This window comes from Anguilla anguilla, chromosome 17, assembly GCF_013347855.1.
Source record: "Anguilla anguilla isolate fAngAng1 chromosome 17, fAngAng1.pri, whole genome shotgun sequence".
Lineage (NCBI taxonomy): Eukaryota > Metazoa > Chordata > Actinopteri > Anguilliformes > Anguillidae > Anguilla > Anguilla anguilla.
Window position 1 is genome coordinate 23,200,402 of NC_049217.1, and position 71,918 is coordinate 23,272,319.

General features: G+C 45.2%; 1 protein-coding gene and 2 long non-coding RNA genes across 4 annotated transcripts; 2 read left to right on the forward strand and 1 right to left on the reverse strand.

Moving 5' to 3' along the window:
• Positions 1 to 443: 443 nt before the first annotated feature.
• LOC118216961 (somatostatin receptor type 2-like) lies at positions 444 to 11,048 on the reverse strand. 2 transcript variants are annotated; one of them, XM_035398637.1, is made up of 3 exons: positions 10,578 to 11,048; positions 9,681 to 9,729; positions 444 to 7,516 (listed from the first exon to the last, which is right to left on the reverse strand). In XM_035398637.1, the coding sequence occupies exon 3, from the start codon at positions 7,467 to 7,469 to the stop codon at positions 6,351 to 6,353; it is 1,119 nt and encodes a 372-aa protein (XP_035254528.1). In that variant the 5' UTR covers positions 7,470 to 7,516; positions 9,681 to 9,729; positions 10,578 to 11,048; the 3' UTR covers positions 444 to 6,350. The 2 variants fall into 2 exon arrangements, with proteins under 2 accessions (XP_035254528.1, XP_035254529.1); XM_035398638.1 differs by lacking the exon at positions 9,681 to 9,729.
• Positions 11,049 to 13,481: 2,433 nt separating this feature from the next.
• LOC118216963 lies at positions 13,482 to 25,225 on the forward strand. The gene is made up of 4 exons (XR_004763107.1): positions 13,482 to 13,564; positions 17,436 to 17,582; positions 24,455 to 24,550; positions 24,770 to 25,225. It is a non-coding gene; the product is annotated as an uncharacterized LOC118216963 (long non-coding RNA).
• Positions 25,226 to 26,656: 1,431 nt separating this feature from the next.
• LOC118217376 lies at positions 26,657 to 41,087 on the forward strand. The gene is made up of 3 exons (XR_004763168.1): positions 26,657 to 26,767; positions 28,803 to 28,915; positions 40,677 to 41,087. It is a non-coding gene; the product is annotated as an uncharacterized LOC118217376 (long non-coding RNA).
• The last annotated feature ends 30,831 nt before the right edge of the window (positions 41,088 to 71,918 follow it).

A 71,918-nucleotide genomic window follows, 5' to 3' on the forward strand; every position in this document is an offset into this window, starting at 1 on the left:
GGGCGTGTAGCAGTGGGAGGGCTGAAGTTTTAAGTCCACCGCTGTGGTAGCCACGAGCGAGCCGCCTTGTCCCCCCCCCCCCCGCCCCCCCCGTGAAAAAGAAAGCCGATTTGGTAAAACAGGATTCTTCAGTGTTTCTATTATATTCTGTTTCTACTTTGGTTTGTTATTCTGGTTAAACTTCCAGGACGGCAACAACACTGGCAATCTCATTCGGTGTACAGTATGACGTTTACACCATGAATGCATACATTAATATACCATTTGTGTACTGTTTAGTCTGAGGTTGCTTGTCTGGTCAAAGTCTGTCTTGTAGGTTCTGTTGTGAGACTGTCATGTCAACAGTGAGTCACAGGACAGAAATGTTGCTGTGGTTGTTTGGAGACCTTTTATAATCTCCTTCTGTCTTCTGTGGCAGTTTTAATACTCACATCAGATGTGAAAACGTTTCACAATTACTGCTTTTTTATTTTTACATGTCAGAACCAAGCAATATACATTACTCACAACCTTCTCTCCAACATTTCTGTTTACTGTAGCTCTTTTTATGTAGTATGGATTTCAGAATAAAATACAGGCCCATTTTTTAATATGCAGTATTTAATAGCAACATATTTCCAAATAATAATAATAGAGTTCTCGTGGTAATGTCGAATATTTACAGAAGCAGACGTTTTTCGACAATGCCGCAGAGAAATGCTTTCACATTACGTGTACATTATTTACCGTTCCGTAGTTCGGGGCAACATGGAAAGGACTCACGATCCCGGCATTTGACAATTGCGCTGTCTGCACCCTTGAGCTTGTGTTGAATGAATGACAGCAACCTTTCTTTCACAATCGGCTAGCCATTGAACTGCTGTTTTGTTGCTCGCGATTACGTGAGACGCCGCTTTGATCTCAGCTGGATCGTTGTTGCTGTCCAAATGAATGTAATTTAATTTGACAACGTCTTCGGTCTCAGCCTTTCTTAAAACGCATCGCTGTTAATATCAATAGGAACACGTTGCTCAACATTATTTGTGCTCGTATCTCTTGATGCTTCACACAAACTTAGGACGCGTCTGTTATTTACACAAAGGGAAACGCTTTGAACCCAAAATTTAAAAAGAAACGAGCATGTCATACTATGTATAGTATTTCAGTGAAGAACGTTGTATTGCTAAAGAAATAAGTATGTAACATTTATCTTTTTTTTTTTTTTTGGTAAAATGCAAATGTGTTCCTGCAAATACGATTCACAGTAAAATACATATGACCACTAGAGGGACACATACAGCTATTTTTTTCGCCTGAAGTTCCAGTGCATTGAGAATGCCTAAGATTACTGGAAAGTCAGTCATTAGAATTGATATAACAATCTGAGCGTTTTTGTTTATACACATAACTGGCTCATTATAAATCTTGTTTTAATCCATGTTTGTTGTATTGTGTTTGAATAAGACAACATAACTGACCTGAACTTGAAATCTCAAGATAGAGGAGGAAGTACAGTCTCTCATTGTAAAAGTGTGGATGGCTGTGTATGTAAGAGAAATGTCTTCATGCATGCGTGTGTGCATGTACACAGTAAAATGTTCAGTGATAATTAAACTCTGACAAGAGTACATACAAGTCCAATAGGGACCATCTGGGCTCTGTGAGAGTTGATTTAACACTGAACATTTTACAGTGTATGCATGTATACATGCATTTAGGTGTATTTATGTGCTATTCAGAGACATGTAGACCTTTCAGTACTGATCATGTCAGATGCTCTGAAATTTAAAACCTTTTTTTGGCCCACTGCCTTCTGCCTGTGAACACCTGTGGAAATGACATGCCTTCTACGGACAGAGTTGGGGTACAGGAGCAACACAAGGGAATTCAGCATCTCTAATAATGAGGAGGGAGAAAATGGGAACGGAATAAAATAATAAATAGGAAAGTAAACACGTGTAAATGAATGATTTAGTGAGCCAAGCTCTGCTGACTGAGCTGCAGAGTGGAATTTCCCCCGGGACCAGAGTAGCCTTGACTTGGGAAATCTTGCATACATGCCTGCCTGCATACATCCTCTCCCGGCTGCTGCTAGTCACGGTGAAGCTCCCAGGGTTCGAGCACAGTCTGAAGCTCCCAGGGTTCGAGCACAGTCTGAAGCTCCCAGGGTTGGAGCACAGTCTGAAGCTCCCAGGGTTGGAGCACAGTCTGAAGCTCCCAGGGTTCGAGCACAGTCTGAAGCTCCCAGGGTTGGAGCACAGTCTGAAGCTCCCAGGGTTGGAGCACAGTCTGAAGCTCCCAGGGTTCGAGCACAGTCTGAAGGCCCCAGGGGTCGAGCACAGTCTGAAGCTCCCAGGGTTGGAGCACAGTCTGAAGCTCCCAGGGTTCGAGCACAGTCTGAAGCTCCCAGGGTTGGAGCACAGTCTGAAGCTCCCAGGGTTGGAGCACAGTCTGAAGCTCCCAGGGTTCGAGCACAGTCTGAAGGTCCCAGGGTTCGAGCACAGTCTGAAGCTCCCAGGGTTCGAGCACAGTCTGAAGCTCCCAGGGTTCGAGCACAGTCTGAAGCTCCCAGGGTTCCAGCACAGTCTGAAGCTCCCAGGGGTCGAGCACAGTCTGAAGCTCCCAGGGTTCGGGCGCTGTTGTGTTTGTGGAGCAAACCGTCCAATCCGGAGTTTTGTTTATTCAGCCCAGTCCAGCTGTCTTCAGAGCCCGTAGGTAAATATCAATGTTAATGAATCGTCAGCTCGGTCACCGGTGTGATCGCGCTGCCGTACTGAATTTCATGTGCTCGCCTCCGTCCCATGGCAACCGTGGCTGTCACAAAGAGGCTTGCGCCAGAACAGGGATTCCCTCCTGCCACATTTTGCAGGTCCCCACTGTGTTCCACCGAAGCACGAGTCCACCTACAGAACAGCGTCTCAAGAGTTTCTGAAGATCGAAGCAGTGTGTTGGACAATAAACAAACACGTACAAGTACGTACAAACAGAAGGAAATTGCTCAGAATGCTATTTTTGTCTTTGCAACAGGTAAAGCATTGCACCGTACGTGGCAATCACATCTACGAGCGAGCGAGAGAGAAATATACACAGAATGCTTCATCTGTGTGTGATTTTTCTAGCAGATAGGCAGGATATAACCTCCCATAATGCACCTGCATTTGGACCCCTCCAGGGTCCCAGCAGTGCTTAAAGGCACTATAGACAGCTCCTCTGTCCCTGTCAAGGGATTCAGCCTGGCAGGGAGCCAGCATGTTCTACACCATGGCAACACAATTACCTGGCCGTGGTCCAACGGAACCAGCTGAATATGTCTGTGTGTGTGTTTGGGGGGGATGGGGGGTGTAATTAGGAACGCTTCACCCAAATGGGTGCGTGTTCTAGCCCTTCACAAATGTATAATTTAGAGGAACACCTCACAGGTTACCACGGAGACCACAGCGTTTCAGACCCTTCCCAAAAGGAGGGGAGGGGGAAGGCGGTCACCATTTTTCCTGCCTCAGATCAGCACCACACACAAGGTCTGGGACGTCCCATCCGTGCTGCAGATTCAGCGGATGTGGCAGACCAAACACACTGCATGGTGCTGACCGGTTTCGCCTCTCCCCAGTTTGCAGATCACTTTCTCTTTTCACTTACAGAATCTGCTCACAAAATATACATGACAAACATTTCATCTGTGCTTCATTCTTAAAAATTGCAAATACAAACAGTATCTTATAAAAAATGCACTGCTTTCTTAAATACAATAACTATTTGTATTTATAATGACACTGATTAAATTATTATTAATATAGAATAATAATGGTAGCAGTATTTATATTAACAGATAATCTTGGCTAGTGTACTGGAAAATGGAGAAAGGAAATAGTTCTTTGTGTCATCAAAGTTAAATTATGTTTTTCACTGCTAAATAAACAACATATTTCACACGTCCATTTACAACAACTGGATACAAGAGAGGTCTCTATAAAACAACCAAGATCTATACACTAGCAGCAGTTTGGTAAGTGCCTGTGGCAATGCTGTGACAGGACTGCAAGTTACAGCGTTATGGTCTGAATCAGTGGTGCCCAATCCTGCCATCGACTGCTGAGAATATGCAGGCTTTCATTCCAACCAATCGATTCACCTGGTGACCAGCGCACTCTCTGTCCTCCACGGCACGACTGGGCACTGCCGGTCTGAATTTTCATTGTGCTGCAGTGAAACGCTGTAGCCCCAGTTCTACGCATTGCCAGGGATAGTGTGCTATTTTGAGCACAAGCGCACATGCACCCTCTCCCAAGTGGCGTGAACACGTACACACAGATGCACAAACGTATACGCTCTCCCGCTTGAGTAAACACACAAACACACTCCCACCAGTGTGAGCACGCGCATCAACTTCCTCGCTCGTAGAAATACACGCACATTCTAAAAATAAACACATTCACGATGTACTCGTGAGAGAGTGGTTGATGTTCATGTCCTTTGCATCTCACTTCCCAGAATTCCATGGCACTGTCTCTCAGAGAGGGGGTGCGGGGTGTATTTCACAACCTGATCACGTCAGGTTAGTTCCACCAGGGGGAACGTAAATGGTGAACCCGCAAATCTTGATTTATGTCAAACATGTTTCAGCAAATGGCGTGCTGCCGTAGAAACATTGAATGCCATGCGCATATTCAGAGTCCACGTAACAGTGAGGACCACTAATAGACAGCTGTGCGGTCTTGCAAAAGACAGGTCCATGTCTGGAACAAGCGTACTGGCCGGTACTGCTAACAGTCACTGCCTCGAAATTACAAGCTGTGCTGTGGGAAAGATGTGACACAGATGGTTCTAACGCCTCTCAAACGCAAATTAATATTCGTGGTTCGTTATAGCACTGCTGTTGTTGAAGGGACCGAACGGAAAGCCACTAAAGCACTTGTCATCTTGTAATTACATGTGAAAACTTCACTTCCACCTCGGCAACAAGAGAACAGAGGATTTAAAAACATAATTAAAAAGGGTGACAGGCAATGTCTGCTGAAATCCAAAAACATGTCTTAAAGTTTGTGTAAAACAGCTGCTGAGGCTTGTTTGCTCTGTATCAGGGCTCCAGTGGGATGTCTGTCCAATCAGCAGTCATCTCGGCAAATGCTCTTGGGCAGGAGAGCGAAGCGAAGCTGCATGATCATAGTAGAGCATAAAACATAGACTGGGTCTGTGTAGCAAGAGCGAGAACATCCAAACCACAGATGAAAGATGTTACCTTTTTCTATTGAAAGAAAGTAAAACCAACTAACTTTGAAGGCAGCATACCACGAAACATCTGAATCTTTAGTCTCAGCCAAAAAATAAAACACTGAGTGCACTTCTTTTATGAATTTTGTTCCTAAAACAGGCACCATTTTCATGGAATGTTTAAAGAACTAAGCTGAGATGCATGTATGTCGCTGTAATATGTGTTCCTATCTGAAATACGAATATATCTCAGTCATATCATATTCGAGCGTTTATCGAAATACATATATATTTGTGATTTGTGAAGCCATTGACCTAACCTTCAGTTGACTAATCAGAAGTAAACACCAAACAGAAATTATACACTTGAAATGTAGCTAAGATGTCCACTTCTCATGGTTCCTTTGTTTTTTTTTCACCTTTCACAATGAGCACTGCCTTGAAAGGGAGGAGGAGGAGACTTCTTCATCTCTGCAGCCCCGATGGGACCAATTAAAATGAATCCAGACCAGAAGACCTCCCACAGAAATCAAAGCAATCTGGGTCAGTGATCCTTTCAATATTTTTTCATGAGTAAATGCCACCTTGTCTTGAGACGAGCTCCATTCACTGCTCCAAAAAAACATGAGCTGAGAAACATGAAGGGGTTGGGGGAGGCAGGTGACATCGCCAGAGATGTAGGAAGGAGGTGGTGTTTCCATGTATCTGAACTGGGGTCTTTAGAAAGATCCTTGTTTGCTCTACAGTATTTAATGCTTTTGGGTCAGAGAGAAAGGGGTTCCACACCTGACCTCTTGGCTTACCACTGAAATAGGAACTCCCTGCCATGGGGATGAGGGTGTGGGTTGCTGTCCCATGGACAACCCCCCCATCTCATTTGTCCATCACATCACTCAGAGATGGGGTTAGAGATGATGGGCCGTTAACATCAGTCTAATGGGCTGAACCCTACTCCTGTATTGTTAGTGTGAAGGGAATGGGGCCACTCTATTCTGGAGGGCCCCACTCCCCTAAGATGGTGCTCTTGGTGATAAGATAAGGAGAGAAAGAAAACACATTTGACCCGGGTGTCCACAGATAGTCCTAGCGGCTCAGTTTTTAGGATGGAACCAGGGGGTGGACCGCTGACCGTCTCTGGACACCCCCTTAGTCCCTCTCGTGGCTTAGATGCTGGTCTGCAGGTCGCCGTTGAGCAGCGTGCTCTGCGTTTCCGTGGCGTCGTTCATCATGCGCGACTTGTCCTGCCGGCTGTCGCTGCGCTCCACCTCGTCCAGCCCGCCCACCTTCTTCAGGCACAGGACGTTCTGGAAGCTCTTCTTGAAGTTCTCCGAGAGGAACGCGTAGAGGATGGGGTTAGCGCAGCTGTTGGCATAGCCCAGCACCACCACAAAGTAGAAGGTGCTCTTGAGCGCGGGCGTGGTGCTGATGGTGCCCGTCACCGAGGTGACGTTGAAGACGTAGAAGGGCAGCCAGCAGAGGACGAAGACCGCCACCACGATGGAGACCATGCGCGTCACCTTGCGCTCTGACCGCTTGCGCTTGGACGAGCCCACCCGGATCCCCGATGACTTCACCTTGATGATGATGAACAGGTAGCAGAGGCAGATGACGGCCAGCGGGAGGAAAAATCCCAGAAGGAAGGTGTAGAACATGAAGGCGGTCTGGTAGGCCTCCTGGGGCTCCGGCCACACGATGGTGCAGAAGCAGCTTTCGTTCTTGGTGATCAGGCCGGTGTAGATGACGATGGGCAGGTTGACCAGCAGCGAGATCCCCCAGACAGCCAGGTTGATGGTCTTGGCCATGCGCGGCTTCCTCCACTTGGTGGACTTGATGGGGTGCACCACGGCCAGGTAGCGGTCGATGCTCATGACCATCAAGCAGAAGATGCTGGTGAACTGGTTGAGGGAGTCAACGGTCATGACCACGCGGCAGAGCACCAGGCCGAAGGGCCAGTGGACCAGCGCCAGCTGGATGGCGATGAAGGGGAGGCCCAGGATGAAGAGCTCGTCGGCCACCGCCAGATTGAGGATGTAGATGTTGGTGACGGTCTTCATCTTGGCGTAGCGCAGGATGACGTAGATGACCAGCGTGTTGCCGCAGAGTCCCACTGCGCAAACCATGAAGTACAGGAAGGTGATGACCACCGTGGTGGTCTTGTCGAACCTGTGGTCGGTGACATTGGGGTTGTGCCTCGGGTCCGTCTCGTTGCCCAGGATGTAGCTGTCGTACATGAGGGGCTCAGACAGGTTTGGTGGGGTGGAGGGAAATATCCAGTTGTCCATGGCGACGAGTCACTCTCAAATATGGCCGGCCCAGAATGCAGTTTCACCTAGGACAGGCATCGGAAACGGGTCAAGTCAATGCAACGTCACACAACACACAACAGCAGAGGTAACAGAACTGTGTTGAACGCTTGCACCCATAAGCTATCCCGGCTTTTTAGAATTACTCCTCATTAAAACCAAGTCACTCCCTGATATTCCTTGTAAGGGTGGGGGTGTCATCCTGAGTGTGATTTTTCCTGACTTCTAAACAGGTTGTTGGGCCTAAAGTGCTTGTTGACCTGATTCTCGACACAATGCAGCTTTAACACTCTAGCAGGCGCCTCCAAGGCCACCATAAACTAGCATCTCTTCCTGTGCTGTGATGACTAGAGTTGACTTAGTTTATCCAAATCAAATCAATGGATGAGGTTTCACAGTTTTTTTTTTTTTTTTTGTATTTTCATGATGGAAAACTAACAGTCACTGATCATGTAAGAATGCAGGGGTATCATATGGCATGGCAGACGGCCTGCTTTTTCACGCGGCAGGTGTGTTTACGTACGTGCTTATGTAAGCATTCAACCTGTTCAGTCCTGCTAGGGATACCGCACTGAACCATATTCATTTGCAGGGAAATGCACCCTTATCTGGTGAAACCTGCATCGCTTACATTACATGCGACTGGATATTTACCCAAACAGTTCAGGTTGAGTGCCTTGCGCAAGGCTAACACCGTACAGATTTGAACCTATGACCGCCTGGCCACAAGTCCAGAGCCCTGACATCAATGACACATTGCTGGGTATTGTGAAAAATAGGAATTGCAGAGAGGCGACATCTTAACAGTGACTCAATAACTCAAGAGGGTAACTCAAGGGGACTCAATCCTACAGCACAGAAACAGGGTAGTAATTCAGTATTTCACAGCTCATAGACCTGGGAACTAATCTTCCTTATTTTTCATTTGGACCAACAAACAGGTACAGAGACTATGCTGTTATTAGCAGGGATTCTGCTGTGGTTTGCATTACATGTATTTAATAAAATCATATTTTAATAAAATATATGTGCCATCAAGCTGTGATTCAAGCTCGATCGAACTACAGACACATTTAATTTATAGTTATGTATTTTCTCCGTTGATTTTTTTTCATAGTTCCCCTTAAATACTTTAAAACAACGTTTAATTTGGTCAAATTTGCTGAAACAACATTGAATCCCACGTATCTACTTGCAAATCTTAACGCTTACAAAAGATATTCAGTTGGAGGTGTTGCACGTCGAATAATCACGTGTTAATATTAAAATGGCGTTACATTATAATAATGATTAACAGTTCCTAAAAAGGTTAACCATTGAAGGGGCTATATCATATAATGATAGTAGCAGCCAAGTTCCCTGAGTAACCGTACAAAGAAATACGTTACATTACAAGCAAATACTAACTGTAAAAAAAACGTTTTGATGAAAAAGTACGTATTAATTTGCATGGAATCACTCCAAACAGGAAAGATAAATTATTCATATCGAAGATGGTTTCAAAATAACGCGTCAAAAAACTACTAGCCAGGTACCAAGTACAAATCCAATTTTTATAAATTATGTGTTTAGATGCCTACTTCGCCTTACGCATCAATGCGTTAAAAATGAGTGAATAGTAACCAATATATTATTGCTGTAAAGTGTTTTATCAGACTTATTTGATTGTCCCATTGATAGGCTGCAACCTAAAGAAAACCAACTGTGACGGAAAAGTATCATCTCAAGTGAAGCTTCGTCCTAGCTCTTTGAAACGGACCATATTGTGGACCTGCGCCTATAAAACGGACCTCATCTGAAAGAGCTCATACCGACCATTTGCAATTGCAGACTGAGACCTGTATGATATCAATGACTGTAAACATCAGTGGGAAGGTTTCGATTACAGCCCTCCCCCCCTCCCCCTCCCCCCCCTCCCCCTCCCCCTCCCCCTCCGCCCGCCTCGGTGTTCTGCGATAAGTGTCACTGTCTTCACGCGGACGCGAAGGACGAGCCCTCAAATTGCATTCTGTTATGCGCTATCTGGCAAGAGCAGAGTCCCCCGGCCTCTCGAGCACCAGCCGCCTGCGTCACTTGTAAGGGTTTTGAGTAAACGAACGTCGGGAAGTCACGGGACACCGTCACTTTGCAGTAGTATTTCACTGTTTGATTTACGACGTCCCATCAGAACAGATTTTATCATCCCGTTACCTGGAAGTGTGCCGAGGAAACAGGCCAATGGAAACGGGATGGCAGTGTTCTGTATGGGGCAGATAAAAAATTAAACGTCAAAAAAAAAAAAAAAAAAAAAACTGAGAGAGAGAGGGGGAGGGGGGGTGGGGGGGGGGGGGGGGGGGCTATAGCAGACGCATTGGTGCCCTAATTTGCTTTGCATCATTCCGTAGCATGGCCTTGTGTCACCATTTAAAACTTCTCTAGAGAGTTTCAAGATGTGGCGTTTTACATATAGCGAAAATGCACGGCAGTTTCTTCGAAAATATAGTTGGAAGACACCAGGACATGTATAGCCTCCTGGCGAGTTGTTAATTGCACGTTATTTGACAGTTAAGATGTTCAGCGGAGGATAAAGTGAATATAAGATTTACAGATGACTTTTAAAAGCGTATTAAAATACCATATATTGCCCTGCAATGTAGGCTACTTCACAAGCAGTGTACGTGCAGTGCATTTACAATTAGAAATCTTCACTCAGAAAACCTGAAAGCACTACTGCCGTATAATAAATAAATGGATACACACAGGATAACAGATGGATCATTTGACAAGTGGTAAAGCTAATTAACAGGTGTTTGCTATCGTCTGTCGCAATACTGTTCCTATACGCTCTGAAAAGGTTGGGTTGCCTCTGCAGAAACACTTAATTACTTTTTTTAAAAAAAACATTTAATAAATTTCATTTTTGTCTTGGATCTTTCATTAAGTGTGCAATAATTTTAAATTTAACTTTAGAAAAAACCATGAACGATGATTTATTTGGTCTAAACCATACAGAAAGCGCAGCAAACACCTTGATTTTTTCCATCATGATGTGTACGGGAATAACATATTAAATTGTAGATTGTTGGTTTTTAAAATGTCATGTCTTACCTTCAATTATAAAGGATAATTCCGTTGGTATGCATTGTAAACGAGCTAGAAAAATTCCAAAAATCAGTTGCAGCCCAGTGCCTTGAAACCTGTAAGAAATCTTTCACCCCTCAGACACCTGTTCGCCGAATGCGTACCGAACTGCATTCAGTTGCGGTCAACTACAAGTCCGTGCGTTTCCTCACTGGTCCAGACTGACGGCAATGAACACACACCAAAATTCCCTTGTGGATTTGCCGTTTTCGATTGCGATTTTATCTTGCGGGATGTGAAATCAATAAATACTGTAAGGATATGTGAAAATTATTGCCGCTTTTTTGCTTCAGTTGCTGTTGAAAGAAGCGCACTAGATTCGACGGCGTGCTGTCCACAAGTCTGTAAGAGCGCCTCTGCTGCGGGAGGGGACGCGGGCATTGCTGAAGTTAGTGCGCAGGAGTGCTCCGTTCGTCCGAAGGATTGGGCTATGCCATCGGCAGAACTCTCGCGCGCGCGTTTGGGGGGGGGGGGGGGGGGGGGGGGGGGTTGTCAGTTTTTAGAGCTGAGCGCAGTCGGTGTTACTGCAGGGTTTACCGCCGTTCCCCTGGTTATAAATCCTGTTTGGTTATGCAAAGAAAATGCGTGTCTGTCACAGTAAATTGATAAGTGTTGCAGACACTTTGATTAAATGATCTCTCTCTCTCTCTCTCTCTCTCTCTCTCTCTCACACACACACACACACTCTCTCTCTCACACTCTCTCTCTCCCCCCCCCTCCCTCTTCCCCCCCCCACACACACACACATTTACCACGTACCATATGTGTCTGTGTGTAAAAATGATAATGCAATTAGGCTACTGGATTGTAATGAATTTATGGTGATTTCTATTTTTTATTGTCTTCATTAAACTGCCCAGATTACTAGCGGCTAATTTTATGTAGCATTATAGTGCACATTGCCTTACATAATTTCAATAATAAAGGGGTTTAATTAGAATGGATAAATGGGAGACCAGAACGAACGCAATGTGATTCATTTCTTATTGCAGATAGCTAAAATTATTTCATGTGAATGGCACAAGATCAACACGACCACAGATATTATCATATGAAAATGAGTCAGCCCAATGGGTGGCCTTTATTCAGATAAGCATTATTGTTATATATTCAGAACAATGGAGGGCTGGTTTAGCACAGTTATATAGAGCCAAGGTCTCTGCCTTCCCTGTCTGCAGTTGTGTCCACCAGGCGCTTCTGACAGCAGACCAAATGCAAATGTTTTATCTGTTAAATACCCACTTTCACTTCATTATGTCCGCTGCAGGCAGGGAGCACGGTCTCTGTGTTGATTTGCTCTTGTATTTTTTAACGAGCCTGCTGCATTTTAAAGGCCGAACGGGACGAGACGACTTTGTTCCTGTAGGATCGGAGGCGTTGGTGTTTCTGTTCGTTGGCTCGTGGGTTAAAACACGCTCGAATGTGTTCTGCGGTCGTAGAGGCACCAAAGTCCATTATCGTGTACGCGCGACACACGTTGAAGCCGAATGTCTGCTTCTCAGCCGCTTGCCAGCTTGTGGGACTGACTGACTGCCAGCAGCTATGTCTCATTTTGCCTCCTCCTGACAAATCATGCCGCCTAGCTGCTGGCCCAGTTTGAAAAAAAAGATTGCTGGTGTGCTTCAGAACGGGCGCTACGCAGAACCGCTAATCGCAATAGCTCACGGGTGCATCATGCCCATTACGTTATTTCTGTTCTCATCTTATAGATCTATGACATTTATCACAGATCTAGCACAGCATACGAATAGCCATTTATGTAGAATGATGTTTACTAGAGTCATTGGTACGTACCGTGGGGCCTTGCTCAATGGTAGTGTTCGACCGGTGATTTGAACCTGCAGCTTCTGGATCACAAGCCCAAGCTCTCTTTAATGACCAAACCGGACTGCTACTGGCTCTCAGTGCTCTGCAGCCACAGTGATGCACACATTAGTGAGCTGTGCCCTCTGTAACCCGACGGTGCCGCCCTGCCAGAATAACCATCGGTCTTTCCCAATCAGGACGCCGAATATTGCCTCCGACCCCCAACCACTACAATAAGTTTGACTCCTGTTTCCCCTCATGGTTCCCTGAGACCGCCCTCTGCCCCGTCCGTTCTGCCCAAAAGGTAAACAGAGGTTGAGAAACAAAAGCAGGACGTAGAGCTCACATCAGGCGTGAGAAAGTTTTGTTACTCTCTTATGTGTTCTGAGCATGCGTTGCAGAAAGCACAGTCATCACACTACATTAAAACATATATATCTATTAAGTCAAGAGGCTGATAAAAAGGCTTACTGGGTTTCTGTGCCCTTACAGTTTGAGCTTCTGACTTCGCACCCACTGTAGGCTCTGGGTATTGCCTCTATATGGGCCCTGCTATAGGGTTTTATAAGCAGTACTCTTTGGTATACCTTATTTTCAATAGACTTGTAACTTGCAGAAGGGGCTGTGATTTTTCTACAAACCATTCCACTGCTGTGAATCTGGGATCAAACTGGGCACATATTTCATTGTGTATAATCATTTTTGTTGTACGTGGCGATGCATTGACTGTGCTGTTCCAAACAGTTCCAGCAGTTTGATCTAAGCTGATGGAGAAAAAAGACTTTGAGGCTTCAAGAGTGCCAAAATCTCATTCAGCGGGGTCAGAGAAAAACAGGGACACACTCAAAAAAGCTTCTTTCATTTTGTCTGTTTCATTTCGTCTTTTGGTTAGAAAAGCCAGCCAATGATTCTCAAGGGCAGCCTTGCATGAATTGCTATAAGGAATAAAAAAAATATATATAAAATGATTAAATAAAACTTTTAAAAAAGATTTGATTTGAGCTACTTCGCTCTTTTTCTCCAAATGTACTGACGTCTGTGAATGGCTTGTTTTTTCTATTATCAGAATTCTCAAAGACGTGTCAGGAGCCTTGAAAACAGCCATTTGTTTGGAGTAAATGATCCCTGTGGAGGAAATGATCATAAAGGTACATATATTTATGCCTTTTCTATTATTTAAAGGTACGTGGGAGGAAAGGCAGGAAAGAGCAGAATGTCTCTTGGTGGAGTGTTCTGTGCACCGCCACCTGTAAGTGCCCACAAATCAGCCTGGAAAATGGCTTTCGCCCTCGTCTACCTGTGAGAAGTATTACGATGTGATTTTCCCAAACACACGCACGTGCACGCGCACAAACGCATGCACACACACACACACACACTCACATGGCACACACATAGATACACACACACACACACAAGTGCGCATGCTCGCGCGTACACACACTCACATGGCACACACATACACACACACACACGTGCGCATGCTCGCGCATACACACTCATACGGCACACACATACATACATACACACACACACACACACACACATGCGCATGCTCACGCGTACACACACGTGTGGACACTCACAAAATGTTTATACATTACCGTTATTGCTATGGTTGCCGTTTTAAGGAGAAGGGGGAGGGATCCCCCGTGACCGTCGCGGACCCCAGCCGAGCCAGGATGTTTCTATGACACGGGTCTGAACTGACAAGTTTAAGAGGCACACTGGAAAACTGAAAGTACTGACAGGGTGATCTGTTTCTTTACAGTTCCTCAAGGTAGTGCAAACATTGTGTTTCAGGAATATATTCATTCTCTGGTACCCTTAGTCTAAATTGACTAACAAGGATTTTTAACTGACAAAATGGGTTGCTTTGAAAACATACCATTACCCAACATTTACAATACTATGGGAGAAGAATTTTGTTCTGAATTGAAAATAAATGTTTCTTTAGGTCGGCCTGCAAGAATTCTTCACGGTTAAAATGTCATTTAACTTAACTGTTATTTAAATGTTATTTAATTATTTCACTGGGGTCTCAACAGATCTTTGAATTCTGTTGAAAACGTCCTCTCCCTAATCCCACTTGCGGTCCTGCAGTGGACCCTATCCACAGGCCATGCAACACCCACAGCCTGAGAATAATGGGATATGGAGATCATCTTTATCTCGGTTGTTGCTTTTCATGACAAAAAACTTTAATAGTGGTATTTTCTTGTCGACGTTTCATCTCACTGCACTCTGACAGTCTCGTACCCATTATGCTGATGTTTGGAGTCGTGTGTGTGTGTGTGTGTGTGTGTGCGTGTGTGTGTGTGTGTATTATGCAGTGCAAATGTTATTTAAGATAATAACTGTCTTTTTATCTGGCAGCCCCATGATTTTGCCCCTGGAATGTGCCGCTGAGTATGGTACACGTTGAAACAGAGCCAGTGTTCATATCCAGTTGTTTGTTTCTTTCATTCTTTTTTTTTTTCCTCTGTAAATTTGCAAAGTGATTTGTTTTTGACTGAAGATTTTGGGCAGAGTGTTACGCAGTGTGTGTCTTAATGACTCTGCTAATGGGTCTGCTGATGGTGCTTTCTGAGCACGCTCATGAGATCGGTTTCATCTACACAGCAGCAGGCTCCTTTGTGCCTGTCTGTCTGACTGTCTGTCTGTGAATATTCATTTCAGTTTTATATGTCTGTACATTTGTCTGTCTGTCTGTCTGTCGGTCTGTGTCTGTTTCTGACCGCCCTTCACTCTCTTTCCCCCCTCTATCTCGCTTCCCCCCCCCCCTCTCTCTCTCTCAACGTAATTGCGACATGTTTTATTTATTTTTGTCATCCCCCAAAAAAAATCTACTCGCCCGACACAGAATGGAATAATACATGGTAACCGTATCAGAGAGCCTTCTTTGTGGCACGCGGTGCGCTGGGAAACGAGGGACCATGAGATTGACTCAGATGTTCTGCTCTTAAGGTGCAGACATCGAGCCCCGCCCTCCCGCCCCCCAGCTTGTTTTCACATCGCCTGTTACACGTTACATATTAATCTCGCGCCTCGGTGAAAATGTGTTCTGGCAGCGGTGCGAGTGTACAGATAGACGGGGCTGAATAGTGAAAGGTTTGGCGGCTCGACGCTCTTTTGTGTGTCCTGCAGTTTCGGGTGACAAACACGGGTCGCCCTGGAGCGGTGGGGGGTGGGGGGTGGGGGGGGGGGGGATTGATCCATGTTGCATGGGCAGTTTGGACGCAGAGAGTCACGGGCGAGAGCTGGGCTGTTATCTCTGTTCTGTCAGCTCAATAAACAGCAGCTTTTCCGTTCAGGGCAATGGAGATCCAGGGTGAGGCCTGCACCCACGATCAATGATCTGCTATCAGAAATATATACAGTATATTGTTGTTTTGGCAGTGTACTCCAGCACTTTGGGTTTGCAATGTTGAGCGACCACAGCAACAGAATCCAAATCCAAGCCTAGAATCAACTCTAGACCTTTTGTTAGCTTTCTTGCGCGTGAGCTAATGATGCACAACACAGAGCTGCCGGAGAAACAGCTGAGCAGCCAATTGCCTAATTACTTTTGGTCTGCTAACATTGGGGGGCTATTTACAAAAATATTGGCTGCCAATGTGCTGGAGAACAGAGCCAAAAAACAACAAAAATTATATCACTGTCCAAATACCTATGCACTGCACTGTGTATATATATATCCACTTATATATATCCACTTATTGCAATTCTGTTGGAGCGTTCAACAGGTTGATGTAACTGCTTGTAGGAGCCATGGGTAGAGAGCAGTAGAAATAGTGGTAGTATTTGAGTAGCGGTAGTACTGGAGGGGTAAGTGGTGTGTGTGTGTTGCTGGTGTACAGTAGAGTCTAACATGAGGGATATAACAGCATTTCACTCGCTCCTCATTGATCTCCGGTTTGTCCCAGGAGGCCGTGCTTTTGTTGCCCGTGTCCACAGTCGCTTGGCGTTTTTTTTTTTTTTTTTGTCATTCAGCAAATGGAAAAGGAGAAACAAAAGCGTGAAATCTGATTTCACTTTGGATTCAACATTCAGCTTTACTGTGGACTCAGGGAGCACAGCTTAAATAAGTCCGTTTTTTTTTTTTATACAGCTTTAAATTTAGAACATGCTTTTTCCATTTTTCATAATTTCCCTTTATACGGCGCATGGAAATTGGATCATAGCAACGGCCCATTCATAAATGAATGAATGGGAGTGAATCTTCCTTAGAGCGGTGTCCCAGTGGTCTCTTTGCATTACGTGGTCATTCCAACGCTGAAAAAGTAATCACTTAAGTGGAGCCATTGATCGGATGAGAGCTTGCATCCCTGTAAGTTCACCATAGATTATATATACAGTAGATCCACCTGTTCAGGAAGCTGAGGGCTGAGAGTTATCTCTGAAACTTGGATTTATCTTTGTTTTCTCAAGTGTCCTGTTTTTGGTGAACGTGATGAGGAACAGTTATACTCCATTCAATTACTGTATTTGGATGGCTAACCCGGCCAGCCAACTGCAAATCTTCCAGGTGCTGAGACACACTAGCCCCTGCCACTGCACCTGAGACCTGTCTGTGGACAATACCCCCAAAGCTCATTTGAAGACTGTTTAGGGGAGGTCAAAGTTCGAACTCTGCTCCTGGCTGGCCAAGATTCAGAAGGGCTCAGATTTAATTTAATTGGTCTAATTAGTTTAAGAACAGTTCAAAAACACAGCAACAACTGAGATGTGATGTATAATTTACGGAATCTTAAAAGGTCGCAGTTTTTGTTTCCAGCAAGGCCTGCACACGCACTGCCCTCTGGGAAAAGGGGGGAAAGGGATACCCCTTGGCTAAAACTTTTGCAGGGATTAAATAAACCAGAGACTTCATGCTCCTGCACTTAAATGACCTTTAAAATATGGAAAGTATAAATGGACTTCTATTTTCATTAATTTTGACATGAACACACAAAAAGCAAAAAGCAAAAATTCCTCGTAACGGAGATGAAAAAATGTGTTATTTATCTGTGTTTCCAGCTCAGGCTACAGATGAAATGGCTCAGCACCGAGGGGAGAGAAAATGAGCGAAATTCACACGTTCTGTGGACACCACCGAATGTTCCACTTGGGGGAAAAAAACACCTCTCTGATCGCACTCTTCCACGGCTTACTTCTAAGAGACCGGTGAGTACAAATAGACAGACAGTCCTGGGCACGGAGGTAGAGGCGCAATCTGGGTTATTCTCCGAAGGTGCCGGTGGCACTTCAGCTTGTCACAATTTAAATGATTACGGCGACGGCGGCGGTTTGTTGTACGCTTTATTCCTCAGGGTACATTAACATGCAGGTGACAACCGCCAACAAAACGACATACATAAATTGCATTGTTGCGTTGCAGTGGTGCAGGCCCAGGCTATTTTTTGTTAATCCATTTTGAGGTGTTCTAAAGCTGTGACGTACCGACGGCAATCAGCTTTGCCAGGACAATAGATCGTAGCAATCACGGAATGAAAGAGCGCGAAGAAAGACTGAATTCTCTGCCGCGGAATTTAGTATAGTGAGAAAAGGTGGGTGGGAACTCATCCTAATAATGTGTGGAAAAAAAATTCTGCCGAACCTATTTTTATATCTCACAATGACATAATTGCCAATAACGGTTTGAGTGTGTGATGTCATAATGGCTCCACAGAAAGAAAAGAAAAAAAAAAACCTTTTGTTGTTCCTAAGAATAAGATGAGATATGACTGGGAATGAGAAAGCACAGTATCATCGATTAATCACATTTCAATATAGCTGCACAGACCGGACATTTTAATAGTGATCGTCAGAATTAATAGCGAATTGTACCATCTGTCTCAGAACACAGAGGAGTGGGTGGTATTTATACAATTGTGTTTTCGTTTTATAGAGTGCTTTAATGACGTACAAAGGTGAAAGTGAGACTGTTCCATCAGTAGAACAGGTGGTCACGGTAATGTTAAAAAATAGCCCTGTGACCAATGGTTATGAATTTGTATAAGGATGAACCTTCTGGTGTCAACCTCTACCGCTGTGGAAACGCTGAAAAAGAATATGATGAATCACTCCACTTTTCAAAAAGCGTTTGTGCCTTTAATCACATTGATTTGATTTTAAAGCACAAAAAAAAAAAAAATTAATAAAGGCCTTCACAGATCTCTAGACTGCAGTGTTGAATTTATTGCATCAATGTTTCAGCTGTGAACCATCTTCAACATGGTTTATATTTGTTCATTTTAAAGGAAACGAACGGTCACGATTTAACACAAATTAGAAAGAGGAAGGTGTAACTGAACGGAACACGAAGATCCGTGCTTCTATGTTTAACCGTACTGGGTTAACTCAGTGAAGTGCCTCGACAAAAAAATCGACTGCTTGTCGATTTGCTGCTGCCGTGAAACATGTTCTGAGTTAAAATGACGCTTTGCTTAAAAGTGTACTGCCCATGAAACGTTCCATCCACGCCAGCCCTCTTCTGTAGTGCTCAATTTGTTCCTGTGTATCAATCTGGACTGGGACCTCTGAGGGCTGTTCATTGTCTGCCTGTCGGGACTTAAGGGCACTGCGATTAGGTCTGATTTTCCATGAGTGGTATTTCTCTCTCTCTCTCTCTCTCTCTCTCTCTCTCTCTCTCTCTCTCTCTCTCTCTCTCAATCTCTCCCTCTCTCTCTCTCTCTCTCTCTCTCTCTCTCTCTCTCTTTCTCTCTCCTCCCCCCCCCCCCCCCCCCCCCCCTCTCTCTCTGTTTACAGGCAGTACGTGATTCACTCTAGAGAACTATTAAGAACCCCCGACTGAAATAACACCCCATCCCATCTACGCAGTCAGAAGCATAATAACTCTTTACAGAAATTGCTCAGGGCATCCACAGGCACAGATAATCATTCATTTTGAGCATTTGTTCTTCAGAGAACTTTAGGCTGCGTGTAAAGTTCACAGATCACTTTTATATAATTTAACGTGCCTTCCGACATGTGGATTTTCCTTTTATTCATTGGAGGGGAACAGAATGTTTTTTGCTGGAATTAAAAAAATGTTTTAGCCCTTGGACCCTAAAAAAAATTGATATCTCGATTGTGACATCATCAGGTCAAAGTTCCTTATTCAGTGCTGGAATACTCAAGCAAAGTGCCTACCCTGGTTGAACATGAGAGAGTTAATATTCATGAAGGGGAATTGATAAAGCCATAGCTTTTGCAACGCGTACAATGGGTAAATATGTCAAAGATCTGTCTTGAAAATTAAACGTCTTGGTCCTCACAGTTCTCTGACCACCAATATCATCAGTTCATAGTCTCTATTCTCAGGCTGGTTTGTCTGGGCTTTTATCTTGTCTGAGAGCTTGTGGTCTATACCGAATGCCCTCTCCTGAGGGACACAGACAGGCCTTCAATCAATTTATCCCAAATGTCAATTTTTTGTACTCAGTTTAGTGCATTTATTTGATTATTTTAACTTTTATTATTAACATAAAAAAAGAAAGAAAATTAAGGGCAATTAGATACAATGGGAACATCAGAGGTGCATGTTACTATCTCCCTCTCACACGCATATATACAGTGAGCTTTCTTAATGTTCGGGACAAAAGCATATTTTTTATTTTATTTGGCTCCGTACTCCAGAATTATAGATTTGCAATCAAACAAGTGATTTTTTTTTCTTTTCTTTGGGAGGACACCCTGATTTTGGATAGCAGGCAGCGGGTAACTGGCTGTAACTGGATATAACAGTAATGAATTATGAAATATGATTTATGCGTTCAGTGCCACGGACCCGATGACCTTCTGGCACTGCCGTCTGGACCCCGTTCCTGCGATCCAGGAGCAGCCAGACAGCCCGCGGGGCCTACCACACACACTCTGTTTCATCTGGGGCTTCCAAACCGGGCTCAGTTACAGCGTGTTTGTAGTGGAAGGGCCCGGGAAACCCCGACCACAGGAAGGACACGGGTTCACACTCTTTTGTTTTTACCAGCACCACGAGGCCCCAGGGATCTCAGCCTGCAGAAGCCTGCCTGCCGGGTTCGCTGGGCTGGGCGGCTCCTCCTTGTAGCAAATGCGTGTACAGAATTTAATCGATCGTCAGTGCAAAGTTTGTGTTTGCGTGATGGTCAGGAGTCATGCGTCTGGACTTTGATCTTCTTGATTTGCCATCAGCTGTGTTCCTACACCCTGGGCTGGTGGTGGTGGGGTGGGGGGGAGGGGGGGCAGTAGTTCCCCATTGGTTTTTCATGATTATTGGATCTTACTGATGAACTGTTTTTCTTCTGACATTGATGTCATCCTTTTCTCCTTCCAGACCACATCATGGTCATTTTTAGGGGATCTTGAGATGGGAAAATTTTGACTAATCTAACCGAGGATCCCTAGTTGTTTTTGCGTCTTCTGCCGGACAAATAAGGGGCAGTTTTGGTTGCCCATGGCAACGGTTCTGGAATACAAACCGTGCATTTGTTTCCTGCGGGCTAAAAAGATGTCTCTGCACAGCCTGCCTGTTCTACACTGAGCGACAGACATCATTTAGGGTGCAAAGAGGCGTCGGCTGTCCCCCTGATGCGTCTGCTGTGGGTAATTAGGCACCCGCAGGGGACTGCGATCAGCCACAAGGTTGGCAAATTCTGAGTTTGGTGCGCAAGGTGCGCGCCTAGACGAGCCAGACTGTCTCCTGGTTCGCCATTCAATTTTCCTCGAAGATGAGAGCAACATCAAGCAGAACCTCATCGCGTGACATTGCGAGTGCATCACCTGTGACGTGATTTCTTTTTTGTATTAAGGTACGAGACGTCGATTTTGTGTTCTTTTTTTCCCCCGACAACACAGCTTTGAAATATCAACATTTTTAAAAATGTTTTTATTTCATGTTAACCACTAAATATTTATGGGTCTTTCTACCTTGAAAGAGCTCTAAATTGATTTTGATGTCTTGCTCTTCAGTTGCTGCTCAAGTATTAAAACATAAAAGAGATCTCCACATTCTTTTGATCTGGTAAACATACGAACGGCATACAACAATGTAGCACTACAGGAACCGCGAGGAAAGCGAAAGTCTGTCTAAATGTAAATATCCAGACCTCACTGAAGTTAAATATTCTGCAATGTATTGTAAACATTTAAATTTTTTGTAAAATATCATAAATATATTTCCAGCATTGCATTCCTTAAAAAAAGAAAACATATTGTAATATCTGAAAGCAGTCATGCTTGTACTTGTGTGTTTGCCCATGTATTGGTCCAGGCCTAAGCGGAACAACAGCCTCACAGTGTGCAGAAGAACAGCCAGATTGATGGCCAGCAGGCTCTCTTGGTTTACAGTTTAATAGGTCAATTTAAAAAAAGCAAGCACAGGAAGTGGCTGAAAGTTTTTTTTTTTTTTTAATGCTTTCCCCATTACAGTTTGATTACTTTTTGACATTTGCAGTGGCCTCAGGCTGCATTAAGTCATTGGAGATTGGAGATTGTTCCCTAAAAGACCTTTTGCACTAAAGTAATGTACGCTGAAATATAACATTAAGAATCTTTCATAGCAGCAACCTTTTGCTGTGCCTTTCCCTGAGAGACTTTGCCACAGTTATCCTCAAATTGCTGTTCTTTCAGTTCACCTCCAAATTCCCCTGAATAGTTCCTAGAATGATAGAATGGCTTTTCCTTATCATAACACTTTCTTTTTGGCTGGACCAGAACAGCGGGGCCAGCCCTAAAAACAGGAATGTCTGTGACTGACTGAGTGACTGAGTGATGAAGTTACCCCATTGGTCGGCCGGAGAGGTCCAGCCACATACTAGGTTTTGACCCGGTCTCATTAGTTTTTGCTTTCTTCTGCTTGCATTACTGACAGACAACTTGGAGTAAACTGAGTAAGAAATGTTTATTTGCGGTTAATTTAAGTAAGTCAAACGAACAACAGGAATGGATGCTGTCAGCAAGATGAGATGTCTAAAAAAGTTTTGAGGCTTTAAGTCTTTAAAAGGGCCACAGATGCCCCTAACTGCAGCCGTTTCACAGTTTTACATTCTGAGGCTGCTCGGCTGCTCAATAAAGTGAAGGAAGACGGAATCCAATCGGGTCTATCATGTATTTATGCTTTTTCTGGTACCGACTCTCCTCTCTTCTCTCCCGCTACACCCGGCCTGAATCATTTAATGCCGCCTGTGCGAGAACGAAGGAAAACAGAATAATCTAAACAAAACAATGAAATGTATTATTATTATTTTTATTTATTCCTGCAATGCACCTTAATGAAACCTTTATGCACCTTAATAATAAAAAAAAAAAAATACTCCAAGGCAACTGCCGGTTGGTTGCCATGACGACACAGCTCAAGGGGTATTCTTTTCTGTCTACGCGTAATGTATACGTAGACACGTCGGAGTAGTCGACACGTTCCCCGTTGTACTGCACGTGTCAGGCAGGTGTAGTCTCCTGCGTACCAGGGGCCCCGAAAAGTTTCCTCTGCTCCTCGCCTCAGTCTCTACAGCAGGGAACCGAACGGTTAAACAGCCCTGCCCCCCCCCCCCCCTCCTCCCCCCAGGCTGCGGGCTGGATCTTTGGCCTCGGCCCTGTCGTTAGCCGGCTGTTACCGGGGCTCGGCGGCAGCGGCGGGGCGCCGGCTGGCCGCGTTCCCGCCGGGCGTAAGGGGGGAGGGTTTTAAGTTGGCCTGGGGGGGCCACAGCGAGCGGGCGTACATCTGTTCCTCCCAACGACACGCCAGGTGCTCGCGGGCTACCAGGTGCTGAGAGCGAGAAAAAGGGGGGCGCTGAGCGGCGGGCCGGAAGCTTGTGACTCTGGGCCACGCGGTCTTTGGACGAGCTCTGTGGAGAAGCGTGGCGTGGGGGGGGGGGGGCGGCGGTCGCTCAAACCCGCGGCGACCCCGCGGTGACCCCGCGGCGTTCCTTCTCCGCACGCGGCCCGTTCGCTGGGCCGCAGTCAGGTCCCGGAGGAGAGTCTGAGTCCGAGCTCCGCCGATGAGTCACCTGGCCAGTACATGGCGTCAAGCGTCTCGCAGTTTCCCTGTGACAGGAGAGCGCACGAACACGTCTCCGGCCTGCAGAGCAGAAATAGCACAAAATCACTACGTGTTAACAGGCTGCGCCTGGGAAGGGCTGTTTATTGGTGTGTGCGTGTGTGTGTGTGTTTGTGTGTGTGTGTGTGTGTATGCGTGTGTGTGTGTGTGTGTGTGTGTGTGTGTATGCGTGTGTGTGTGTGTGTGTGTGTGTGTGTGCGTGTGTGTGTGTGTATGCATGTGTGTGTGTGTATGCGTGTGTGTGTGTGTGTGTGCGTGCGTGCCTGTGTGTGTGTGGTGGGGGTTGTTGTTGCTAGAATTTTTTTTATTCTTCCTCATTTACTCCAAATACAGACTCAGTTTTGAGCGCTGGCATCCTATTGCCAGACACTGGCATCAAGGACAGCTGGAATTAATTGCAGATGCACTGTACCTCGATTCAGTGTTTTAGACAAAGTGTGTAGATGCAGTGTGTGCAGGTGAAGAGTGTGTAGATGCAGTGTGTGTAAATGGAATGTTTTTAAATGCAGTGTGTGTAAATTCAGTGCATCTAGATACAGTGGATTCTATTTTTGGCACCCGTAGTGTTATGTTTTGGGAGCCCATTACATTTAGTCATGGTGTCACTACGCCTGCCCTGCTTTGGGTTCCACTATCTAATGGACAGATTACAAACAGGATCCTCGCCTCTGGTGTAGATAGAACACAGTGATGATGTTCAGACAGTGGCCCTATGTTGAGTATGATTTTGGAACAGGTTCAGATTTTTTAAATGTGGGATAAGGATCTCAAAGTTAAAAGCATTCACTTGAGCTGCCTCTGCCAGCTTATAACTTTACAACAAAAGACCCAAGAAAAGAATGAGAGCTGTGATTTTAAGTCCTTAAGATCCTCTCTCTTTCATATTTCTGGTCCTGAGTGATACACAGCTGTCTTACAGCAGGGATATGACAGCATTGCGGTATGTAGAACTGAATGCACTTTTCATAACAGAAAACTGTGTACAGTGGGTGAGTGTCAATGCTGCCTTTTTTTCCCCTAGATAGCAGATGGGACCGTGGGCTTTGTGGTGAGGGTGGCAGGGACAACAGACGGACCTCTGAACATGTTCCTATTGATCATTCTCTTTATCCTTATGGTAAAGCTGAACTTTTTTTGCCTCTTGACATGGACCATCCCTCCACTATTTTAGTGCAAAGAGAAACGTTGAATTTCAAATGCGTTCTCTCTCTCTGTCTCGCTCTCTCTCACTGTCTTGCTCTCTCTCTCTCTCAAACTCTCCCTCCCTCCTTCTCTCTCTCTCTCTCTCTCCCTCCCTCCCTCCTTCCCTCCTTCTCGATTGGGTGAGATGTTTTAGGAGCCAGTCGAGAAATGCAAGCAGATGGATAGTGCTGTAAAGGCCTTCGACGCTGGGTTGTCATGGTGACGGAGGCCTTATGGCGGTTCATGCCCGTGTACCTCACTACTGCCTCACCCGCTCCACGGGCCAGACCCGGCAGCTCAAACTGGGTTGGACACACTGCTGGCCTACCTCACACTCAACCCGTGGCTGACCAACAATTGTTGCATGAATTTCATACAAAACACTCCTTCCCCCCTCTCTGTATGCCATGCTCTTCCATTGCTTTCCAACGCAGCTCACCCTTGGCCAGTTTTGTGCATCCTAAAGCCCTGACTGATAATCCAAAAGAACAGGAAGATGGCTTCGACACTTCCGGAAAGGGCCGTGTGAGGCCGAAACATGTTGGTGTAGTTTTTAAATGTTTCTATATGAACTAGCCCTTCATTAAAGGCTTTTTATTCTAAGAAGAGTGCCTTGGACTTGATTGATAATTGAAGAGGTATGAAGTTTGGGGTTTCACAAGTGAGATATGAGTATGGTCAGCAAACAATTGCAGTTTGACATTTTCAAAAATAGGCAGATTTTATTCTCAAAACTGTACTGAGTGTTGGAGATGTTGGTCTTAAAAAGCGTGAACAGGAATTGAAATTTGAGTGAATGCAATCAAACTGATCTGGAAGTTTTTCAGAAATAGTCAATTTCATGATACATGAGCTTCACTTTCGATCACAGGGTCCATAGTACTAGTTCCAGCTAGTACTAGTTCACTAAAGACTAATCTGGATATGAGTCTAATCTGGAGTTGGGATCGCATTCCAGTTGTCTTATCCAAATATGCTTGTATTTATATTAATTAACAATTTCCCTGGACACATTTACTGCTGTTTTTATTTCTTGTTTTTTATTATTAAATCTTTTTTAATTACCTGCAAATGATCCCTTGCTACATTTGTGGTTAATGTTTTCATTACTTTAATCATTCCAGCGCTTTTACTCTTTTCAAATGCTGTTGTGTTTTTTCTTTAAAAAAATAATAAAATAAATCTAGGCAAATGTGAGTCAAAATAGATTGAATGGCCTGTTCTCAACTACAACTGTAATGTTCCGGTGAGACTGGATACTGGGTCGAGGGGTGTTTTAGTATAAATTATACCATTTGCATCAGTTTTGCAGGGTGTCTGACACACAGTTCCCTCTCTAGGGTCTGCAGCTATCAGAGTGAGAATGTGAAGCGTTTTGAGATTATTTTTCCCCCCCCCCTCCGGCACTGTTCCTGAATTAGTTATACCCATTAAGATTCCTTCAGGAAGTGGTCGACCAGCTCGCTGCTGAATTCAAATTTATCACACCTGGGGACCACAGGTACTGCAAAAGCAGAAAACATGTTGGTCTGAGAGACTGCGAGAGTTTTCATACGAAAGAGCAAAAATATTCATGTCTGTTTTGTTTTTTTGTTGTTATTTTCAGCTTCTTCGCTCTCATTTAAAGTCTTTTTTTTTGCCTGCAATCACTCCCCTGATCCCCTGTACAGGGCAGGCTTTCTTGAAAATTTCTAAACAAATAAAAATCAGTCACCGTAACATGAAAACCTTCACCAGGAGAATTCCTCCCTTTAATAAGTGTGAGCTTCTACACGCAACCACTTGCAACGGACTAGATCTGGACTCAGGTGCCGTTTTCCGATACCCTTGCGGCTGCTCTTGCTCGCTGCGGGCGACGCCTTCTAAATTGACTCGTTTCTGGTTTGTCGCAGCGAGCGTTGCCGCCCACCGCTGAGCGTTGGGTCCACATTGGGCGACCGCCAAGAAGATAAACAAAAAGTGAGCAATGAGAACAAGCTGAGAGTCAGCCCCCAGCCTGAAACCTCGCTCAAACAAACGCGTTCCTGATCCTCTGTGTACCCAAACACTGCGGACACTGAGGAGAGGTTACTCATTATTTGCTCGGACGGGGCGTAGCACAGTGGGTAAGGAACTGGGCTTGTAACCGAAAGGTCGCAGGTTCGATTCCCGGGTAAGGACACTGCCGTTGTACCCTTGAGCAAGGTACTTAACCGAAATTGCTTCAGTATATATCCAGCTGTATAAATGGATACAATGTAAAATGCTATGTAAAAGTTGTGTAAGTTGCTCTGGATAAGAGCGTCTGCTAAATGCCTGTAATGTAATGTAATGCTCATGTCTCATGGTCTATTCTAATGAAATGTCCAGTCTGAAAAGGGTTGTGGGTGAAATCTTTTTTTTTTTTTTGTAGCCAAGTAGTAAAACACCAACATGTCACCTTGTCATGGTCTAAAATCAAGATGTTGATTTGTTGAGTGAGGTGTTTTAGTACTGAGATGGAAAACAGGCCAACAACCAACACTGGCCTTTTCAGATTAGAAAGGAAAACTGGTCTCAATTCAGATTCAGTAAGTTTATCGAGGCTGTGCTGGACATTTTGAACATTTTGGTGTGAAACAGTACAGCTAAAATTTGTATTGGCCTTTTGAAAGTAGTTTTGTGTGGTGCATCATGCATTTAGCAATTCCGTTTTTTTTGGGGGGGGGGGGGGGGTTGTCTTTTGTGTCTATAGTTTGCTGCTGTGAGCAAAGCTAGGCATGTAGGGAAGGCCTACGGGCCGTTTAAAGGGAATCATTAAGGAAAATCAATGTCAGTTTGGAGTGAAAGCAATACCAGCTCCGAAGTATCTGTTTATCGCTATGACCTTTTCAAATGCAGTAAAGCTTCCGTGATTAATGGCAGCTGGTGGCCTGCCCTGTTTCCCTGCCGTCGGAACGGAGCATCTGCTCCATTGTGTCTGTAGTCAAATTAGCGCCTTTATGGAGTCCTGGCCATTGCTCGCGCATACCATCCTGATTTTCAATTTTTTTTTTTTTTTTTAAATTTGTCTCGCGAGTCTCATGAGTTCCTTGCCTGCAGGCGAATTAAGAATAAAGTATATTCCCATTAGCTATTCTATTTCTAATGATTCGCGCGAAGATACGTGGTTTGACAGACCTTTCTTTCTGACTGAAACGGTAAACTATTGTGACCATGTTTAATCTGGAAGTGAACTTCTCTGGGTCTCTGCTCACACCGAAGAGCCTACTCATTTTCCTTTAGGCTGCTTGATAGACGGCGATGGTTACGGGACAATCTTTCGGCCACAGAGAACACGTGATTGGACCTGCCTAACCTTTTCAAAGAGACATTTAATCAAAGACCCGTCCTACCCTTCTACCCCTTCCCCTTACAGTGTTATTGAAGCTGACGCGTGCAGACGGGAGGGGTGCAAACGGCATAGCCGCTGAAATAAAACAAGTGTCTCGCCTATAAACACCGGTAGAACATTTCTACTCCATCTTCACCCTCTCTGCCTGGTCCCTTTAGCGAAGAGGACCAACAGAGCGCAGGACTGGAATTAATTAGCCATCGGAAAGCTAGGAAAGGAAATTAAAATCTAACCGATGCGGAGAGGCTGATCTCTCCTGACCCTCTGTTAGAATGACAGTGTTCAGTGGTGCGGAAGCCGCTTCCATAGATAGTGTCAATCAACTGATGAGGTTGGTTCGTACGTTTAATGTAATCAGCAAATGCCCCTCAACGTTTTCAGAAATGTGCCTGGAGATATTTGAGGGGATGTAATAAGCAGGAAAGACAACGATCTCGGAAGGTGCGCCGTTTTTCAATTAGCGAAGCAACAGGTGAAGCGATTTACCTTCAGGGATTGCGTGAAAAGGATAGCATAGATAGGCTGACAGGGATCACGCTGCAAATGAACAATTAAAACTGTTAAAGCATCATCGACAAGGCAACAACAGCAAAAAGAAAAAAGGCGTTGATGCCCTGATATGAACATGAAAATATATGAATCACTGCACGAATAGTATAAATGGCCCTAATGGTGGATACTTAAATTTATCTGTATACATAGGCTACGTCCACCATTCAATAATACCGAATAAGCCACTTAATGCACAACCATTTTCAAAGTGCTTTAATGCGTCACGGATACTAAATGCGACGTTAATATAACTGCTGCTATGTTGATTTCACTACAATAACAGAGAAGGATATGCAGCACGGACGTGTGATTCTAAACCAGAGTGATGCAGACCGAAGCCCTGCCTAAGAGAGGAAAGGCAGCTGAATCACCAGGGAGACGCAAGTTGCTGAAGAGGTAGGCATATTTCTGAACACATTTTAGGAAACAAATTGATTTTAAAGACTTGACGTTTTTGCGGTGTTATACAAATCACATTGCCGATAACAAAGTCGTTGCAGGCTACATACAGCACGTTCAACGGTTGATTCGTAGTAAATGTGTGTACTAGTAGCGGATAGCATGGCGCGTTATAGTTTGGAGGAGGTTATTGGCTGGGGGAAAATGAAATGCACGCCCAACTGCAAAATGTGCGCGTCCCATTGCGGTGCCATCCTCCACGCTTATGGAGGGCTGCATACGTCACGCACGCACCCTCCTGAAACCGGTGCCGTTCATGCAGCGATATATGCAACATAGAAATCCCACAATTAATCATTTCTATACTTTGGTGAAAAACCTATACATGCCATTTTGTATGTGTACTGTATATTATATAAAAATGGAAATGTTTATCAATACAATTGCTCAGAGAATGGTTAACTCCAGCACCCCCCCCCCCCCCCCCCCCCCCAAAAAAGATAGGTATCACAATTACTCACACCCTTGCTTGAGTACTTTGTACACCTTTCCTTCCCAAGGATAACGCAACGGTGTCATCATTAAACAAAATTGATTATTATTGTTATCAAATTTTCAGCCTTTTATTAAAGGTATAAATTATTCTGCAGAGCATTGTATCTAGAAGTATGTTTATGTAGGCTATACATTTTTTAAAAGCTAATCATATTGTAAATAGGCATTTTGGTCACTGGATTTTTGCAGTTGTTTATTGGTTACATGCTGTCTTGGTGCCTCAGTTAACTGAGGTGAAAATGGCTTGCTGCTATATTATTCATTCTGTGTCTGAAGCAGTCTCTGCTGCTCTCTTCAAACGAACCTTTCATTGGGAGGGTTCTTCAGACAACAGGCCTGCTGAAGACCTTTCTCTTTCAAATCATGAGGAAAAAAAAAAACAAAAGCAAGTTAATGAAGCCGGATGAGATTCCTTTCAGCCTCAAATTAAAAACATGTTCTGGACTACTGCCCTAAACCCCTGAAAAACTAAAAGCAAAAAAGATGCATTTAATGTCCTGACAGCAATGATGTGTTTATTCAGAGTTTCACAAATGTTGATTTGCGGTGTTGACATGCAAAATTAGTGGATAACAAAGGCTTAATTTTTAAATCATGCTTTAGATTTAACAGAACCTTCAAATTGTGGGTAGTTAAGTCTTTTTTTATCTATTTATGGTGCTTTAGGCTTAACAGAACAGAACCCGATATGAAATTGTTGAGGCACAGCATGCAGTTGTCAATGTATGATTAATCATATACTTTGGCTAATCGAGAGGAGCCAATCACAGCATGCTTCAAGGTTTATTATAAGTGACGGAGGATAATTGAGAGTGGCTGAGAAAATGAAGGAATACCCAGCTAGAAGGACTTCATTTTCTAGCTCATTCCTCCTGTTTGATCAACTGTCCCTTCTTCAGCCTCCTAAATTGGAGGTATTGATTATGTCCAGGATAGATAAATGGAAAGCAGTCATCAATAGTAGATGAGTATCTGTTACGAGAATCACTTAAACCCATACAGTACTCATGATGTAGTAACACAGCACTTGTGCTGATTTTTGTGAAATGCGTTGATGTGGAAATGAACTGTTTTCTTTGTTTTTGTATTTGTACTTTGGTACATTTTTAATATATTTGTTGTAAAAAAACAAAGTTTAAGCCTGTTTTTCACAAGTGTTTCCTTTTCATGTGAGTGTATCAGAGCACATGCAAAAACACTGCTCTAATTTGCATTTGCTTTACGTGAATGTACTGTAATGTGAACGTTTTCCTCAAATTCCCTCACTATCATACGTGATCTAAGCCTATGTATATTTTGGTTGGCCTTTACCCTGATCACCACCTCTGACAACCATACAATTTGCGCAGAATTCATATATATACTGTACATATCTTCTGTATTTAGATATTTCTGCAGATTTGAGTGATGCAACATTACTTAATTGCAAGACAGCTAATAGGCCTGACCTCACTTGTTGTATATTCTGTGACCCTTTTGTTCACTGTTTTTTCGGTCTGTCGTCCCGTTTGTGTTTATTGTGGGTGTTTTCTGTGGCAGAAATGGATCAGCATTCTTCCAGGTGTGATCTACTTGATTCTTGCCCTGATTGGCTGATCAGCCATCTGCTTTAGAGTTTAGTGATCTCTGGTTTCTTTTGCGCTGTTTTTTTTTTTTTTTTTTTGTCAAAGCAGAATGATTAATCTTTCCTGCCTTAGGCTGAAGTCCCTCACAAGCTCACTGAATTAATCTGCAGGTTTTATGCAAAATCAGCCAATCGCGTTTGATGCTGGGACACGAATAAGAAAGCAAAATAAGCATATTTCAGCGAGTGTATTTTGTCATTATCTGGGCTCCTCTGTGCCTGTGCCTACGACTGTCAGTCTTATTGAGATGCTGGTCACTGACACTCTGGCCTGTGGAGAGAGGTCAGCTGAGAATAGTCTCTTTTGTCACCCAGTGAAACGCTCAACAAATTCAGAGTCAATTCTTTCAACCTGCAGCCTTTTACAAGTTCAGAGCGCAGGCAGACCCTTTTCATTTGAAAACCCTGCAGGTGAGCGTAGGGACAGGGCCCGGCTTTCTATGCATTTCATGCACTTAATCGCTGTTTCTGCCTTCTGGGTTCTGGGAGATGGGCTCCAATTGTGGAGGCTGTCTGAAAGCAATGGTGTGTGAGATCAAAACCGGTTCTTTCAAAAAACCCAGCCCCCCCATCCGTGACGAAAGTCTGTCTGCACTTTTTTTGATCCTTTGGATAAAGTTCAGCCTTCGTCCAGGTCAAGAGCCCTGCTAAATTAGCATCGGTTTACCTCCTCGCAGTAGGCCTGGGTTGGGCACAGTAGTGCACCGGTTGGCGCAGGCTGCGATACGGTACCCCCTAGCGGTAGCGCCACTGAGCGCTAGCAACGTCGCCCGATGTGCGCCGTTTGACTGGAACGCTGGATCCACTTCCTGGAGTCCAGATTTTTACACACCGCACCGGAAGGCAACAGAAACGTTTCCGCGCGTTGACCGGATCGCGGCTTTTTCGTCAGCCATTGTGAACCGGTTTAATTGCGCCTCTCAACGCGTCGTGTCGGCACACGCGGGGAAATCAGCGGCGACACTTGATTGCAGGGCTTCCAGCCGGAGGGCCTCGCTCACCGTGTAAAGCCTTTCGGTACAGCGCACTGCACAGTATAGCGCCTGTCTCTGCAGTTAAGCACAGTTTCATCACTTCCTGGCACGGTTTAACCCCAACACTACTGATAGGCCTACTTGACTGGCCCGTTTCTCCACTCTCTAATATTCTATAATGTGGTTTTTCCTTTGGAGTTTGGGGGAGGGGGGGGGGGGGGTGTCTAGTATTGACCAGTGCGATTGCATTTTATAGACCCAATTTTCGCCTTTCTGCAGGGCTGGGCTGTCTTGAGCAAATCTAATGGAGTGTAGAGAAGAAGCAGGGCTGCCGGTCAGATGCTGTAGAGTGAGACTTTTTTGAAATAAAACACAAAAATATTTTTCATTTTTAAAAATGGGCAGACATGAGGCCATTCAATAACATTCACTGTCACATTGATTAGGTTAATCGCATACATTATGTTCACATTGATATTCACAGTGATGCTTCACAGTTACAGTACTGTACTGCTGTGACTAGGACCATTATGACTTGTCAGTCTCTCTGTCTGGGGTCATGCATGTCACCCATTTGTCTCAGTCCCTCTCTCCTTTTTCTTTTCCCAATATTGGGGTGAATGTCATGCTTTCCAAACTGAATATTTTTCTATCCATTGGTTCAAGGTGAGGGGTTCCTTTTCTTATTGCCTTTTTGCTTGCTGCCATGAGACTTTTTAACAAATTCCTGTCACTGTTACCCAGATCATCTTTTATGTTTCTTTGGTTGAGAGAGAGACTGCAGACTCTATTGACAGTTTTTTTTTTTTTTTTTTTTTTTTTTAAGTTGTGAATTTTATGTTGTGTTGCTTCCTCTCTCTGAGTGACATGCTACCGTAGTACATGTGTGTTGCACCTGAAATGTCATCGTGTACTGGTGTGATCAGTTGTCTGACACGTCTACAAGCACCAGCCGACACCCTTTCCCCCCGTGAGACGTGTCTGTATTCTGCCATTTTCCCACAAAAAAAGTAATTTTTCTACTTACTGCAGTTCTGGCTGAGTTAACTTTTGACTTTCTCGAGGAATGACTCCAAAGAAAAATTGACAGGAATCGCTCCATCGGATTTCACTGCCAGAGTTTAAGCATTGCCATAATGAGTCAGTTATGTCATCCAAGACATATACTTTGCATGACAATGCCGGAGAGCGCAGCTGACTAAAATGATTTGACTGATTGGTTTTTTTAAACCTTTGTCTCTCTTCTTAATTATAACCTGTTGCCATCGTGCAGTAGAGTGGTATTGCGAGGACAGTTCATTCTACGTCTCATCGCATTTCATTCCAGGCACATGCAAGAAGAAGAAGGAACAAAGTGTGGGTAAAAATAAATATTCTTTTTGAGAATTAATGTAGTAGAGAGGAAAGGTGCATCCCCAGGGAAAAAAGAAAAGGGGAACAGAAAGAATAACATACTCGCTTATCTTTGGTATTATCTGAGATTAGAATAGCAGTATACGATCATACAAATATGTGCCATCTATCAAAAATTGCGTATGATATATAAATGAGGATAATCTGTATCTTCATACATCGATGCATACATGGTTACACAAATATGTCTTCAAGTATTGGTCATTGGTCTGTAGGTCGGCTTGCAGAAAGGATCGAGGTGAGATTTGGTGGATTCTGCACAGGTTTGAAATGGAGGTTCTGCTTCTTTTGAACGCTTCGGAATATGGAGGAGTGATGGCATTCGACTGAGGCCTGGTTCTAAGCACATGGATGGCCCTGCATTCTGGTGTGAACTCTGGAATGGCCCATCGTCAACTGTGGCCGGTAGCCCCGCAGGGTGACACACAGTTGGCTCTATTGTGTCCCAGGCATGGAAGGGTTTCAGTTGGACAGGATGACTGTTTCTGATTGGGCATTGGACTCACCCAAAGGGACCTTTTCTGTTAAATTAATGACACACATGTTTTGATTGAACCCAGGGGTTCATTTCAGTGGGATTAAATTGCTTGTACATTTTTACCTTTTGCAGCCTACTGAAATGCCTGTTGGAAATACCCGTTTTTTTACAGAACCCATACCAGAATCGCTATTTTTTTTTGCTAAATTCTCACCAGTTCATACAGTCAGTCAGCGATTTAGATTGACATTTAAGCAGGTCATTGCCAGTAATACCACTGGCTTTTATTCACTGGAACAGCATCGATGATAGGGTAAATAACACGCATAACATCGCTCTCATAGTTCCCTGTACCTGCAGTGTATCTTGGGCCAATCTTAAGGACGAATATATTTCTGTTACGGAGCCTGTTAAGGGTCCTGTGGAAAGTCCATCATGCGACTGATGAAAATGCCTGTCAGGTCGATAGCATCCTACAACAGGAAGAAGAACTCTATTTCTGGAACCTTGCTTGGTCTCGTTACATCCAGTCTCACCGGCTTGATTAGTCAGCTCCTGGAATTTAGCAGTCTAAATGTACACTGCTGCATTTCCCAAGATGCTCTGCAGTGTTTGAGTGTTGGGCACATGGTCAGTTATAGGGTGTATGTTATCAGTTCATTGTGTCATTGCCTCCTTTGGACCATCACTGTTTCAGATTTCATGTGGAACAGGGATGAATTTGCTGGGTAGAGCCCCCACCACACCCCTGCTCCCAACCGCCCATCCCCAATGGATGGGGGGGGGGGGGGTATCCTCAACAGAGGCACCATTTTGCTGAGGCAGGGTACCTTTGGTCACTTGGGCAGGAACTGAATGGGGAAAAAGCTGATTTGAGCCCAGGAGCCCGGATATGTGAGTCAACAGTAGCTCTCTCTAAAGCATTCCTGTGCTCTTCTCATCGTTCTGTCATTTACTCAGTAATTGACATTCGCTTCACGCTTGATTTCCATAACGCCACAACATAAAACTATCCCCAAAAAAAAAAAAAAAAAACCAGACGAGATTTTCACACAAAACAACAGCTTTTATTCTGAGTTGGCATGACGACTCTTTGCGAGCGTTTTCCTTTGAACTGCTGACCAGCAGACAGGTCGCAGTAAACAACAGCTGGAAAAAAAGACCGTGGTTTTGCAAGGTTTGTGACCTTGCCCTCTTGTTTGTGAATGTGTTCAAGGCTGCCGTTTGTAGCTATTGTACATCAGTGCAATATCGGCACAGACCGCTGTAGCCCTTTGCGATGCTGTGCTCTAGCTTCTCTCCAGCATTTATCCTCTGTGTGGAACCGTGCCCTGTCCTTTTGTTTCCGAACCGTTCATGTGTACAGCGCCAGCGTTTATCATGCAAATAATATAACACCGTGGACATGAATAATATGCAAAAAGTTCTCTACAATAATGACCTGGAAAAAAACGGCGAACAATAACAGTTGAGAGACAGCATTGTTTGCATAAAATACAGTGCAGTGATGGAGGCAATGTTAATGAAACATTCAGTCCAAGATTATTGAGCGGATAGCATGCAGGGTAGACAGGCAACATACTGAACATTATATATTTAATTACAGACCACAGTTAAAGTGGACTTCACACACACTTTGAAAGTAGGGGTGGAGATGAGTGCATCCAGTTGTAAGTGATCTTGTCAGTTATTCCAGTCGTAGGCTGCAGAATATTTAAATGATTAAAATGGAAATGGGGAATTTTAAATATGCGTTGATTTTCAACGTTTGGATGGCTTCATGTCTGGTGTTGGCAGGGGTTGCGTGGATTGTGTGTGGGCTGTGGAGGAGAGATTTCTCTCAGAACTTCTCTGTTCCCTTGTATCATTTTAAAAACCAATAAATGCTGTAAGCCGTCCTGATCTAGATAACGTGTGCACTCAATTAAAATTGTAAAAGCTTTCAAGTTCCATGGCATTCACCCTGTGAATATTTGAAAATAGTACACAAAATACCTTGCAGCTTTCAAGTTACATGGCATTCACCGTGTGAACTCTGTCCGGAGATATAATGGACGGATATTAAAGACTGGGGGGAAAAATCAGGGTTCGTTTTTCTTCTACACTCCATATAACAATCAGGAAATCACAATGCTGGCAGATTGAGCAGATATCCAAATGGTTTTAAAAATCCGTCGCATTCAAATATATTTAAATAGGAGTTATTCAGACAAGCAACTGCAATCAATCTTTGTAGGATTCACATTTTTGTCTAAAGGCAGATTGTTTTCTTATTAGGGTAAGAGTTTAATTATAGGTTGCGACTTGTTGCTCTGAGACACCGGCCTCCATTTTCATTTCCGAACATGATGAATGGGAGGTGAATTAAATTCAGGACCACGGACAGCGCCGCCTCGCCTGCGGTCATAATATGCATCTCTGTCTGGCTGGTGTCGGCCTGGCCATGCCTTATTGCCCTCGCCTGGCCTCTGAACAAAGCCAAAGTTATGCGTGTGGGTGTGTGTGTGTGTGTGCGTGTGTGTGTGTGTGTGTGTAACCCTCCTGTGTTTTTTGTATCCTTTGCACTTTAAGCTTTGAATATTTTTTCCCTTTGGCTTTTTAGTGATTTAAAAAAAAAAAGTTGGGTCTATTTTATATTCTTTCTCCCCATCACAGAGAATAACATTTCCATTGGCTAGTTCCCAGTTCAGTTGGTTTCGGTCTTTTACCCTTCTAGCCCTGTGGCAACTGTTTATGAATGGATGCATTTATATTACGTTTTAGGCATGTATCAGACAATCTTATCCAAAAGAACTTGCGCAGCTTACATTATTTTTTTATACCGTCCACTTATACAACTGGATGCTGATTTAATCCATTCATCACCTCATCTGTGTCCATTATAGGAGAAAAGATTATAGTGGCAAAGATTTTGCGTGAATTCCCAAATCGATATTTGGCAGAACCATGTTTTCCTGACTTCAATGCTAAGTAGCGATGATGCGTCTCACAGGGAAGATGCCTGCCAGCTTCACAGAAGTCCTCTTGGAAATGAACACGGTGAGAATGTTGTGTGTGGTTTTAACTCAGGGGGTTCAGAGCTGAGAGAAATACAAAGCAAACCTAAAAACATGGGGCACACACACAGCTATAGGAAGTACTGAAGTATCCATACATATTTTACCCATGAGCATGACAAACCAAAGGCTGCACAATGAACATGCTGGTTGTATTGGAGAGGCAAGGATTATGATTCCATAAGTTTTTTTTTTTTTTTTAAGACCTTTGTTACTCAGACTCAATTGATCAGTCAGTAAACTGGTTTCTGATTGGTCGGGCCTAATTTACCCTAGCAGTGTATTCAAGCCAAACAAACAAAGAACCAAGAACCCAGTCCTTCCTCTCTGATGGCCTGGAATGTGGTGCCACCCTGTAGACTTTATAGATTTTTATTATTATTATTTTTTAAGGAGATCTGACAGTGCACCCTACGTGAGTATTTTTTAACTTTACTCAGACAGGGGGAAAGCAGAGAGGGTTACAGAGAGGGATGAGATCACAGTGCTGAAAGTGGCCTGGTAGAGAATCAAACTCTCAGCCACGGGGGATTCATTATGGACTGAGAGTCGATTGCCCTGCAGACTGCGTATGACCCAATACAGGCTTTTAAAGGGCTGTTTTGCGTGATTACTGAGAGCAGGCTGTCAGAGGGACTGTCGCTGTCCTTGGTTCTGAAGTCCTACCACTTGTTTCCTTGAGAGCTTGTGGTTTTCAGCAGGCACCATTGTGGCCGCGGCCGGTATGTACGCTGTTCAACCGCACTGAACAGGTCGACAGGCTGAATAACAAGAATAGGACACTTTCATGTGAACCTTTGTGGTTTCAACATATGTGCACCTGTGTTATTGTCTGTGTGCGGGTGTGCAGTATATGTGCGTTTGTGTTTGCGTGTGTGTGTGTGTGTGTGTACTAGTCCCCCTCCTGGCCTGTGAGCTTTCTTTAAGCATCACTGAGGTCACACCTAAATGTCATCAGTACTCACAGAAACTGTGTAGACAATGAGGTGCTGAAGTGTTTGTACATCAGAATCAGAGAAATGTAAAGCTTGTTTTTTAAATCATTTTTAATCCACAGATGTTGGGTAAGTGCGACATATGGCATTGTCCTGATGATGAGAGCATTTAAGTAAACACAAAAAATGTATTATTAGCAGTTCACCATCATTGTCAAGCACCATTGTATAGTGTAGTATTGTGATATAGTTCTGTTTGCCCTCATTCAGTACCTTACATTATTGGATATTTTTTTAATGAAACTGACATGGCGCAAGTGTACTGACGGTCTGACGGAGAGCTGTGTTTTAGATTCTTTCTTTTAGATGCTCTCAACGGAGAACTGCATGTCCCAAATGAAGTCACATGGTATGTTCACTGATTTAATTTTTTTTTTTTTGCGAATGATCAAACGCTCTGCGGTACGTATGCAGTCAGTTACCGGGCAGTGGATCGGGCCTTTCGTCTGTGTGTTTTCATCATTTTAACCATGCGGCGTAGCCTTTTGGAGATGACATGCGACGCCGCATGTGCATGAATTATTAAAATGGGTTTGGACAGGAAGCACGCCGCATGCTCACAACGGGGGGTGGGGGGTGGGGGTAGGGGGGGGTGGCGGCTCGTGCTCACGCCTTCAACCTTCGTTCCCCCCTCGCGGTGCTGTTAAGTTCGCTGGAATAATAAGATCAGATCGTTGTCACACGAATAATAATGGAACGTTGGCCTTTGATGCGGGAAGCGCGTCTGCAAGAGAGCGAGAGAGCGAGAGCGCTCGGGAAGTGTTTGCGTCAGCACCGGGCGCATTGCTCCGCTGTAGCTGCTGCGAAGCCTGCTTTGCCGTTGTAGTGATGTCGATGGCGACTGCGTGCTTGGCTGTCACAACGCCCCCTTCTCCGTTCCACCCTCCAGGATGTCCAGTTGACACCCTGCGTGTAGCAATTGGTGAATGAGGCTTCACAAATCCTTAAATGGGCGGAGCTTGCCATCGATTTTTGGCAAATTTCGCCTTCGCTTTTGATTTTTGTGTTCAGGTGAGAGATTGACGGCACACCTTAGCTCCACCCCTTTTGAGGTTTGTGAAGCCCTGCACGGAACAATATTCTGCAAACATTTGCATCTCTTAGAATCAAAAGTCAACAGAAGCTGAATTTTTAAGTTCTGTGTTCTTGTGTGGTACTTTTGTTCTGTCTGCTTGGCATGTCATACATGTAGATATGTGAACAGACAGATGGCTAAATAGACAGATGGATATGTAGATGGACACACAATGGCTGTCGTTTCAATGTTACTTTGGACAATTTAGGGTAATTTTAAATCACTTGTCATCAGCGCAGTCGGCTAAGCGCAATAAGCCTAAATCATATCTGCTCGAAGTCTTGCATTAAGTGCCAGGGGATCTCATTATCTTACATTGTTATGAATGGCAGCTCTTAAACCTGGTGCAGTCACACGGGATCTCTGATTGGCTGGCCTTTTGCTCTCTGTGCGAGTGTACACAGCCACAGAGACACACGGTTTCACTCGGAAAACAACCGTGTTCATTACACACATCAAAGACAGGAACACACAAACTCAGGCTTGGGTTCAGTAAACCATGTCCTTGGAAAATGGCTAAAAGAAGAAGAAAAAACATTGTATCCCAAAGGTTAAATATTAATTTTGCTTCAGCGACAGCTTTTTATTATTTTGCACCTTGGTGTTGGGACAAGTTACAGGGACAAATAAAATTAGACATGCTTATGCTATTTGCAATGTTCAAGTTTCATTTGTAGAATGACAACTGAAGAGTGTGCCTGGTTTTTAAGGACTCGTTTTAGCATCACAGTTTTATTTCATTGCCATTTTTATGTTGTGCTGTGTATACTAGTGTATTTTTATTGGTGAATGCTACTTTTGTTACCAGGGGCTGCTAGGAAAAGAAGGGACCATCTCTTGATAAATGATGGATAAATATAAAAGCAAACATGTAAACATGAATCCTGGGCTGTTTTTCACAGTATTTGACGATTTAATGGAGTTAATTGAACATTTTATTTGTTTATTTATTTTTGTATCCGCATTTCCCAGAAATCAGTGTAAATGGCAGAGTGGGAAAGTGAGTAGAAACCGCTGGAGCTGCGTGCGCTACCGTTAGCAGGTTTGTGGTTTGGCGATGCGTGCACTGACCTGCAGAGTGGAATCCCATCACTGCGTTGGGACGTGGAGGTACTGAAGTGAGCGGTATCAGGGGCGAAAAGGTGTGACACGGCAGGTTTGCTTTGAAATGGTGGGAAAGAGCTCGGGAAGGAGAAGTGCTTCGTGCTCGCAGCATGAAAGATTTATTGTGCTCGGCTTCAGCTGCTATCCGAGGAACAGGCAGCGAGGATCTTTCTCACAGCCGGTGATTTGAGATGTCTGCTGTTTTTTGTGTGGGGTGGGGTGGGGGGGTTCCTCGTAGTTCTGCACTCCCCCCCCCCCCCCTCTCTATGGGATTTAAACAATCATTCTTCCTCATGGAGAGAAACAGAAAATTGAAGTCACACACACACACACACACACACACATGGGCACACACACACGCACATGCACACACACACACACACACGCGCACACACACACCTGTACTATGCCTCCGCAGGCAGTGGGAGCTCCTGAGGAGCGCTGGGCTCCTGTGACTCTTTTCCATGCTGTTATCTCGCTGCAGGGGCAGTTACAGCAGCCCAGTGAGAGGCCGGAGGGTGTGATTTCCTGCCTAATCATCATCACGAGAAGCACAGATCGCAGCCCAATCGAGAAACACAAGAGCTGCTCCAAAACTGTGAAGCCCGGCATTAAGCGTGGCTGATCTGCCCAGGGCTACAGAATCAGCTGGGAGCCGGTGGCTATAATGTAAGATGTGAACATTAAGCGCTTCCTGCTGATTTCCTCTCATAGGAAAGTGGTGCTGTTGTTCCAATTTCCTCAAGTACTGTGCTTGCGCTTACAGCATAACATAATGATCAATATATTAGATGATTGATATATGAAATAAGCAATATATTGGGCCAATAATCACATTTTGAACCATATCTATATCGGTAATCAAGGACACCGTGTTAGATATAGAGGACTAATATTTATGTAACTGTTTGGTGAAACATGCAGAATGTAACTACGTTGAAATAAATGTAATTGCCAGTACTTTTATATTCATCTTTTTTATTAAAGTAGCCAGCTGAGTTTTTATGGTGAACTCTGACTCTGGTTAGCAAGCTAATGGCACTAGATAGCAGAGAACGAGTGAGTTACAAGTGGTCCACATGTCCGCGAAGGAGTTGACGCCCGTGTGGACACACCAGCCATGCTGAATTCATTAGTGGCCCCATTTCCAGAAACAGACAACGGCTCACTGGCATTTTTTTTTTATTCGTTCTTTTTTCCAGCAGCTCGCTGGAGTATTCAGAGCCTATTTCAGACAGATGACCCCTCATTTGCTGCTTGTTGATTGCAGATTATAGTCCGCAGTGCTGGCTACCCTCGGGCCTCGCTCATTTTCATCTTATTCATAGCCTGCAGTTGAATGCATTTCTTAACACAGAAAGCATTGCTTTTGTGAAAGTAATTTCCCAGCACAATAGGAAACATCTGTGAGGACAAGAAAAGCTCCCTGCTAAGTGGAAGAGCAGAGAAGCTCTGCTTCCTGTTTTATAACGGGCCACTAATTGACTGGCAATATTGATGGTCAGTAATTGATGTTCGACACACTAATGTTCACTTAGGTCACGCCGTTCAATGTAAAATTGAAATATTCTTCAATGAGTTATTTAGGAAATCAGCCTTTTGAGTAAATGTACATTTTGGGTAATGCATTAGTGCAAAATCAGTGCACAGTCCACAAAGAAAGGTATATTTTCATTTCATCCAGCTCACAGATTCACTATATTGGCTGCTTTATCAGTAATCTGTGAATTTTCCCCTCTACAATTGGTATTGTATTGGTGTCATACTCTTCAGCAATGCAATTTACCTGAATTGTTCCAGTAAGTAGGCAGCTGTACAAATAATATGCAAAGGGGTAGTCTGTGTAAGTCGCTTTGTATAAGAACATCTGCTAAATTCCAAAATGGAATGTCATTCAATCTTGAGGCTGTAGCACCATATTCTTTTACGTGAACCAATCGTAGCATTTTGCTGTGGAGAGGAAAGCCTTTTGATTGGTTCAAGTGAGCCGGTCGCCGACGGCAACTAATTTTTACGGCTCATGAGGCCTCCCGCTCCCATGATTCCTTCATTAAGCAGCGCTGCTAAAATGGCCTCTGGACGTACCTGTGTCTGCGCTACAGGTGCCAGCCCTCTTGGGCTCCAGCTCAAGGTCCACCCCGAAAACATTTGAGAGCGCAAATGTAACTAACTTCTAGCCCTTCGTCAGTTGGCAGTTGATTCTCAGTTCTGTGTATTTATGGCGTTTTTTTTTTTGTCGTTCCGCGTTCGCTGGCGTCACCTGCGCCGGCTCCCGAAAGGAATAGGAAGTGCGGAACAGCTGCGAAACGGCTCAGCGTGCTCGTCTTCGCTCTGCTGGCGCACGGCCGCCCTTCCGCTATTGTGCATTTTAAATTTCATCCACGTGAGTGTGGGGTGGGGTGCGGTGTGGGGTGGGTGGGTGGATGGGGGGGGTAATGGAGGCGCGGGCGGGGCCCTTTGCATTTTCACTCGGACCGCGCGCGCGCTGCGTCCAGCTGTGCGGAGAGAGATAAGCCGGGCGAGCCTGCCTTTGTTCTGCCGTCCTCTCGTCCGCTGTACGGCTTGTCGCCGCGAACAAACGCGGAACGAGAGGCGTTGTTTTTTCAACAGATTATTTATCCCGTGTTCGGAGGTTCCTGTTTGAACACGGTCAAACTGTCATTTTGGCCAGTAAATCCGTGGGCTTCTTGGATTATGGTTGAAAAAAATAAGACAACTCAAGGAAAGCTTGTGATTGGTCCCCCGTGGAGGCGGGTGGTTCATCCCCCCCCACCATGGCACCTTATCAGGTTTATCCCTTTTTTGTCTGTTGCCCTATCTGCTTTCCACCTGTCCGAATAAAGGCAAAAAATATGAACGGAGAGCGATCAGTTAAAAAACCACAATTCTTGGTTGCTGGGTAACTCGCTCGGTTAAAAGTGCCATTTGCAGGGCATGAGTGAGCACCATGGTCTCGGATTGAATCGCACCAGTGCCAACAGCCCTGCAGGGACGGTGCACAAATTGGCTTCATATCGCCCAAGAGGTATATGGGAAGGATTCAGTGGTGATAGCGGTGTTTGTCGCTTGAGTGACCCCTGCTGGCTGTCCGGGTGCCCATTACTTGCTCGTGCGTATGATTGGGTCTCCTCCGCCCCTGCTTTGCGCATGCATGGCTTGTGGCTGCAGCATGAAAAGAGGAGGACCGCGAGTTTTCTTCACTCTCTCAAGCTGACAACAGGGGGTGTGTAAGAGCATTGTTGTGCATAGTTCGCGAATTGGACATTCCAAATTTTGGAGAGATCGGAGATGCCAAATTTAAATTAAAAAAAAAAACAAAAGTCATGCTAACAAGTCATGCTAATTAACAAATTGCTACTAAGTGTCAAATAATGAATGGAGGAAGGAATGAGCCGTTGAGTTAATAAGCAGAGATGGCACTGTTGCTTTCTAAGATGAACTTTTATAGATTTTTTTAAGTGCAGAGAGATTGATCAGTGAATGAGAGATGTGCCATGGGAATGCAGTCTTCAGTGGGTGTAGGGGCTGCACAGCCTCACCTTGCAGATTTTTTTTCATTATCATCTGATTTGAGTATTCACCGGCCACCAGAAAACTGGACGGGTCAGGCCAGATACCAGAGATGTTATTAGGCTTGTGTGTGTGTGTGTGTGCGTGTGTCCGTGTGTGCATGTGTGTGCAAGCTCGTGTGTGTGTGTGCGTGCATGTGTGTGCGTGTGTGGGTGTGCGTGTGTCCGTGTGTGCAAGCTTGTGTACGTGTGCGTGTGTGTGTGTGTGTGTGTGTGTGTGTTGTGGTGGGAGTAAGGGGGATGGTACTGCTATTCTACCGGGCTTGGATGAGCCCCAGTTTTGAGCAGAAGGATGAGCAGTTTTTTTCCCCTAATGCTCTGCCAGTTAAATCAGAATGAAAAAAGGAGCAGCAGTCTGAAATGGATCATGGCATTCAGCGGCACGAAAGAAGGATGAACAAAGGCTTCCAGATCTGGAAACGATACAAAGACTAATGCGCGCAAATTTCCACATCGATGAAACCGTGATAAATGAAAGCAAAGTCACTTTTGTTTCTTATCGAAAAACTTTGACAGACCTGAGATGCGTTAGCATTTGCCCTCAACTTCAGTTACCTTAAATTGCAAATTATTCCAAATTGTTATTTTTTTACCCTTTAATATAAAAACAAGAGAGCAGATAATGAGGAGAACAGGCCTTCAGCCCATTCCAGCTTGCCATTTACCTGCAAACTGGAGAGTATGCAGCACTGCACCACACCTGGACCTGAGCCCCCGAGTGTCCTTGCCTTTATCACATACCAAGCATGCTGTTCCACCATCTTCACAAAGTCAGATTTGACTTCAACTGTTACCAAGAGCAACTTCCCAAACTGACCTTATCAAGACAGAAACCTGCACTTGCTTTAAACAGCAAATCTAAACTAAATCCAAGCCACAGGTTTTTTTTTTTTTTTTTTTTTTTTTTTCCCTCCTTCTCTGAAACATTAGCAGAAAACTAGTGAAACGGATAGCATTCCTGCAAAGTGGTGGTTATATCCCAAAATGAAGCCAGCCGCCCCTCTAGGGTGACCATGTTCCTACGCTGCTTGGTTCCTGGAACTGTGACGACAACTTTGGCTTGGGGTGGCTGTAGGGAGCTAACATTGCCTGTGCCTAAAGTGTGGCCTGTGGCTATAGCTGTAGGGAGCTAACATTGCCTGTGCCTAAAGTGTGGCCTGTGGCGATAGCTGTAGGGAGCTAACATTGCCTGCGCCTAATGCGGCCTGCAGGGATAGCTGTAGGGAGCTAACATTGCCTGTGCCTACTTTGGCCTGCAGGGATAGATGTAGGGAGCTAACCACCATCAGATGGAAAAATTAATGATTTGAATATGGGCATGGGCAGCCTACAATGATTCATGTATGATTGAGAGTGTGAAACATGTGAACATCAAGTGTGAACTGCGAGTCTGATTCTTGGGGAAATGAACAAGGCGGGATGTGCTTACTGCGTTATGGAGGGAAGCTTTGGTGCTCAAAGACAGGGTTTGCTTATGAGAACATAATAATATCGCAGGAGTTTGGACATGGCAGTGACATCGCTACCATTTCTGTCGCCTCAAGACTAGGTGCAAACATGCCGGTATGTGGGGTGGGCCAAAAAAACAAAAACAAAAAAAAAGAACAACACATTTTTTATCTTTAGCATTGCGAGTGTACCTAGCTTAGATTAGAGTTCTGTCTCAGAAGTTAATTACATTTGGAATTTGCTTTCTGCATTTTGCGTCAAAATGCATTCATAAATAAATAAAAGCACCACCCACTACTCCAATATATGTTTGTTTCCACACACCCTGGGTGAATTAAATTGCTGCCATGTTTTATCAAAACAGTATATCTTTGTACTATTTGGACCACTCTCGCTTAAGGGATAGTTCACTTTCTGGAATTTTTTCATATCATTTTAAGTGTATGTTATTTCAATTGGCCCAGTCAGTTTTTGCGAGCAATGGATATTTTACATGCTTGTTTCTGAATATTTGCTGGCTTTATAATGCCTGGCCTTGGGTGGCTTAAAGCCAGAAATTCACTTAAAGTAACTGCACGGCAGCTTGTAGAGGGATGTTATGCCTCCTAAGGTTATATGTGTGATATACCTGTGTGATTCTTTTTATATTCATTTTCAGTTGAATTTCAGTTGTTTGTTATGGCACAAGCAACTTGAGACCGCTGTGCTCAAGGAAAGGGTTGCCAGCATGATCTAAAACCTGATATTTCTGTGAAATTTCTTTGAAATAGTGAATAAACACAATATTAATGTGTTTATATGTGCAGTCTCCGGAAATATAACAGTGCTGTGCAATCTGCTTTGGAGTTTGTTGAAATTTATTTTCAAACTCACGTGAGCCCCAGACTAGCCATTATAAAGCCTCCTGAAAGTATCTAAAATATTCATCGCAAACAAAAACCATCTAGGCTAAATGTAAACATGCAGTACGATGGAATTTTCATTATTTTTTTATTTTTCAGTCCAGAGAGTGAACTATCCCTCTTCAGTTTATCCTTTGCGATCGGCTTTAGCGACATGCTAACAAAATGAGCGCGAGACATGGAGGTGTTGGGCCTTGTCTGCCACCGGCCCGTCCCCTGCTCTCTCACAGCCGTGGGGGAGTGTCCGAATCCTGCCACCTGTGCCCTCTCACCCTCTCTCCATCCCCCCATTCCCACAGGCGCTGGAGCTCCATCACCCCTTCCCACAGGCTGTGGAGCTCCATCACCCCTTCCCACAGGCTGTGGAGCTCCATCCCTCCTCCCCTCAGGCGCTGGAGCTCCATCCCCCCCTTCCCACAGGTGCTGGAGCTCCATCACCCCTTCCCACAGGCGCTGGAGCTCAGGGCTTCCAGTCTTCCTTGAGGCCTGTGCATCATTTATATTTTATTGTGGAACAAGTTGAAAGATTTATTCCGCTCTGCCTCCCTCTACCCAGCCCCTTCACCCCCCCCACCTTTCAAAGAATTTAGCCTCCCGGGAGCTGCTCGCTTCCATTGGTCCCTTCACCCCCTGACCGCTTTCTCCATGTCTACACCCCTGATGTTGCCCTCCTCCGTGTTCTGTGCACCAGTCACCATCACTTTTGTGTTCTTTGCAGATCCGTCTCAACCTGAGTACCTTGCCCAGGGGTGCAGTGGCACTGCTTTGCCTGGTGTTCGAACCTGCGGCCTCTTAGTCACGAGACCATTATGCTTTAACCCTCCTGTTATGTTGCGGGTCAAATTGACCCTTTTTAAAGTTTGAAAATCTAGGAAAAATACTTAAAATTATTTTTTCAGTATGAAACTTCTTCTACTGGCCTTAATTAGTGTAATCAACATTTTAAATGAAAATGGTTCATTTCATGTATTTGCAAACCCCCCCTGTATGGGGATTGACCCGGGAACATTTTTGCTGTACCTAAAAAATGAACAGAACAGGAGGGTTAATGCTGGATCTGTGAGCGGGTGAGGCCTAGTAGGTCCAGCTCATCATTGGTGAAGCGTTGACTCTGTGGGTCTTCCTGTTTGCGCAGCTGACGGTATCACCTTAAATGGCCGAGCCTGGAAAAAAAAAAAAAAAAAAAAAAAAACTTTATTTTTCCCAGGGGGAATGTCAGGAAATGAAGTCAGTCAGTGTTAAATCTGTTTGAAGAGTGTGTCCTGGCTAGTTTTGTTGCAGTTTTCAAAGCCTGTGTCCTGGCTGGTTGTTACACTTTTCGAAGAGTGTGTTTTCACTAGTTGTATTACACTATTCAAACCATTTTTCCTGGCTAGTTCTGTTACACTATTCAAACGGTTTTCCAAGCTGGTTGCATTGCTCTATTAGAACAGTGTGTCCTCACTAGTGGTTTAAAACCATGTTCTCTGGCTAGTTGTGTTTCATTATTGGATAAGAGCGTCTGCCAAATGCCTGTAATGTAATTATTAGAAGTGTTTTTCCTTGCTATTTGTGAGCACTTAGAGTAAGCAGGTTGGACCTGCAGCTTTACCATAGTGGGTGGACCGGGCAGTTGATTTTGTGATGATGGATTGGTTTCTGGTTATTGGACATGTTTGTTTGCTTATTGACCGGATGAATCGATTAATTGACAGGTATAATTGTTTGATTGCGTAATTGATTGGTTGATTAATGGCTTGTATAAAAGCTGCACACAACAGGTTGGCATTAAGACCGAAGCTCTGGGGACGGAAGACTTCTCCGCCGTCTGTCAGTTTCCATAGCAACGGCATCCGTCGGGCTGGCCCTGGCGCAAAGCGCCGTGTAACAAATTTAAGGAAGTGTAAATTCAATTAACGCGCCGAAAGTCAGCGGGGATATCACACACGCTCTCTCAGCCAGCAGATGTGACTGTGCGCTGTTTCGGAAATTGACCCCGGCCCCTCCACCTCAGGGTTGCGTGGGCATTAGCATACGCCGTGGGACACCTCTGCAGTCTCGTCCTCCCTTATCTTGACGCCGGTTTGCCGTATGTTGTTTGGCAGATGTTGGCGCTACACTGACATGCTGGCATGCGCACGAAAAAAAAATGGGAGGATGACAATACATCACACGAGGTGCCCACCGCCCCCTCCCCCAGCCCCCACCTCCCCGTGATTGCTTTTTATGTCCATCTCTCTGGAGACTCCGATTCGTTATTTTGCTATTTTCACCGTTTAACGAACCCCCCCTACCCCTAAACCCAAACGGGTGGAGCTCGATCTCTCGGCTCTTGAGTGTAATTGGAGAAGGTTGAAAGTTCAGCGTTTCTCCGTCTGTCTGACTCCGTTATCAGCCCGACGGAAGGGCCGTCGAGATGGAAGGAGCGGCGCGGCGATAATCGAAGCGGTTTTTCCCGCCGCGACCGCGAGTGACAGCTCGCGACGTGCGGATCCGTCCCAGAGCGGCGCGGCGCACGCCCCGACACGCCCGCCGGGCGCGTTAGATGGAGGTGTAATCTGATGGTATCACCCTGGCCTCATTTCGGCTCGGCCCCCCGCCACCCGCCCAGCCTGCCGCCGCCGCCGCCGCCGCTGGGCTCCTCCAGGTCCGACGGCCTCCTCCTCCTCCCCCCCCCCTGGGATTTGCGGTGGTGCCGATCGTTGCAGAGAGACGATAAGCAGAGCGCTCTGGTTGCCACGGTGCTGCAGGCATGCTGGGATATAGCCGCTATATTTTAGTCTCCATATAAAACTGGAAAACAACCAGACCAGCGGTACCTAATTATCGTGTTCTCTGTTCAGCCTCCTTTGAGTAAGCACCTGGTGTAAAGCCAGATCTGAAACGTTTCCTGATGTTTCCAGGAGATTTTATTTAAATATTCAAAATACCCGTAGATTACACCGGCATAACAATCCAAAAGTTTTTGCATAGCAATAAAGGGAAAGCCAAAATAACACGCTTTAACGGTAGCCTGTCAGCGAATTAGCGCCCGCTGTTCTGAATGGCTGCTCCCCGCGGCGGGGGCTAGCTTGGGTGAGGAGATGGGGCTCTCCACAGTGAGGGCTGGCTTGGGTGAGGAGATGGGGCTCTCCACAGCGAGGGCTAGCTTGGGTGAGGAGATGGGGCTCTGCGCAGGGAGGGCTAGCTTGGGTGAGGAGATGGGGCTCTGCGCAGCGAGGGCTAGCTTGGGTGAGGAGATGGGGCTCTGCGCAGGGAGGGCTAGCTTGGGTGAGGAGATGGGGCTCTGCGCAGCGAGGGCTAGCTTGGGTGAGGAGATGGGGCTCTGCGCAGCGAGGGCTAGCTTGGGTGAGGAGATGGGGCTCTCCACAGTGAGGGCTAGCTTGGGTGAGGAGATGGGGCTCTGCACAGCGAGGGCTAGCTTGGGTGAGGAGATGGGGCTCTCCGCAGCGAGGGCTAGCTTGGGTGAGGAGATGGGGCTCTCCACAGTGAGGGCTGGCTTGGGTGAGGAGATGGGGCTCTCCGCAGCGAGGGCTAGCTTGGGTGAGGAGATGGGGCTCTCCGTGGCGAGGGCTTGCCTAGGTGAGGAGATGGGGCTCTCCGCAGCAGGAGCAGGTGAAGTTATTCTAGGCGTGTCGTCAGGAGCGAGCCGACCCGCTCCGGGCTGCCAGTCAGTCCCCGAGACGTTTTTCGGAGAGACGGCAGCAGCCCCGTCTGAAGACACGCTTCCGCACATTTCGGGAGAGCTTCAGACTGTCATTTTTGACGGGGGGGAGGCGAGGTAGGAGGTGTTGAAAGTTTGAGTGGTTTTGGAGACAAAGGGATGTTCAAAGTTTGGTTTTTGCAGACAAGGTGATGTCAGAAGTTGGAGCGGGTTTCCAGGCAGGCGGTGTTGGAGAGATCGAGCGGTTCTGCTGGATACAGTTAAAGGTGTGAGTGGGATAATGATCTAAAGGAACCACCTCTCTTACTTTGACTCTGCAGCAGCTCTGTGGATTCTATTTTCTATTTTATTTATTTGCTGAGTGATTAACAGTGTCAGTTACAAATTACATTGCTTGTACTGGATATATAGTTTTTCTTGTATAACACATTAGCACATTTTTCATTTCTACAGATAAAATGTAAGGTGATATGTAAGTGTTGATTTTTTAAACACCACAGTACACCATCTCTTCTGGTTAGATTTTTTTGTATACTTCATGTGCAACTGGCGGAGGCAGAGATATTCAGTGAAGTTACTGGGGGCGTGGGGGGTGGGGGGGCGTTGTGGATTGGGGAGGGGTTGTTGTGGGCTGCAGCCTATTACTTCAAAATCAGGTCTCCAGGCCCTGGGCTGTCATCCTAAAGCATATCTTACATTTGCATTTATCAGTTCAGCAGACACACTTATCCAGAGCTTGTGAACTTAGCTTAGATTCTTTGTATGTGTAATACATACATACAGGGAGTGCATGTATCCAACTGGATATTTGCTGAAGCAATCCCAGGTTGTGCTTTGTGCACATTGGCCTTGCGGTCACAAGCTCGGTTCCCTCACCATTAAGCTGGGAGTGTACTTGCTGCAGAAACAAACTAAATGATGTAAAATGAGGCATTCGTGGAGAAAATCCGCATTGTGTACACATCCCTGCTGGCCGGACTAGCCAAGACGCTCGCGAACTGCCTGAAATTAGTTTTAAATACCACATGGGTGGTTGCGTTTCGCCCGTCTCCTCATGTAATTTAACGGATGAACACACCAGCTTCTGTTTCTTTTATTTTTTATGCAGACCTAAGTAAACTAAAGCGCCTTTGAAACCATCAACATCCATCTATTGACGTTTCTGCTCCTTTATTGAAGTTTCTGCTCCTTTATTGAAGTTTCTGCCATTCCAGCCATTGTTGTTTTCTGTGTTCGGTGTGGCGGATGTTGTCATATCCGTGTTTCCTGTGGCTATCTCAGCTGCGCAATCTGAATCAGTGCCCCCCCCCCCCCCCCACTATGACCTCTGTTATTAAACAAACAGTCTGAATCCACAAGAGTACGCACGCACTTGTATGCAGCGTTGTGCTCGGCGGTGGTTGGATTTCGCCTGAGTTCTTAGCAAGTGTACTCCCAGCAGCTACACTGCTGAAAGGCTGAACCTCCTGGCAGCCACATACCAAGCTGCTCTGTGATTGGTGGAGCCAGTTCCACAAGTTCCTCCCTCGCTGTGTTGGTATCTCCTGTGTCCCGTCCGTGCTTGCAGCCTGTGGCCGGCGACCGTTGGGGGGTCTGAATGACTCAGTTGCCTTCTGCACTGTTTCTCCGTGGGTAATTAACTAAGAGAGATGTTAAAAGGCTATAAATTGATGCATGTTTTGCGAAAGTGTTTTCTCATTCTTGGCCTTGTGGGGTACCCAAGTTAATAAGTAATTATGCAGATGAGGAACAGCTGCAGACTGTCAATTAAGACATCAAAAGTTGCCATTTCCGTGAGGTTGGGTTTTTCTGGGTGGGGGCCATGATTTGGTGGTGTACGTCGTCGGCATGATGTTGGCGCAGTTGCCCATGTCAATTATGGCAGTTTATCTTTGAAAAGAGCAGGAACCCGCAGCTTTCCAGTGAAATGGCGGTCTGCGCGATCGTTTGGGCTGCTGGCCAGCTAACGAAAAAATGTTCTCACAGTGTTACTGAAGTGTTTTGTCAATGTGATGACCCCTTGTATTTGTAATTGTAATTGTCCCTACATTACAGCAACACTGTGAGAACGTTTTGTGCTTATCTAGGAGCAAGCCTAGAAGCCTTTTTAAAAAAAAATAATAATAAGATGCTCAGCAGGTGGACTTGCAGGCACCCGGTTGACCAGCAGGGGTCACTGGCTCAGATGACGCACTGAGGTGACTGAAATCCTCCCATCCCTGGATGACGCTTGTGCCAGCTGTATTGGCCTGCAGGACTGGCGGCCACAGTCGGCACTGGCACGGTCCAGATTCAGTACCAGCCCATTGAGCCTGGAAGTCCTCAGGGATTGACTTTCAAATCCCCTCCCCGTCTACCTTCAGAAAAAGAAAAGAATCTGCACAATACTTTTCTCCCTTTCTGCGGTTTTCCTGGATTGTGTTTGTGTTTTCACTGAAGAAAGACCAACCCTCTGTCCAACAGCCAGCCTGGAGTAGTCCTCTCTTGTGTAGCACAATAAATATGAATGCCATGCCTGTTTGTACTGCATGTGTGACTTATGAATAAACCATGTACAGAGATTCAAAAAGCAGACTGGAAAATGTAGCATTTCTAACACGTTTCAAAGTAATTCACTTAACATGTACAGTATGTTGACTTGTGTGGTACACATGAACAGCACATTGCAATTTTTATTCTATAATCTTCACAGTTTCATAGGTGTAACATTGTTAGGATGTAGCATACATTGTATTAAACAAATGCATGTATTTTTGTATGTGATGTATGCAATATAATCCTGAAATAACCTTCACGTAATTGACCGTGCGCACACTATATCTATTTTGATACGTATTTTAAGAAGAGCAAAAGTTATTTCTGTTGTAGCTACTGTAGCCTTTTACTGTAATAACATATACACATGAATATAATTATCCATAATTATAACTATATTATACTATATTATACTATAACCATAGTTATAACATAATTTGTATAAGGTCTCATAGCGCTTTTCTGTTCTTTTCGGGTTAGCTTGTAGGTTTGAGGCCCCTGCGTGGCACCGCAGAGCCGTCTGGCAGTCTGTCTCTGATCTAATCAGCCGTCCCTGAGACGCTGAGCGCGTAGCGGTGCGTCCCATCGACCGCGCCCGATCGTCCCGCGCGGTGCGCGCAGCTGTTCGCCACCGCGTTCGGGACACGGCGTCCGCGATGCGCCAGCAGGCCTATTTAGTTTTAAATCTGGGGTAGAGCCCGTGTGCTCATTACCCCCCCACCCCCTTATTACCTCCGAGAGCATGTACGGCGAAGAAATGATCGGTTTTATGATCTGCGAGTACTGCCCGGACCAGAAGCAGGTGTTGAGCCTTAATTTAATTGAGTTGCCTGGGAGCACAGAAAAAAAAAAAAAAAAAAACGAGAACACACACACAACAAAAACGAAAACACGACGGACAAAATTCTGTCCTGCGCTCTCGTTCAGCGTGTTGTTTCGAGCACAGCTACGCAACTGTGGTTTTGCGGTCATTGCTCTCCCAACCTTTAAACTTAGACTCCCCTCCTGTGGTTTGTGTGTGGCAACTGCGGGTTCGTCGGGGTTGTTTAAACAGACAGTGACGCTTCTGCTTTGAGCACGCATGGGCAAAAATGACGCAATGCAAACAGAGTCTCACAAACTCATTTCCCCCAAGCACCCTGGTTTTGCTGGAAGAACCTAAAGTATCTCCTGTACTTCAATTTATAAATCCCTTTTCATAATGTAAGAGCCTAACTCAAATCTGACCCTATTGTCCTGTCACTCCACTTTGGAGTCTTTAGAGTTGCTTGGTTTTTATTTATGCTTTGGTGTGTCTTTGATTGTTCTAGACTTTGATTGGTCAACGTTAGATCTAATGGAGTGGAAGGAAGGAGGGAGGGAAGGAGGGAAAGTGGGAAGGCGGGACAGGAGAGAGGTGGAGGAGAACACCAGCAACTGTAATCCCGGGCTTTAAACTTTGAACTTTTTCTTAGCAAATTTATGTGGCAATTGTGCGATTGCTGGGTTGTGTAAATAGACTGTGACGTATCTAGGTATTGAAGCCAGTCCAGGAAGAAGTGTACGAATGTAAATGCCTGCTGATAAACAGTGGCATCGATTTGAAGTTCATCTTAACTCTGTTAACCTTGTAGTTTGCTTTGCTGTTATATTATCTATGGCTGCATCTCCAGAGTGAATAATATATATATATTTTTAAAAAAACATTTTAATATAACAGTAAAATGTAAAAATTTGACTTTGACATGGTTTGATGTGTTCAGTGATCACCAAAATGAATGAAAAATTTGTTTGCGACTAGCACTTGCTATGGAGATGTTATTCCCTTCATGTTATAAAGGTTTTTTATTTTAGTAATTTCCAGGGAGCATTTAATCTGAGTTTTTTTGGAGAAACAGAAAGGAGCTTTTAAACTGGTCTTAACACATTCAATACACAGGGGGTTTCTTGACTGTTTGCAAAGCAAAGTGGGCCTACATGATAGCTTCTGTGCGTGTGTGGGTTTTTGTGTGTGTGTGTGCATACCTGTGTGTGTGTGTGTGTGTATATATGTGAGCGTGCACGTGTGTGTGTGTGTAGTGTGTGTGTGTATGTGAGCGTGCACGTGTGCATGTGCGTGTGTAGTGTGTGAGTGTGTGTGTGTGTGTGCATGTGCGTGTGTAGTGTGTGAGTGTGTGTGTGTAGTGTGTGTGCGTGTGTGCATGTGTAGTGTGTGAGGGTGTGTGTACAGTGTGTTTGCGTGTGTGTGCGTGTGTAGTGTGTGAGTGTATGTGTGTGTATGCATGTGCATGTGCGTGTGTAGTGTGTGAGTGTGTGTGTACAGTGTGTTTGCGTGTGTGTGTGTGTGTAGTGTGTGAGTGTGTGTGTGTGTGTGTGTATGCATGTGCGTGTGTAGTGTGTGTGTGTGTGTGTGTGTGTGTGTGTGTGTGTGTAGTGTGTGAGTGTGTGTGTGTGTTGTGAGTCACCCTCTGGCCTCCCTTCATTTTAATTGTCTTGTTGCCTGCCTGTCCCTCTGCAGTTATGCCACACTGTCAGAAAACAATCCCCTGCCCTGAGTGGAATCTGCATGGATTCTCACTTCAGCTTTGCAAACGCTCCCCGGCGCCTGCGTCCTCACTGCGTTAAGTGTTTAGAAGCTTTCCTCTGACAATACGGCTGTGTCTTTCTGTCCTGGTGTAATTTATGGGTCTGTTGCATCCGCTCTGTTGAAGGCAATGCTGGATTTAACATCGTGTTTGGAGACCTTCGGTGCAAATTGGGTCCTGTTTTTCCACGTTTACCTGTCTGTAGCTATAGAAACCGGTCGAGAGGTCAGAAAAAAAAAACACGCTCTGAATACGCTCTGAATTTTACCAGTGCTTAACCCAACTATTATGAATAAATGCATGTGTTGTTAATAATCCTTCATAAGGGTGCTGCTGGATGGCTCGCCCAGTTCTGTCACGTTTCCTGCCTTTGGTGTGAAATCCAGCACACAGCAGTGCTGCCTGACTGGCAGCCGCACAGGGAACTTTGTGATTGGCTGTAGTGGCACCCAATGAAATCTGGGTTGCATCACGTCTCATTGTGTACCAGTGATGTCCTCTGGGGAGTCGGGTACCTACAGTCTGGCTGCATCAGCTGCGCATGTAACCTCCTGCTGTGCAGTAACTGCGCAGCCCAACTGCGCTGCAGAGTCTGAAACGGCCGGCTCTGCTCTTATCTTCACACTCCTGGATTTACGGAGATGCAGCTGCACAGGTTTTGTACGGACAAAAATACGTCTTGGTTGAAAAGATGGTAATAAACATATGAATAAATAAATACCCCATGCCTGCTGTCAACAGGTAACATAGTGCAATGCTTCTCACGAGAAGGGGACCTTAAAATTAAGTCATCGGTAGGTGAGGTCTCAAGGGGAAGTACTTCAGCTGATTTACAGCAACACAGAATCAGGTGAGATGCTTTCCCTTGAGGTTCTGCATCAGGTGCAAGGACAGAGAGATTAAGTGTTTAACGGACCTGATAACAGCCTGTGTGTGTCGAGGCTCAGCGTACCCTTTGTTTGTTACATTTGTGCTTTTCGGTGCCATGAAAACACGCGGAATAAAGAACCGGAGCGGTCTGTGGAGAATCTTAATACCTGAAGCGGGCTTCATGCGAATGAATCCCCGCGTCGGTAACAAATTAAAAACCGTCGGATGGAGCCGGCTGGCTCCGTCCCTCGCAGGGCTGAGGGGGTCATTACTGTGCAGCGGTGTTAATATAACGGCTGGCTGGAGTCCCGGGGTGTGGAAACCGCCGGTGTGGGCGAGGGCGGAGACGCTGGGCTGCTGTAACCCCGCTGGATGGGACCCACCACCCGGCTGTAACCCTGCTGGATGGGACCCACCGCCCAGCTGTAACCCTGCTGGATGGGACCCACCGCCCAGCTGTAACCCTGCTGGATGGGACCCACCGCCCGGCTGTAACCCTGCTGGATGGGACCCACCACTCGGCTGTAACCCCGCTGGATGGGACCCACCGCCCGGCTGTAACCCTGCTGGATGGGACCCACCGCCCGGCTGTAACCCTGCTGGATGGGACCCACCGCCCGGCTGTAACCCTACTGGATGGGTCCCACCGCTCGGCTGTAACCCTACTGGATGGGACCCACCGCCCGGCTGTAACCCTGCTGGATGGGACCCGCCGCTTGGCTGTAACCCTGCTGGATGGGACCCACCACCCGGCTGTAACCCTGCTGGATGGGACCCACCGCCCGGCTGTAACCCTGCTGGATGGGACCCACCGCCCGGCTGTAACCCCTGCTGGATGGGACCCACCGCCCGGCTGTAACCCCCCCTGGATGGGATCCTCCGCCCGGCTGTAACCCTGACATCATGTCCACGTCTCCAGTTGGGGTTCAGTGCTATTTATTCATGGTTCTACAGCTCTCATGCAGGTATTTTTGAGTATTCGAGGTCTACAGTTCAGGTACCGACAAGAAAAATGGATGTGGAACTTTGACGTGTTAAATGTTAAGAGAAAGGAAAGGAATAAATTGTGAAATTTGTTTATATTGTGCAGTTTATTATGGCCTGGAAACCAATGAGAAAACATCTGTAAGAATGTCATTTTTCTTAGTGTTGTGCAGAAGTGTAGGGATACATTTGGCTTGCATCTCAGAGTAGCCTCCTGGACCTCCTGAACTGGACTCACAAAGGCTTAGAGACACTGTGTTTGTCCTTATATCTGATGCTTGAATGTTTGACATTTCCTCACCAGCACAGTTTGGCACAGTTATTTGATCTCTGTTTTCACTTAATTTTAAGTCCAAGCTACATCATCGGAAAATGTGAATTCAAGGAAAATGAATTGCCATCTAAAAAACATTTAGTTGTTTCACCCAAAGAGAAAAAAATATTGAAATGGGTCCAAAGCTGACACTTTAGTGACTTTTGTGAAATGGCAAGATGTTTCTGTAATGGCAAAAAACCATTAAATGAAACAATGCTGCATACTGGCTGTTTTTTTTTTCGGTTCCTCTACACGTGGCCTGATTCAAGGCAGCGATGGGGCACATCTCACCCTTAAAAGCAGTCATTATCCAGAGGAAAAGCAAAGAGGTCCATATTGCTGGAGGTCCTTGTATGGATTTGTCCTTGTATTGTTTGAACCCCCCCCCCCCCCCCAACTCCTTTCATCTCTTCTTTAGACTCTTTTCTTTCGGCTGTTAGCTCAGCGTGGGGGAGGGTTATTGACGTATTAATGCGTGCGGGCAGACAGAGCCAGGGAAAGACGAGACGCGTGCTAGAATTAGCATTTTGCTCGATTTTCCTTAAGACCCCCCTCTGCGATCTCCAGGGGCAACGGGCGCAGTACCTGCTCTTAAACTGGGGGCCATTTCCACAGAGAGACTAATGCGGAACAGCCCAATCCTCCTAAAAGGTATAATTTGCGCAGAGAAAAAAGCGAATTAAGCTCTTAATCGCGCGACGTCCCGGCGAGCTCAGTAACCACAAAAGGGTTTTGTGACCGCGGGTCTGTGTGCGGAGTCGTTTCTTCCGGCGATGTCGCGTTGATTTCTGTGACCTTTCAAGTAAAAGCTTCATTCATCAGCTGATTTAGACCGTGAGTCAGTGCTAGTGGATCCAATTTGTACGGTCGGTTTATGTTGGCCAGGTTTCTGAGGGATGCCAGTTACGGCACGCCGCGAGCTGTCAGTGAGAGATTTGCCTCTCTTCCTCATTCTCCTGTAGTACTGCGTGGACTGTAGCGTGCAAAATAGTTGCTGGCTGTCCTGTAGTACTGTGTGAACTGTAGGGTGCAAAATATTCGCTGGCTATCTTGTAGTACTGTGTGGACTTTAGGATGTAAAATAATCACTGGTGCTCCTGGGTGCTGGTGACATAGCACAAGCTCGAGAGGCACAGTTGGCAATTCAAAATGGTGGAGAGAAACAAAGGGGCAGGGGTAATTGGTAAGAAAATAGTCCACTTTTGCGAGACAGCCAGACAGATTGCAGAGTTTTGCAGCTGAATCGGAGACGGAAGCAAGGCCACGTGGGAGCAGTGCAGTGATGCGCGACTTGCCAAGAGAGTGCACACAGTAGGACGCTCTTCACCCGGGGGGGGGGGGAGAGGGGGAGAGGGGGAGGGGGGGTGTCTCCTAATTAGTTAATTAATATCACACTGTAAGCAATGAGGTTTGCGTCTGCTGCGACTGGAGACCCTAAAGGTGGTGAGGGAGATTCATTAACCTGCTTCTGAGGCTGTGAGGGCATAGCCGCTTCGTTCCCATGGCACCGCTGCGTTTCGGCAACGCGTACAGCGTTTCTAAATGACCGAAGCCCTTTTCCTGCTTCAGAGGGGTTGTTATCTGTCCTGTGTTTGTGTGGGTGTCTGCTGTCTTTGTGCCGTCTCAGAGGTGGGAGAGAGCTCATTTAGGCCCAAATGAGAGGTCTCGCTGAGGGCTTCGGTGCTGGGGCTCAGAGTGACTCAGCAGTCGGGTCTCACGCGGAAGCCGGAGAGCTCTGCGCCTGCTCGTCTCTTTGAAAGGCTGAGAATATTTCGGCATCCTTGGGCGGACGGGGGAAGGGCTGCTCAGTTCATTTTATTCCATATACTGATTTCCATCTGTCTTTATTTGTTCCTTTATTCATGTTACCCTGTCAGATAGACCACAGTCAACAGTGCTGATAATAATAATAATAATAATAATGCCATTTTTAACTGAATTTGAATTGTTTTAAATATCTGCCCCTCCTAATTTAATGGCCTAAAGTTCTGTATGGTGTCTCAGAACCACACCTGCATCTGCTACCTGCAAAGCAACAACGGTTCTGCCTCTGCCTCTGCCTGGCCGCTCTCTGTGTTTGGGCGAATTCTAGGAAGAGAGTGCTAGTTCCAAATCCTGTAAGTCAAGAGCTTTGTGCGCACTACTGTCAGAGTGGAGACAGGAGGGAGTAGGATTTTGGTGGTGCATGCTGGGATTGTTTTCAGCGTTGGGGTTGAGAATGTTTTGATGGCACATGCTGAAGCCATGAGTCTTTTGATGTTGTGTGTCGGGACTGTCCTCAGGACCAGAATCGTGAGTCTTTTGATGCTGCATGCTGGGATTGTTCTCGGACCCAGAGTAATGAGTCTTCTGCCGGTGCATTCTGGGATTCTTTGCTGATGTTTCCGCAGGAGAAAACCCCAATGAACTCCAGGGTGGGCCGTGCCTGTCCTACAGAGGGGGGAGGGTATGGTCCGAGTGCATGGATGCGGAAATCAGGGGTTGCTGTGGATACGTGGATGTCCACAGAGCATGTGCTCTTCTCATGACTCCCAATTAGGAGTGAAGTCTGCGCGTGAGGAAAATGTAGTAATAATAATAATAATAATAATAATAATAATAATACTGGTACAATGATGCTGCTTTTTAAGCACCTGATCCTCTTGATTCAGGTAGGCACATGAGACCTCCTTGGCCTCGTCTCCTTCCTTTCAGGACGCCCGTGTGAGACGAAGATATTCACCACGTCTCCTATGACTGTGTTATCAGTCGCTCACAGACGGGGGGGAGGGGAAGGGGGCGGGAGGGGAGGGAGAGAAATCACATCCCGGAGAGAAAGTATGCACACGTTTCAGATTCTCAATGGCAGCCGAGCGCTCTGTTGCTTCGCTAACAGGCTACGGGCAGGCTGGGACACTATAGAGAGGAACGGACACCTTCTGGGTCTGCTCCCGCAGCTAAGGCAGATATCAAATGAGCACAGAACCTTGCGGCACTCCACGGGGCCCAAATTAAACCTGGCTAAAGAGCGCCTGTGAACTGGACCGCCCAGGTGAAAACTGCTTTTATAATGGAAATTTAGAAATGAGACTCACGGCAAATACAGAACTGAGAAACCAGCTGTCCCCCCCAAAACTAGGCAAGCGTCATATCACAGGAAAAGGATCGCTTTCGTCGTTAGTGAAAGATGTTTTCCTTGGTTGTCTTTTGCTTGGCATCGTCTCATGTTTTATTCTTGTTGGTAATTGCAGGTAAAAATTTGATGTATAGAAAAATAGTCTGATATTTGACTTTGAAAGAAAGTGTATTTTTTCTACACACTCTCCTCTCCATTCAGTCCACTGGTCTGCAACTCAACTGTCTCTCTATATTTCTCCATCAGCTTTGTCCATCTGTCTGTCTGGGTGTCTGCTGTGGCTGGATTCTGAATTCAGATCAGTATTCAGAACATTTCTCTCTCTCTCTCTCTCTCCTGTCCCCCCCCTCTCTCTCTCCTGTCCCCCCCTCTCTCTCTCCCCTCTCTCCCCTGCCCCCCCTCTCTCTCTCTCTCCCACATTTCTCATGCTTTCTGCCTCTCCCTCCCCCCCTCCATGTGCACACAGGCAGCCACACACTAATACACTAAAGTTTAAGGAGGTTTGCAGAGTCACAGCTGCAAGGTAGGTTTGAGACAGCAAGTCAGGGATAACCGGCGTGCGCTCACAGTAAATCTCCACAAACCCCAGCATGTCCTCCTCCATTCAGCTGTGAGCCTCAGAGCATGTCCCTGGCTTTTCCACTGTTCCCAGCCTCCTTCACCACAGTGCTGAGCTTCATCCTGAGTTGACTCAAAGCCGCTGTCCGTCACACAGAAAAACACTGTTCAATAAGCACGTTAAATCCAGTCGCTGAGAAGCCACCTCCCAAACTGTAGCATCAGTCAGATTCCTTCAAAATTGGCTAGTTATTTTTAGCGTTAAAAAGGCTAATGGTATGATTTAATGAATGGTATCTTACCTCTAGGGCTTTCAACACACTTGTCCCCGGTTACAGTTACACACTTTGTTGTACGTCGCTCTGGATAAGAGCGTCTACCAAATGCCTGTAATGTAATGTAATTTAAGACTAGTGGTTTATTTACTTGTTTGTTTTTGATTCAATCAAAAAGTTTTTATTGAATCCAGGCCTTAGTTCTGCCCCCTGATGAACAGCTTTGCTTACGGTTGAAGACTCCTTTTCATTTTTTTGCCTTCATAGATCAACCACAGACCCCCCCCCCCCCCCCCTTCCCCCCTACCCTTCAAGTCCTCCCCACCCCCTTGAGCCTCATTTGTACTTGGAGGCTAACATGGCTGAGTGCGCATTTAATCAGGGTGTCTTACCAAACCTCCCCCCCAGAGAGACACACACACAGCGCCTCTGCATCATTAGAGCACTAATACAGGGGATAGGGACACACACGCAGCTTTCACCCCAGAGTTAATTGGCAGTCACCGGCGTTCCTCTCCTGCTAAACATCACCAGCCATTGGAGACCGACTAGCGCACCAGAGGCAGGTGCTTGATTGGCAGGTGTCCAGGTTCTGGCAAATAATTAATTTAGTAAAACAGCTCCCCAAAATTGAATTTTTTTTTTTTTTACTGTTGAAGATTCACAGACGGTCGCTTTGTCTGGGAATTATGCCGGTGGGTGGTTTACCCCTGGATTCAGTCAAAGCTGCCAAGTTGTCCTCTGTGAAATTTTAAATCATTTAAACAAAAGCAAGCCTGTTCCTGAATGAAGCCAACAGCATTCCATGAAAAAGGAACACCAACGAACTGAATAAAAACAGAGAGGCCACCGTAGTACTTGCTGTTGCTGTGTGTAAGATGTCTTCTGAATCTGAGTGCTCCTCCAATTCAATAGTCTACTCAAGGTGTGCAATTGTAAGTCTTTTCCTTTAAAAAAAAAAAAAATATATATATTTTTTTTGGGAAAAACCACAATGGGAGGGTTTTGGTTTTGTGTGTACTTGTGTGTGTGTGTGTGTGTGTGATGCTTGTGGGAGATATGAAGGGATGTACATCTTTGACACCCCTCAAAACTAATTTACTTTGGTTTGGTCAAAAGCCAATCAAATCCTCTGCAATAAATGTTCTTAAATTATTATTTCCATGTAAGCACGTTTGTTAGCCTGACTGGCATCTGCACTACAAACGGATAGCTGGGACCTGGTGCTGTTGAGTTCTCACAGACTCATAAGGCTACACGTTGTCATTTTGAACCTTTGGGATTTATGGACTCTGCTAGGTCTGTCAGTGCAGCTGTAAAGTGCGATTGCTTCATTTACAGGATGGACAAATTAAAATATATGGTCATAAAAGGCGATACGGCACTCCGCATTTGCATGCTCGTCATTTCAGCTCGGTCAGAATGGCGTGGCATAAACATCAATGATTCGGCCTGCTGGACACGAGTGCATTTTTTTCCAGAAAATAAATGACCCTTACGTAACTCGCTCTACGTTGGGCAAAGGCAAAATGTATTCTTTAGCATTCTGGAATTTTGCTGGTGGGGGGGGGGGGGAGAATCTGAATTTGTTTCAGGTAAATGGCATTCTGGGAAACTTTATAGTGTGGTTAAAATTCAGCTGGTATGAAAGTGCTGTGACTGCCTATTGGAAATCTGAAAAAAATCTGGTCATTTTACTGCAAGAGGTTCAGGTTGCAGTAAGGGGCTGAATGCTTTCTTTTTTTTTTGGGATGAACATCCTTATGACTGTTGGAAGGTCTCAGTGTAGCAAATTGGTTCTGTTCCCCTGTCCCAAACTGCTTGCTTCGGTTTATTTCCCCTGAATTTCTTCTGCTGGGAGTGCAAAAAATTAGGTGCGAGCGAATTTTATTACGGCGTTAGGAAATATTTCTTTTATTTTTTCTTAAATTAAACTTTTGCCCGGTGAGACATCGTAGCGCGCGCAGCGAATCCTGAGAAACCGTTCTTTGCATTAAAATTTAATGCCTGAAACGGCCCACCGAAATTAGTTCTGGCACCGGTCGCGCCGAAAGGGGCTTTTCAAGACCGGGCCGGGGACGCTAAACCGCCGTCGATCCCACAGCCGCGCCCGTCCGCTTCATAAAACATTCAGACCTTCTCGTGTCGGAGTGGGTGTGTGAATATAATGCATTTGAGTGCTTTGTCTGTTCCAATCATTCCCTAATCGACTGTAGACTGAGTAAAGAAGCGGCCCGCTCAGGCTGATGGCTCCCTGAGGCGCTGGTTAGGCGGTGATCTGGTCTCTGTTGCCTGGGGATCCCTGTTCCCCCCGGACCCCCACTCTAGACACACGAACACACCATTTGTCCAACGGCCGGAGCCGAGTTTTAGGACTTGGGTATTTATGTAATGGCACCCCTCCAGTGTTGTGAGTTTAAATCGTACAAGGTAGCATGGCATTTACATAGCTAATGTTTCTAATATTAGCTATTTAAATACTGTAAAATTTAGGGGTTGGTAGCAATCAGCAAACCGCTTTGTCTTTGAAGGACCCCAGTTCAGCCAATCGGAGCTTGTGCTTTTCCCCATAAGGAAACCTGAGTTTATCGCTGTACCGTGTTTGATCCCCCAGGGCCCTTCGCCCTTGTCCATCGCCTTAAGTTTTGGAGTGTGAACAATGCCTGATTTCTGACTCTCTCTCTCTCTCCCTCCCTGAGCCCCACCATTCTGTGCCTCTTCAATCAAAAAACCGCTTCTGGCCAAAGTGTCACTTTTGAGTTGGAGAGTGCGGATGATGTATCCTTGCTAAAACAATGATTGTGGTGATTGAGAATCAGTCAGTCAAGAAAGACATTATTTAAGAAATCACAGCAGGAATTTTCTACTTACTATTAAAAAATGTCCAACAAAACATTAGCTGAGTTTTTTCAGCTTCAGAAAAAAAAGTATTATTATTATTGTTGTTGTTGTTGTTTTATTGTTATTGTTATGATGAGAGGTGTTTTAATTTAGGCTCTGGCAATAGCCATGCTGTGGGTGACGTGTTACAAACAAACAGTTTGCAATGAAGTCCACTGCCAGCAGGGGGCGAAGTGATTTTGTCTGGCTGCAGTTTGGACATGAAAAACTGGAACATTCCTTTCTCAATTGGTTGAGTCTCTCTCTCTATCTCTCTCTCTCTCTCTCTCTCTCACACACACACACACACGCGTGCACACACTCTTTCTCTCTCTTGCTCACACACACACACACACACACACACACACACACACACACACATATATATACAAGATGAACTTAATATTACTTCTTCCTGAATTTATACATTTATACATTATTCCAGAATGTATGCATACACTAATGTACATGTACATACATTCTTCTTTCAATCAAATTTTCCTACATAGTCGGCTATTGACCCACTCAGTTCAGAGAGACAAGGAGCGTTTCTGCTGACTCACTCACTTTATTATTTCACAGTACTTCCTTGTTGCCCAGCGAAGAAGTGGCTTACCCACTTGGGATTTGCAACCACTTCCCTGTGATCATGCAATTCAGGACTTCTGTGGGGAAACAGCTGCCATAGATGTCCCTGTATCTTCAGTTGCGTTCACCTTCAAAGGCTGTGCAAACACAGAGTCGGGTGTATGTGTGTGTGTGGACACGTATTACTATCTTTGTGAGAACCAAATGTCCCCACAAGGATAGAAAGATGAGGAAAGTTACGCAAGGTGGGGACCTTTTGCTGGTCCCCACGAGTTCAAGAGGCTGTTTGGCTGTTTTAGGGTTAGGACTTAGGGTTAGGGTTACAGTTAGGTTAAGGTTAGGGTTAAGGCTAGGCATGTAGTGGTTGGGGTTAGGGTTAGAGGTTATGGAATGAATGTAGTCAATGGGAAGTCCTCACAAATATAGCAACAAATTATTGTGTGTGTGTGTGTGTGTGTATGTGTGTGTGTGTGTGTGTGTGTGGTTTGTGGGGACGGAGCAGTGATTTCCTTGTTCCTGCTGTGTGTTTATCATTGATCAGCCCCGAACCTACAGATAATTACCTGGCGTTGGCCTGGAGTATCGTTCCATCGATCCGCGCTGTTCACACACCACAGCTTCCTGCCACAGTTATTACGGAGGAGGACCCCAGACTGAATCCGCCCACACTTCATACGAGACCCGAAAGAATATGAAAGCCGAGGGAGGGGGGGGGGGGGGGGGGGGGGGGGGGGGAGCGCTGTGTGAAGATACTGTAACGCACACCGCATCATTGCTCTCTGCTGCTTTCCTCCTTGCGTACGTTTGTCTGTCCTCCTCTGTTTGATATTAATAATATTCCATACGCATGTTCCAGCTGCCTCTCTCTCTCCCTGTGTGAACGCGATGGCTTTGCGTGCACTGAATCCACTGCAGTCGTCTGTTTGTTAACCCCGTGGAATAGACGTGAGAGGGCAGAGAGAGAGAGAGCAAGAGCCGTGAACTGCTGTGCGTGAGACCAGCATCGACGGAAAAGCGCGTGAAACACACGCAAACGTGGCCCGCTGTTGATCGTTACAGCTTCCTACCCGCGGCTTCGGGGCTGGGTTATTAAATTGAAGAGCCCGCACCGAATTAGCCGCACCGTTCTCCTGTTGGAATCGGACGGTTGCGTTGCGGCATTCCAGAAAATAATTTGGCGGAAAAAATAAATCTGTTATCTCTGGAGGGTGCGCTGCTCGATGCAGCACGCTTGGTAAACGGATAATGAAATTCCTTCTCTCTCAGCTGCGTCCCTCTCTCCCTCTGTTGCCCGTATTGATATGGCCAACTGACGGACCTGGGAAATTCTTCACGACCGATCGCCAATGAGACCCTGTAACAGGTGACCTGTGACGGGTTTGGATTGCTTATGGAACAGGAGATCAATAGCAATTGAAATAACAGAGAGATATCAGTTGGCTTTTGATTAAGATCATTCCGGTCCTCTTCCCCCCCCCCCCACCCCCCCACCCCCCACTGTGTCTTTATTGAGAAAGGACCGCAGCGTTCCTTAAGTGCTCCAAGATGGAGCGTGGGTGTTTTAGGCATGTGGGGCAGCAGATGAAGGCAGCCTTTGGATGTCTGTTTATCTGGGGCATGTTTCCAGAACGTTCCCTGTCTCACTTCCATTCAAGCTTATTTGTCCCGCATGCACACAATATGCACTCCAGCACCTAATCATACTCGCGTTTCGCACTGGCGCATGACAATCAGTTACAAGTGGCAATAAGCGAAGAGAAACTCGGCTGGCAGCTCTCCAGCACACAACAGTTGAGCACACAGTGATATGAATCCAATAAGGAAGTGCAGGTTACGATCTCTGGTTAACTACTGTTGGCATGTAAGATACAAAAAAATAAAAAAAAAATAAAAAAAGAAATAGAAAAGAGCAGACGAAAAGTGCAGCACTAATCCATCACTATAGCTGGGCTTTATGTTTACTTGTCCATAGCCTCCCACACCTATAGAATTGACCCACGCTGGCCACCGTCACACCTCCGGGTATGCAGGGCATAGTTGTCGTTCTCTCAGAGGTCTCTGCCAGATTGCATGTGCTTGTGGATGTCCAGGAGCTCTGCAGCTTTTATTGTTGCCATTAAGTCAAATTGCCCTGGGTCCATTAGGGTGCTGGTGTTCCCATTCCTTGTACCAATGATGGACCAGCGTCAAGTGGCAGTGACATTTTGAGAGTGGCTATGCGACAGCATATTATACAGGCTGTGGTTCAGTGTGTGTGTGTGTGTGTGTGTATGTGTAGGGAGCGGAGGGGGTGGGTGTTAGAGATTGCTGAAAAACTAATTTGATTTAACCACAACTCCAGGGTGTGATAGCCTTCATATTGTGGTTTCTCAGAAATGCAATTGCTCTGCACTGCAAAAAAAAAACAAAAAAAAACGTAATTATCGGCAGGATGACACAAATTGCTGTTTTTATTTATTCTTTATAGTGTAAATAACTCCCGTTCACAAGATTCATTGTTCATGTTAATGGTTTTAGACGTCAAATATGTCATTTTCAAGTGTGAGGACATGGACCCTCCTCTGACAGTGGATGTGGCTAACTTCCTTGCTGAGCGGCTTGAGAGAAAAAAAAACTAATGAGAATGGCTACATTGTGGAACTGACCAATCAGAAAGCCCTGGCATCCACTGAATTCTAAGGTAAGGTATGACCGCTGGTGTCTGCGTTTTCATGAAGCTTTTGATATTCTTATTGCCTTGATCACAGTTACAATAATTAAGAGCTAAGCCCCTTGGGCTAGGGACATATTGATTTCCTGCAGAGAAAGCTTTTCCCCCCCAGATTTGATGTTTTAATTATCAAGTGCAAAAATCTGTGAGTTCTGCGCCGGCTGAGGTGAAGGGAGAGATGAATCCTCTCTCGTTTCCCAATCTGATGGGGCTGGAAATAGACCGAGATGAAGGAATGAATCAAATTAAGATCACCAGGGATTCTGCTGATGGCAAGACTGAGATTATTTTCCCACCTGGGATGGCCAGGGAGCTTTAGAAGAAAGTTTTTCATTTTAATCAGACTTTTTTGGAAAGGGGTTTTAAGAATTAATTTGCTGTCACAGAGATGCAGTTTGAAATAAAACTGTTTAGATTCTCATTTGGATCAAGGCTCTGGCATATGTCACCATAGAATTTGGGTCAGTTAGAACCCCCTCCCACCACCACCAATAAACTACTTTTCTTGTTTGCATCATGGTGAAAAGTTTATGCTTTTCAATTTTTTATTTCTTCTTCGGTTCAATTATATATTTTTTTCCAGAGACAGTATCACAAAGATGCTAGCATTGTCTCACTTAATGGGAAGACTGTGCTGGTGGAGGAATGCGTTTGACTTTGGGCATGTTCATTGAGTGGAATCTGAAGATACGCCCGTGACACACATTTACATTTGCCATTTATGACAGATAAACTCACTAAGAGCGCAGGTGCCGCTGTTGGAGGCTTTCCCTCCCGGAAGCCTCCAGCAAACGGGGGCGAAGTTAAATGCCAGGAATGAGATTCTTTTTATGGATAAATATAGATTAGCCCCCTTCTCTCTCCGCGTGAAAAGAACGCGAGCGGATTCTGACGGGGCGCAAATCCATCCCGCTGTCAGGGGGGCGGTGTGTCTCAGTCTGCGCTGTGCTGTCAGACCCAGCTGTGAGTGAACTCTGCGTGCTTGTGTGTGTGTGTGTGTGTGTGTGTGTGAGTGTGAGTGTGTGTATGTTTATTCCACACACACACACACTCAAAAAGATTGGTGTTAAGTTAATGAAAGAAACTTTACCAGCAAGTGAAAGGTTGGCGTGAGTGTGTGTGTGTGTGTGTGTGTGAGTGAGTGTGCGTGTGCGAGAGAGAGAGAGAGAGTGTGTGAGAGTGTGAAAGAGAGAGAGAGAGAGTGTGTGATAGAGAGAGAGAGAGAGAGAGAGAGAGAGAGTGAGAGAGAGTGTGAGAGAGAGAGAGAGAGAGAGAAAGATGCTTCCTGGTTCCAGTGATATTCAGTTGCAGGGGTGTAATTGCACTCTGTGGTGGTGGGGTCTGGGGGCTGCAGGCTGTGGTGGTGGGGTCTGGGGGCTGCAGGCTGTGGTGGTGGGGTCTGGGGGCTGCAGGCTGTGGTGGTGGGGTCTGGGGGCTGCAGGCTGTGGTGGTGGGGTCTGGGGGCTGCAGGCTGTGGTGGTGGGGTTTGGGGGCTGCAGGCTGTGGTGGTGGGGTCTGGGGGCTGCAGGCTGTGGTGAAGGAAGCCGCAGAGTGGTAGGGGGCGGAGTCCAAATGGATGCTGGGGGAACAGAACCAGTCCCAGCATGCCTTAGTTCCCCAGGAGATGCCACCCTCCCACAAGTCTCTGGAGATCTGGGTCAGAATGATTGATGGCTTGCATAATGTCCTCGGCCTAATTTGAATAAATAAAAAAAAACTTAATTTATTTGGCCTGTCAACAGCCTCCACTTGGCAATAAACTAATAAATAGCTGCTCTTCTTCCGACACCCTTGCAAAGCACGGCCCCATCATATTTTCTGTCTGGGTGAAGAGGATTAAATGCACTGATTGTCTATTTTAACAAGAAACACCGCTCCTGCATAATTGTCATCCTCTGTACTTCCTATCACCCGGAGATTTTGTTTTGGTAGGAGTTTATGCTGTATTGCAGTGTGTCAGTATGCATTCAATATGCATGAAAAAGCTGTTCCAAAGCACAGAACTTCCATTGCCACTGATCCCATCTCCTTTTGAAATATTTATTGAGGTCCAGATTAATCTGATCAGATCAATCAGTGCTAAGGATGTGAAGCTGCCCATCTGGCTTGTCTTTGTGATCCAGGGTGGAAGCCAGTGGCTCCTGCAGGTCGGGGCTGTAGCAGAGCAGTGCAGAGCAGAGGTGTGTGTGTGTGTGTGTGTGTGTGTGTGTGTGTGTGTGTGTGTGTGTTTGCGTTTGCGTGTGAGGGGGTGGGGTGTTTGGTGTTGGGGATTAGTCAAGTGTAGCTCTTCAGAACCTTCCGCAAATAAGTGTCCTGAGCAATGCTTCCTATAGCCAGGCCTGTTTTAGCATGGCTGTCTGATCCTGATGAATGTTTCTCTAATGGCTAAATACGCAAAGCAGGCCCAGTGAAAGAAATATCAATTTGCTGACTGGTGGCTGGTGAAATCGATTCTAACAAATCGGCCGCGGTCTGTAGCGTGCTTACCCAGACAGAACCCCGCTCTGCGGGGGATCAGAGATTTCGGGAATCCTACCCACCCCTGTCAGAGCCTAATGGGTCAGGGATGCTGTTCGCTGATGAGGGGCTAGTTCAGGCTTCAACAACACCTCATTGCCACATAAGAATCAGCGGCTAACACGCTGAACCTCTGTCTGAGTATTGGTCAAGCCAACCCCCAACACCCCTTGTCACATGACCTTTAAGGGCCCAAACTAGGGTTAGGGTTAGGAAAACGGTAAGTCTGAGGGAAAAGGCAAGTTCACAGCTGTGTTCAGCAGCTTGAAGAATGGTTAGGACACAGGTTTGTTAATGATTTTGAATGAGTCAAATATTTTCTACTGTAGCATGGGTACCAATGGCCATTAAAAAATGTGCAATATATTCATATTTTTTCAATGAAAATTTTTTTTTAAAAGATCTGAAACATATTATTTTGCATTTTTATTATTGTATTTGTCATATTTACCTTGATGTTTAATCAATTTTAAATGGGTTTTCTCATGTTTTCCAAGCTACCATTGGCTTCAATTAGGGTTAAGGGCCCAAACTAGGGTTAGGGTTAGGAAAACGGTAAGTCTGAGGGAAAAGGCAAGTTCACAGCTGTGTTCAGCAGCTTGGAAAATGGTTAGGACACAGGTTTGTTAATGATTTTGAATGAGTCAAATATTTTCTACTGTAGCATGGGTACCTAAGGCCATTAAAAAATGAGCAACTATATTAATATTTTTTCAATGAAAATTTTTTTTTTAAAGACCTGAAACATATTATTTTGCATTTGTATTATTGTATTTGTGATATTTACCTTGATTTTTAATAAATTTTAAATGGGTTTTCGCATGTTATCCAAGCTACCATTGGCTTCAATTAGGGTTAAGGGCCCAAACTAGGGTTAGGGTTAGGAAAACGGTAAGTCTGAGGGAAAAGGCAAGTTCACAGCTGTGTTCAGCAGCTTGAAGAATGGTTAGGACACAGGTTTGTTAATGATTTTGAATGAGTCAAATATTTTCTACTGTAGCATGGGTACCTAAGGCCATTAAAAAATGAGAAACATATTAATATTTTTTCAATGAAAATTTTTTTTTAAAATGACCTGAAACATATTATTTTTCATTTGTATTATTGTATTCGTGATATTTACCTTGATTTTTAATCAATTTTAAATGGGTTTTCTGATGTTTTCCAAGCTACCATTGGCTTCAATTAGGGTTTAAGGGCCCAAACTAGGTTAGGGTTAGGAAAACGGTAAGTCTGAGGGAAAAGGCAAGTTCACAGCTGTGTTCAGCAGCTTGAAGAATGGTTAGGACACAGGTTTGTTAATGATTTTGAATGAGTCAAATATTTTCTACTGTAGCATGGGTACCTATGGCCATTACAAAATGTGCAATATATTAATATTTTTTCAATGAAAATTTTTTTTTTAAATGACCTGAAACATATTATTATGCATTTGTATAATTGTATTTGTGATATTTACCTTGATTTTTAATCAATTTTAAATGGGTTTTCTGATGTTTTCCAAGCTACCATTGGCTTCAATTAGGGTTAAGGGCCCAAACTAGGGTTAGGGTTAGGAAAACGGTAAGTCTGAGGGAAAAGGCAAGTTCACAGCTGTGTTCAGCAGCTTGAAGAATGGTTAGGACACAGGTTTGTTAATGATTTTGAATGAGTCAAATATTTTCTACTGTAGCATGGGTACCTATGGCCATTAAAAAATGTGAAAAATATTAATATTTTTTCAATGAAAAATCTTTTTAAAAGACCTGAAACATATTATTTTTCATTTGTATTATTGTATTTGTCATATTTACCTTGATTTTTAATCAATTTTAAATGGGTTTTCTCATGTTTTCCAAGCTACCATTGGCTTCAATTAGGGTTAAGGGCCCAAACTAGAGTTAGGGTTAGGAAAACGGTAAGTCTGAGGGAAAAGGCAAGTTCACAGCTGTGTTCAGCAGCTTGAAGAATGGTTAGGACACAGGTTTGTTAATGATTTTGAATGAGTCAAATATTTTCTACTGTAGCATGGGTACCTATGGCCATTACAAAATGTGCAATATATTAATATTTTTCAATGAAAATTTTTTTTTAAAAGACCTGAAACATATTATTATGCATTTGTATAATTGTATTTGTGATATTTACCTTGATTTTTAATCAATTTTAAATGGGTTTTCTCATGTTTTCCAAGCTACCATTGGCTTCAATTAGGGTTAAGGGCCCAAACTAGGGTTAGGGTTAGGAAAACGGTAAGTCTGAGGGAAAAGGC

Coding starts and splice junctions, on each gene's coding strand:
- LOC118216961 (XM_035398638.1), bottom strand. CDS start 7,469: ATGGACAACTGGATATTTCCCTCCACCCCACCAAACCTGTCTGAGCCC.